This window comes from Arachis hypogaea, chromosome 20, assembly GCF_003086295.3.
Source record: "Arachis hypogaea cultivar Tifrunner chromosome 20, arahy.Tifrunner.gnm2.J5K5, whole genome shotgun sequence".
NCBI classification, from domain to species: domain Eukaryota; kingdom Viridiplantae; phylum Streptophyta; class Magnoliopsida; order Fabales; family Fabaceae; genus Arachis; species Arachis hypogaea.
The window spans coordinates 3720205-3790773 of record NC_092055.1 but is presented as its reverse complement, the minus strand read 5'-3'; the positions used below and the strand labels follow the sequence as shown (position 1 = coordinate 3790773).

Here is a 70569-nt window from a genome sequence, read left to right as displayed (position 1 = left end):
TAAAGGTCTATTATCATTAAAGTTTAGCTCATCAATTATATTAAGCTTTATCTCAAAACGATGGAGGTTTCTATGATGATTGTGGTTAGGAACTCTCCCTCAAAACCCAACTTAATTAATGAACAGTTTTGAATATGACAACCTGACAAAATAAATGCTTTAATTGAGTAGATTGAAAAATCATTGATATTTTATAACGAAATATTGTAGTATTTAATGGATTTAAACTAATTAACACGTTACTAATTGGAAAGACCTTTATAAAAACAAAAATACAAAATTGAAGTTTTTAATAAAATAAAATAAGGTAGAAAAGCAATATGGGGAATGCACGTCATTTAAAAAAAAGGAAAATAGGGAATGAATCATAAAAGAAAAAGCAACACGGAGAAACAAACAAAAGGGAGGTTAAAATGAAGACAAAATTGGGAAGGGTGATATTCAGAGAGAAAGAGAGAGAAGAGAGAGAGTGGTGATTTGCATAGGAAAGGAGAAAGAAGACAAAGATATGTAGATGTAAATGCGGTATATATTTATGGATGAATTCTAAGTGTACTAAATATTACCGGAGTGTCAATAATTTTAATTTGTTATCTCAATTATAAAAAATATATAATAATATATATTAATTAAAATCAACCAATTAAGATTATTGAAATATTCATTGCTGCTAGTGCATCTAAAACGTTTCTATATGCATCTAAAACGTTTCTATATTTAAAAAAGGTAGAAAAACTTATGTGCGGTGGATTTTACGGACTTAACGTGAAATTGATAGTTGTGAGTGATTAGATAATTTAACAAATTTCTATCTAACGGCTCTCGCATATAACTTTACGTGAAATCGACTACCTCACTATCCCCCTTCAAGAAATTGAAAGAAAAAGTAAAACCTGGAAGATTACAGTGGAGAGTGCTTCTTTCCTCAAAAAGGTGGTCTGGGTATTCGGCACCGACGCGTGAATCATACAGGAGAGTGATTCCCACATGTTCAAGCTCAGTGAATCTCCCACAAACATTATCTTCTTACCCCTCCATCTATTCAAAAAATCTAACCCATCGAACCTACATCAAAACACAATCAATAGGACTTGTGAAAAACATGCACAAGATTAAATGCAGGAAGAATAATAGTACCTTGGTAAGGAACAAGAATCAGGCTTCCAAGCATATTTGAGGTACTGCTTATCAGGTCTACCATATTTCTGGCAATCAAACTCAGGATCAATGAAGGGGCAGCTTGATGAGTCATAGAGTGGGAATGATGGGTCTATCACCCAACTCCCTATGAACAAGTTGCACCCACCGCTACCACTTACCACTGATTTTCTCCCTCTTAGTCTTCTTATCCCACTCACATTCTGGAACTTTGTTGCTTTTGCTTGCTGCACAAGCACAAGTATTTGGAACAACAACACACACAACACCAACAATGAAGAATAATGGACCCTCAAACCCATCTGAAAACCTGATGAGACAGACACAGAGAGAAACAGAGAACTCAACGTGGCTGTAAATAGAACTGGCCCGTGCCTATGGCTATATATGGTGTCTCTCTCTCTCTCTATATATATATATACAAGGGTAAGGGTAAAGAAGAACCTCCAAACATAAATTATTATTAATTACTTTATATTTTCTATTTATGAAATGACAGTTCAAATAAACATATACGTCTTATTATAATAAATACTATGCTTTTATTTTATTGGGTTTAATTTTTATATACTGATATTGTAAATTACATAGTCATTTATTAATTATATTTTTTGAATAATTTTTTATACGGTGATGTAAAAAATAATTATTACTTATACAGTTATACCGTTAATATATTAAAATAAAATTTTTATTACTTACCTATTTAATATATTAAAATTAATTTTTTTTAATTTATGAAAATGATGTGTCAATTTTTTGTGAATTTATTTTTTTTTTAAATAAAAGTACTATTTTTTCTTTTAAATTTATTTTAAAAAAATATTTTTATTATAATTAGTATTTAATAAATAATGCATGATTATACTAATTTAAAAAAATATTTTTATTTTATAATTATATAAAATAAAATCAATATTTAATACATTATCAACCAATGAAAGTGAGGTATTAATTTTTCATGAATTCATTTTTCCTCCAAAATGAAAGTACTATTCTCTCTTCTAAATTTATTTTTAAAAAATATCTTTATTATAATTATATTATAATATTATAATTATATTATAATTAATATTTAATAAATAATATATAATTATACTAATTTAAAAAATACCTTTATTATAATTATATAAAATTATTATTTAATGCATTATTAAACTAATTATCAATCAAAAATATTTTTAATCATTTTAATTATAGATTGATACCATTTTAATTCTCATTCATTATGCAATAATTTTATTAGTGATAAATTATTGCATTAATAGTGACACATGCATAATTTTATTAGTGATAAATTATTACATTAATAGTGACACATTTATAATAATAATAATAATAATAATAATAATAATAATAATAATAATAATAATAATAATAGTAGATATCAATAACTAAATGCTAAAATAATTGTCAAATATTGTCTGTCATTATACATCAAATTTTACTTATTATGTTTTATTTTTTACATAATTATGTTAATTGTCAATCATTATACATTAAATTAGCATTTAATACATAATTATGATAATTGTCAATAATTTTTTTTATAATTATACATCAAATCAGCATTTAATACATAATTATATTAATTGTCAATAATTTTAATTTTTAATTATTGTAATATAATTTTAAATTAATCGTAATTTTCGACAAGTTGATATTGATATCTACCTTAAAAAATTAAAACAAAAATCTATAATTCTAATCATGATAAAAATGTATATGATATGATAATGGTTTATTTAATCATGGCAAATATATGATGTATAACGTAAATAATAAAAAATTAACTTAATAATAACTAATTTATACAATTATTTTTGTTCTAATAAAGGTTATATATAATATCTTTTTGTGGTTCGTGAGTCTAGATCTGAGAGTCAACTCATTTTTTTTAATTTATTATTCTTCCTTGACGACTTTATAGAATAAGAATATATTTTTTGTTTTTCATCGAAATTGATCATTTTAAGGTACAATTTATAATTTTTTATATACTCATTCTATTATATTATTCTTTTTGATAATTTAATCATTGTTCTTACGCCAACTTATTCTTTTCATCTAATGTTCTAGTGTGATTATTTTTTGCCACAATTATTTTCAATGCACCACATCCATCAAATACCATCTCAAGTTGTATTCACTGATTTGAGTTCTAATTACATGGATGTAAGCGTCCAATGAAGAGGCAGTAAACTCTATTTTATCGAAGGATGGTTGGATCTACTCACATATTATGACCAACCTAATGGAATGTGGGTAAAGTTAGTTTTATGGGGAGAAGCTCGATTTTTTATTGAGGAATTGTTTACACGGAACTTTGTAGGCTAAGTTCAAGTTCTATCCCCTCCACGCTTTTTACGTCTGCCCGGAATCTTTGAAGTAGAGCACTTAATGAGATTGAATTTTCTCAATTTAAATTTAGTTTTGGTAAATTCGTGTCAAACTCAAAGATGCAATTTCAACGATTGGTAATATATTCAAATTTTCTTATTTTAAGCTTTTCCTAATTAAAATAATTTTATAACATATTGTGATTTTTTTTTCAGAAATTACCGGCCTTCTTTTGCATCAATGCAATGTCATTGAAGGGAATAAAGGTCAGTTTAGTTTCTCGGTGTGACAATTTTATACCTTGTCGCATTGCATGGATAGCGGATGATGAAGCTTATTTAATAAAGGGAGGGTCTGAATTTGTACGAATTCTAAATATTCGAACTTATGATGTTGTTTCAATTGATTGTCGTTACGAGAATGACTTTAATCTATACGTGTCTAAGGACTAGAATAGATTAAATATTATTTAAGTAGCCAATGAGTTATAGTTCAAATGACAGTCTCCCTATACTCACCTAAGAGGTCGCGGGTTCGAGTCTCCCTATCTTTGATAAAATAAATTATTTAAGTAATTTATTTCTAATATTGGTATTTGATTAAATTAATTTTAGAAAAAATTAAATTATTGTCTCAATTTATATATTACGACTATTTTTCTTGGATATGTTATTTTTAAATTTTTTAATATAAAATTTCTTTTTTTTTTCCAATTTTTAAGTTTATTTTCTTTCTTGGATATATGTATCGCCTTTTTTTTTGTATTTCAGATTAGTAATGCAATTATTAAGAAAAGTATAATTCGTCAATAGATTAGAGTGATTAAAAGTTTAATTATATAGTATAGACACAAGATTGATTAATTAAAATTAAGGCGTGGTAAAAGAAAAAGAGTCATAATACGTGATTTTGTTTTTTTTTTTTTTTTGCTGACATATGAAGATATATGAAAGAAAAGAAAAATTAAAACATCACTATTTAAACAAAAATTATTAATCATACATATGAATGGAGATTGGAGAATATACATGAATATAAAAAATAAAAAATTATTGCACGATTGTAGAATAAAAATTAACCATATATATTAAAGGAAATAATCATAACAAAAAAATAATTAATATATACGTATACATATAAAGAAATTACTATAATTTATGAAGATTACACATACGATAATATTAATAATAAAAAATAAAAAATTATTGAATGATTATAGGTTAAAAAGAAATAATCATGATCAGAAAATAATTAATATATGCGACTTAAATATATTTGCATATAATTAATATATGTATAAACTAAATAAGAAAATATTTAGAATTATTTAACAAAATAAATATATTCTGAGAATAAGAAAACTATTAACTAAACAATTAATATATACATATATATAAATAAAGAAAATGATTTATGAAGATTATTACGCATATGATGATATTAATGAAATAACAAAATCATTGAATGATTATAGGCTCAAAAAATTATTTATAATCAAAAAATAAAAAAATAATTAACATATGATGTGACTTAATATATATGTATACTTAAATAAAAAAAAAATTTAAAATTATGTAAACAAAATAAATAAGTATATCCTCCGAAAAAAACCAACGATTAATATATGGGATAGCATAAATAAAAAAATCATTCAATAAAAAAGAAATAGTACGTTTTTTAATTTGGGAATAAAACATAAATAATTATAATATAGTGATTTGTTTAATTATTAATATTTATAATTGTTATCTCAATCATAAATTTAGAAAAAGAAAATAGATTAACAAAAACGATTAATAACTATATTAGAATTGATACAGTTAATATCAGATAGAGAAAAAACGAACGCATAACATGTTATCCTTTTTATTAATTAAATTATTACAATTCAAATTAATTCAATAAAATAATTTAAAATTATAATTTCAACCTTATCACATGCATAATACGAGTTATTGAATAATTTATTATCACATGCATGGCACAGTTATTAAACAATTTTTCATGTGTTTTTTTCCTTCAAAATGAAAATACTATTTTTACCTATAATTATTATTCTTTAGCGTAAACTACTATTTCTACTCACGAAAATTGAAAACACTGACATATCTATCCATAGAAGACAAAATTTACCATTTGTATCCATAAAAAATAGATTTTTGCAGGCAAAATTATTCAAATCCTAAAAAATTAAAAAAAATTTTCAAATTATCCTTCTCTCCACCACTACTACCATCATCTCTCCTCCTTCCTTCTTTCTCTCTCTCTCTCTGTATCTCTCAATGTTCTCAGTACCACCGCCTTGCCCTCCTCCTCAATCGTCACCCTAACCCCTTCGCCACACACTTCCTCATCGGTGTCAGACGCGACTCAATAACACCAGCACTACCATTACCAGCATAATCATTTAACACAAGCTCAGCCTCTATTTATGCTAAAAAGAAACCCTAGATCTAAGGATGCTGCGAGCAGTGTGAGTGATTCGTTAGGATCTAAGGATGCCGCAGAGCGTCACAACAGTCGATACCGGTAGGTTGCTCCTTAGGGACCTCAAGAACAATGGCGATGACAACTCCCCCACCGCCTAAAAGCCCAAATCGGAGAAGTTTCCTCTCAACAGCTGCGAATTTTCCGCCACCGTCACCGTATTCTTCGTCTTCGCCACCGACTTTTTCTACATTTACCTCACCATGTCCACCTCCGAGTTTGGTCTTATCAAGCTTCCACGCACCCTCTCTGATTTTTGTCTCCTTAATTAAATAAAGATCTCTCTTTTTATTATTATGTTATCATCTTTATAGATTTATTTGAATCAAATTAACATTAGATGAACCTAGCATCAGATTAGTTGGAACATTAGTGATTTAGACAGGTGAGAGAAAGCCTTGTTTTGTGAAAAAAAAAAGAATTTTTTGGAATTTATTGTGTTGTTTTAAGTGTAAAGGTATGTTTGAATCTTTTTGTATAGTTTATTGTGTTGCTGAATTTGATGGATGAAACAATAGAGGAGGAGGCGACAGGGTTGGAGTTTCGGAAGGTGAGGAAGAAGCGGAGCCTGCAGTTGAGATCGAAGTCGAAGAGGTGGATGGAAGAGAAAGGGTGGCGATGGCGGTGGTGGTAATGGTAATGGAGGCAGTTATGGTGGTAGTTGGGGAGGAGAGTGGCGGTAGAGTTTAGGATTGGAGTTGCTAAGAATATTTAGAGAGAGAGAGAGAGAGAGAGAGAGAGAGAGAGAGAGAGAGATGATAGTAGTAGTGGTGGAGAGAAGGGTAGTTTGAAAAATTTATTTAATTTTTTAGGATTTGAATATTTTTGCCTGTAAAAATCTATTTTTTATCGGTACAAATGATAATTTTTATCTTTTATAAATAAATATGTCAGCGTTTTTAATTTTCGTGAATATAAATGGTAGTTTACTCTATTCTTTATCAATTTTTTTATTTCTATTTCTCACATTTAATTTGTTAAAAATATCTTTTCAAACATTGTTATTTGATTTACTTATTTTAAATGTTATTCATACAAATTTATTAGGCAATATACGATAAAAATAATTAAAAATTATTGGTCAATTTCATTACAAAAGAATAATTTTAATTAAATGCTCAAATAATTACCAAATATTATTTACTTTCAATCATTTAATAAGTTTAATTTTAATTAATATGCTTTATTTTTTACTCAAATTTCTATTCACTAGTTATTGTACTCTTTATATTTACAGTAAATATTAAATATAAAACACTAAAAAATAATTTTAATTATTATCTATTTTATTTATTTAGGGTAATAATTAAATTTATTATAATTGTAGCAAGTATATATCCATAATTAATAGTAATATATTCCTTCGAAAGAACTAAATAGGAGAAGTTGGCAAAATGGAAGAAGCAAATAATGAATAATAATCATATGATTAATCTATATAATATATATATTGAGCAAGTATCTGCATTAAATCAATCATAAAGATTAATAATAAAACATAATGGCATAATTTTGACGTAATTGTGACAAGTATCACCATAAAAAATATTGGAGTATATAATTAGCGTGTGTGTATATATAATGACTAATAGTAAATTTTTTTCATGTTTATCATTTAGAAAATTTATAATTTAGATATATTTTTTATTCTGTTTTTTGTTCTTCATATCTAATGGCTATTAGCTACGATTCTATCAATAGATCACCTATAGTAGATTATGTGATGAGAAAGTATAGAAAATAAAGACAAAAATTATAAGGTTATGGAAAGTCCCATCCAAATTTGATAAAATTAAGATAGCTTACATAGAAATGGTTCTAATGGATGATTGTAAACCCCGTTAAATTAGTAAGTAATTAGCCAATAAATTAGTTTTTAATAAAGAAAATCAGAAATGCGAATATTATATCAAATTAGGATAGAGCTCATCGAAATGAAAATTTTAATACTAATTTCGGAAAAAACGGTCCAAGATTGGACCGAACGAACCGAACTTATTGAACCGGACCCAAACTGGACCCGTGGGCCCAACTGGCCCAGTACTTAAGAAGACCGAAGCCTTCTCTTTTCTCCCATTCAGCAGAAACAAAGCTGAAAGCCTTCCAGGGAAGAAAAGAAGAGAAAGCTCCCCGAACCCTTACGGTGATTTTAAAATCCCGTAACTTCTCCGTCCGAGCTCCAATCACCGCACCGTCTGCGGCCACGCGACCACTGTGTCAAGCTCTATGTTTCTACTGGAACAATTTATTAGGTAACTTGTTTTATTGTTCTCAACCACCTCTTCCCCCAATTTTGGAAAATTAAGTGGAGATATTGAATTTCTTTACTCCTTGATGTTTTAGGATCCAATTAGCTTGAGAGAAATGTTTACTCTTGCTTATGTGAAGTTTGGGTAAGGTGAGGATACCATAATTCCATTTTAATTTTACTGAATTTGTATTTTGGAAATTAAATTGGGTATATATGTGTTATAAATGTGTATTAGGTTGTGAATAAATAATTGGAGTTTGAAATTGTGAATATTGGAACTTTGAGGAAGCTGAGCTTAGAGTTTATTGAGCTTTTGAGGGGCTGTCTTGGTTTTAATTAAATTGCTTTAGTCGCTACGTGAAAATTGGCCAAGGTATGGTTTAAGTTTCTTGCATTTAATATATAATGTCCTGTAAAAACTTGGGCTAGATGACCATAAGATAAGTTGGAATGCAGGTGTATATTGAATGTTTAGTAATTTGTTGATGAGCATGTTTGGTTAGTGCTTGTTGGATAATTGGTGATTTGATTATGTGGTGGAGATTGTTATTTATATTGATGTTAGAAAGAAAAATGATTGATTTGTTGATTATATGTTTACAAGAATATTGAATGAAAGCTTGATGGAATTGTTGAGAAATAAAATTGTTTAGTGTTATTGAATGGTGTAGAGTTTTGTTGAGGTTTGTTGCTGGCAATTGTATTGGTATTGACAGGTTTAATATTGAATGGAATGGAAATTTTGAATGAATATGAGGTTTAAAAAGTTTGCAAAACTTTAGTTTTGGGCCGAACTTCGGTAGGCTATAACTTGGCTTCCGGAACTCCAAATTGATTCCAACTTATTTTAAATGAAATTGGGTTCGTGAAGTTTATGCCATTCGAAGAACGAAAGAAAAATAATTTAAAACGATTGAGTTATGCCCGTTGGAAAGTTTAGTATCGAATATGTAACTATGCAGGGTGACATTTTATGATTCTACAGCTTGCCACTGAATATGTTTTTTTTTTTAAAGAACATACGTCCACGCGTACGCATGGCATGGGTTTTGGCGATGCATACGCAACTGGTCCTATGCGTACGCGTAAGGAGCTAACAAGCATGTTTACGGGTACGCGTGACATGAAGCTTTCACTTACGCATACGCATGACAAGGGACGCGCACGCGAGCTGCACCTTCACACTCCCATTCACGCGTACGCGTGGCCCCTATTCCAGCAAACATGATTTTTGAGTTTTAAACTTTATTTCAAACCTCTAAACTTCTATTTTCATTCCTTTAGTCATAAATAGTGATGTTAAGCCTGACAGTCACATGAAGCTAGGAAATGGGGATAACTTGGAGGTGAAGTAAAGCCAAAAAGAAAATGATGAATTAATTATGAAATGTTACGGATGATTATGAATGATACTTGGCTTGATAATTAAATGAATGATCATGTATGATACTTGGCTTGAATGATTAAATGATATGAGATACGAGATTCCTTGGGTAAAATATAGTGGCTTGCCACCACGTGTACCAAGTTGAAAACTCGATACTTTGTTGACACTACGACGTAAGGGTGACCGGGCACTTATAAATTCCCAGGAATGTAAACCCCATTGAGCAATATTAATTATTTGAGAAAAAGCTATGCATAGACTCTTGGGGATGCACGTCGAGGGACAGTCTAAGGTTTTTGGACTTGTCGGGTTGGCTGGATAACCGACAGATGAGCCTCATCAGCCATAGGACAGGCATGCATCATATGCATACTACTTGAATTACTTGTTTGTGCATTAACTGGGTGTGCCTAAGTGTACTTGCCATGGTAAATGTATATGTGTTACCTGCAGTATTTGTAACCTTCTTGTGCTTACCTTTATCTGTTTATTTGTCTGTGAAATACTGACAGAGATGGAGGTATGGAGGAATGACAGTATGGGACTTAGATTTTAAGGTTAAGTTAAGTAAGGCTTAGATACTCTTAGAAAATCACATTTTATGGCTTCTATTTAATACTTTAAGCTCTATAATCTGAGTGTCGGTGTTCTAGGATTGCCTATGGCATTCCCAGGACCTTATATCTTATGTGTGTGGTACCTTTACTATACTGAAAACCTCTGGTTCTCACCCTATACTATGTTGTTGTTTTTCAGATGCAGGTCGAGAGGCATCTCGTTAGACGTCTGGACTCTTGAAGCGAAGTGGTTACTAGGTTATTTTGTTGTACAGTGATGTATATATATGTACTTAGCTTTCTCTCTGCATAACTTCTTCTTTTTTATCTTCTTAGAGGTTTATGGAGAGACATGATTTTGTTTATGTACATTTGGGTTTTGGATATATATATATATGAACATTCTCCGGCCAGCCTTGACTTTGCGGGCTGAGTTAGGAGCTTGTTTTTTTGTATCTTTGCCTCTCTATTCCTACTTTTATTATCTTATGTTTGATAATAGTTTTCTTCACATGCAAGTTATTCCGTTTCCGGAGCGTTGCGCTTTTCATTTCACGATTTTGTTTTACCCTTTTTTCAAGGCACCTAGTTTATTATATTCTTTCTGCTATTATATGTATGTATTTTAATTTTAGAAGTCGTAGCATCTCGCCATCTCTGTTTTACATCCTAGGTATAAAGCTCTGTGTGGTAGGGTGTTACAATGATAACGTTAGTTTATTATTTTCATAATTCTTTCAAGTGATGCTAGGTTTATAAATATATTTTTTTCGTATTTTAAGTTTATTTGATAAGTAAACCGTTATACGAGTAAAAAACAGTGCGATTTAATAGCTTTATAAGTGCTAATAGCTTTTATATTTAATTTGTTTTATAGTGTGATAAAATTCATTGTTCAATCAAGAATTTTTTGTCAAAGATGTTTGAGAATAACTAATCGAGGGAACTGTCTATGTCTTCTCAAATTTTACGATTGAGGAATCAAGTGAAATATATATTACGACTGCACAGTATGCAGAATAACTTTTACGAATGAGTCACGTATAGTAAATACGGTCGATGATCGTAAAATTCTTGATAATCATTTTAATTTTCTTGCTCACGCTGCTACATTGAAACAAATAAATGAACGATTCCATTTATTTGGTATGTAGTAAGTAAATATTAACCCACACAAAACTGTTTTTCTTTTAATTTTAATTTTTGCCAAAAAATTGTATAATAGCATCATTTTATCGATAGCAAAAATTTTAACAGTTTATTTATTAAAACGTTTGAAATTGTATTGTGACTTTTTCTAAAGGTATATTCTTATATTAATATATTATTATTTTTATCATTTAATATAAATTACATTAGTAAATTCTCTTTAATTTGTACACGTAGAAAGTTGTAATTTCTTATATTATTCATTTATTATTTGTCCTTAATTTGGTACATTTAATTCAATTTTTTTTTCGAAGTGATGTTATTGGACTCTTAATCGAAAAAGAATAAGTTATATCATGATCAAAAACAGGGAGAAGTAGCCAGTACATTATGGTTGATCTTCATGATTTTCAATATGTAAACTTTTAATATTTCACAATGAGATTTTTTTTGTAATAATTATCTTTTTTATGCAAAATTTTTTTATCTTTTTCATTACATATTACTACTTATATCTCTTCATTTTCGCTTTTATTTATAAATGAGAAAAAAATAAGGTGCACATTATGAGATTAATTTGCAACACAATTACTCAATCATCTACGTGATCACTAAGCAACCGAATACATAATTATTCTCCAATTTAAAATTTTAACAAAGACATTTGTAAATATATTAGTTTAACCTTTTATTTATTTAATTTATTTATGTTATATTTATAATCATATTATATCTATTTTTTACAAATATATCTTTTTTAAAAAATACTCTTAGTATTAACACATGATATATTAAATAAATATTTTAAAAATAACTATAATCTATGATAAAAATAAAAAATAAACTAAATAAATATTACAAAAAATAATTTTATATGTTCTGTTGTGCTGTGCTATGCACTTAACTAAGTTATCTGGGTGCTTTTTCATTTCAGGTCCCTTAGTAATTATTTACAGAAGAGCTTTTGAGTCCACTAGCTACAACTATCAATTTAATAATTGCTACCTGTTACAACCAAACCCACAAATAACCCTAATCCAAATAAGTGGTCAATTGTATGTTGCATTATCAAGGGTAAAAATCGTCTGTGAGTACTGTTGCAAGATCACAGACACTTGGAAGATAATTATACGATAAACGTGATATATAGAGAAGTTTTTGAGAGCTTATAATGAAAAGATAATTTCTAAATCTCTTGGTCAAATTTATTAAAATTTATTACTATCAATTAAAAAAATTAAAATATTTTAGGTGCTAATTGATAATACATTCTTATTCCACATTTACATCCTGAGGATATTAAAATTATCATAATATTGTTTCAGGTAAATATTTTGCAGGCATCAAAAGAGAGTGTTAAATTATTTTTTAGTGATTTTAAATTATTTATTGTTTATTAAAAAAAATTATGTATTCGAAATCTTTACTAATTTATTGTTGTTCATTTTGAGCTAATTTTTATATGCTTTTACTTGACAGTAAAATAACATATAAATATTTGTTGGTGAGTATATATGTCTAATTTATTAAAAAAATAAATTAATAAAACTATATTAGAGTTGATATACTTAACACTAAATTAAAAAATTATTTTAAACACATAATATGTTATTTTTTTATTAATCAAATTATTATAATTTAAATTAATTTTAATAAAGTAATTTAAAATTATAATTTTAACTTTATTATTATTCTTATAAAAATAAAAAAATAAAATACAATTTCATTATTAAGTGCATTATAAAGGTGCAATAATAAACTAATAATGTTGAGGAGACGAGGAAGGAAAAGTGGTACTTAATCAAGGGAGGGTTCACATGGTGGTGGTGGTGGTGGGCGCTAGAGGACACTGGTTTTTATTTTCTGACAATGGCTTTGCCTTGGATGGATTTGTGATTGGGGTTTGGTAAGAGTAAGAGTATGGCGGTTCAAATTTAAAGGGATTTGTTTTTTATGGGAAAATCAATGGAAGGTTACAAGCTTCAACATGCCATATTTTTTGGGGGGAGAATATTAATTGAAATGTTATTTGGCTTCCCTTTGGTCTACATACATGTCACGGGTCTCCGAATTAAATACTCAATTTAATTATGTGCATATATAATCTCATGAACCATATGACACACTCAACTTTGTTCTTACATGTGACTTTGCGAGTGTAGACTCAAATGATTATTCCTTCAGAGGGGGTGGAAATAATGCAATCAATGAGTGCAACGTATGTACATTATACACATTATTTAATAGAAAAGGATATCATATACTTCAGAGAAGACACAAGGCCATTCTTAGTATAATTGAACACCCTTACTTTTTGCTTTTACCCTCTGATGATAAGATATTTGAATGGTGCAAACTCAGTTGCAGTTGATTTTACGTGAAATTGATAATTGAGAGTGGTTAGATAATTTAATTGATTTGACTAAAATTTCATTTAACGACACTCAATTATCAATTTCACATGAAGTCGACTGTACTTAAATTTCTACCTATTTGAATAGCCACTAACTAACACCAACTTGATCAAGATGGTAAGTTTATTAAAATTTTAGAAATGATAAAAATAATAAGAAATAAAAAGTGTGCTTAAAGATAAATTTAATTATAAATTTCCAAGTTAAATTAGTGAATTTTATAGATAGAATCCAAAACATAATTGATAAAGACAAAGAAGAATATTCAAATAGTGAAATATGTTTTATTGCATTTCACTTTTCGCTTTTTGGTTGCATTCTATTATTATTATTATATACAAAATAAAAGATCTATGTTGTTTTGAAAAAGGGGTTAAAAACTTAAAATACATTAAAGGTAGAAAGGAAGCAGAATCAAGCACAGGTCAGAGTTAGACAGGTACTTTCCTTTAATTAGGGGAAAGAAAAATTAAAATTTCAAGGCATTATGAAACAAATTTAATTTCGGTGAACAATTACTGTATTAAAGTTTTTTTTAATAGATATATTAAATTATGTAGTATCAAATTGGTAAATTGTATTTTATTGAATATTGTTCATTAATTTAAAAGAGCCAAACAAATTGAAATTATTTTTGTGTATTGAGTTATTGACAAATATATCAACATTAAACTTTTTATAAAAGAAGTAATCATCACATGACCTTGATGAATTTTTGTAATAATCACAAGATCATAATCATCTAATTACATATTCAATTTAGTTGAACAGAGCACAAGACTAGTTTTATTTAAATGCAAAAAATATACACTATATACGATCTTATTTATTATATATAATTGTTCAATAATATTTACCTAGGATGATCTTTTAAACCAAGTTAATCGAGATCTAAAAAATAAAATAAAAAAAGATTTTTTTTTTTGGTTAGTAAATTCGATAACTCTCAATCTTAAATATACAATATATCCACACACTTCTTACACATTTTATCACATTTTTTTTAATTGCATTTTCTAATAGAAAGGAAAAGGCATGCCATCTGAACTAAAGCTTATTGCTAAATAAAAAAAGAACTTAATAGGTTTGTGCTAGGGGTGCACATGGCCGGGTGAAGTCGGGTTTGATGTGACCCAGACCCGATTCGAAATAAACACCTGGTCTATTTATTAGATCCGAACCCGACCCTAGACCCGATGAAACTAATACACTTTCGGGACACAAGTATACCGGGTGAAAACCGGACCGTTAACATTACTATACGTTGATACCTTCTTGTAAGCTAGCATGTAAAAATATCTAAATTTCTAAGACTCCAACCATTATTTAACATGGTAAAATTCACTTAGAAAAATATAACAAGAACCAACCATTCTTTAAAATTAAAGCATAACCACAATCAATACTAAAGCAAAACCACAATCAATACTAATATTGTCTAATAATACCAAATATTTGAATCAATACAAATAACACAATATTATGCATTAGTCTAAAGTTTTAAGCATTCTAAACATAAAACATTAACTTATAGTCTTATAATGACTAATAACACAAAATATTAAGGTTTACAATAATTAAATTCTACATAAGAATAGTCATGATCCATCACTAATAACACAAAATATTAATTGTGTATGATGATCGGGCCACCAGACCGACTTCGGGTGTCCCGAGCTATGGCCCGGACCTGACCAGAAATAATGACTGGGTCTATTTTTGAGAACCCTTACCCGACCCTAAACCCGATGAAATCACATCAAATTAGCCCCTAAAGTATTCGGGACCGGACCGGACCTTCGAGTCGGGCCGAATCTGTACACCCCTAGTTTGTGCAATCATACACATGGATATCAGGATATGAGCCTGATTTTACCTTTCATACACTAATGTGGCCCAACAAAAACGTATATAGACCGGTTATAGCTTAAAAATAAACAACAAAGTATGTAGAAGATTTGTTTTTACCTTTGGAAAAAAGGGATCAGTATGTCGGAAGTTCTACTATAATTTGAGTATGTGACAAATTGACAATAACATGATTTAATTGTCAAATTTGGCAACTGCTAGCGGCTTCACTGTCATCACATATGAGTTGTTATTACCAACTTGCATGGCTTATATTTTAAGAAACATTATTACTATTACTATCTGCTCCGGTGCACCGAATTTTTGTGGCATTAATACTAACATTATGTTAAATTTACATAATTACAAAACTGATTTGTGCATCAATCACCTGTATAACCTACGTACTATATTCTTTTCTGTTGAGTCTGCAGTAAAATTTTGACTTCTAATAGATAAAAAATAATATGAAATTAAACATTATTCACAATAATACACTTGCTATATAATTATTAAAGAGAAAAAAAAGAAAATGAATAATTACTATGGATGTGAATTCCTTTAATTTTTAATTGAATTGAATACATCTTGATTTCACTCATTTATATAGTTTTCTAACTTCTATAAATAACAAGAGAGCATACTATAAAATAGTTTCCTATAGAAGCTCCTTAACTATCCACCATTTTCTCTCTTCTATCCTTTGTCTGCCTCCTTTTGTTTTCTCTCTACCTTTCTTTTATTCTCACAATTCTCCACCTTGTTCACAATTTGAAATCTACTCAAATTTTGGATGATCAAAGTGTGGTATTCATATCTGGTTGCATCATTTTTACAATGAGTGCCTACATACCCTTGTTCAGGATCAAACCAATCGTAATTTCTCTATTTCTCCATGTAATGCCTAACATGAAGCAATATTGAACAATTCCAAACAGTATAGGAACTTGTTTTCTGACACTACTTTAGTCAACATATCAATAGGGTTTTCATCTGTGTGTACTTTTATAAGAGAAATGTTACCTGTCTCTATAACATCGTGTATGACATGATATCTTACATCAATATGCTTGGTACGAGCATGATGAACATGATTTTTAGTCAAATGAATTGCACTTTGACTATCACAACTCAGATTCACGCAATCTTGCTTCAACTCCAAATCATCTAGAAGACCCCTTAGCCACAATGCTTCTTTTACCCCTTCTGCTACTACCATGTACTCAGCTTCTGTAGTAGATAGTGCTACTGTAGCTTGTAACATCGATTGCCAACTAACTAGAGCACCTTATATTTATATACATAACCAGTCGTAGAATGTCTTCTATCTAGATCACCAGCATAATCAGAATCAACAAAGTCGCTGATTTGACATGATTTTCCACTAAAGTATAAACCTGTGTCAATGGTACCCTTCAAGTATCTTAATATCCACTTGACTGCTTTCCAGTGTGCCTTACCCGGGTTTGCCATGAACCTGCTAACAACATTGACTGCCTGTGAAATATCTGGGCGTGTACACATCATAGCATACATTAGGCTACCGACTGCACTAGCATAAGGTACATTTTCCATGTAAGCCTTATCCTCTGCTGTTGTGGGAGATTGTTTACCAGAGAGCCTAAAATGTGGAGCCAACAGCGTTACCACTGATTTAGCATTTTTCATTTCAAACCTTTCAATGACGCGCTCAATGTATCCTCTTTGGCTCAAGAACAATTTTTGACTTGATCTCTCTCTCTTTTAATTTTTGTGCCTAATATTTTCCATGCAGCACCCAAGTCTTTTGTTTCAAATTCTTTACCAAGTTGAACCTTTAACATATCTATCTCTACCTTGCTCTTAGAGGCAATAAGCATGTCATCCACATACAAGATATAATCATCTCCAGGAAGCTTATGAACGTATACACAACAATCATAATCACTTCTGGAAAAACCTTATTTTAACATAAAGGAGTCAAATCGCTTATACCATTACCGAGGAGATTGTTTCAATCCATATAGCGCTTTCCTCAAGCGACATACCTGACTTTCTTTACCCTCAACCTTCAAACCCTCAGGTTGATACATGTAGATTTCTTCCTCTAAGTCACCGTGCAAGAATGTAGTCTTCACGTCTAGTTGTTCCAATTCAATATCACCATGAGCGACAAGACTTAAAAGCACCCGTATGGAAGTGTGTTTCACCACAGGAGAAAATATCTCATTGTAATCAACACCTTCTTTCTGTGCAAATCCCTTTGCTACTAACCTATCTTTGAATCTTGTACCATCTGACTTAGTATGATCTTCTTTTCTTTTATACACCCACTTACAACCAATTGCAGTCTTTTTCACGGGCAATGCGACCACATCCCATGTCTTGTTCTTATGAAGAGATTGAATCTCTTCCTCCATAGCGACCAACCAACTCTCTATCTTTGTCTTTGATAGCATGTTTGAAGGTGATCGACTCATTATCCTCCACTGAGAGTACATAATCTACCAAGTTTACCTGCCCATAATGTCTCAAAGGCTTTTCAGAGCCGAACTTCTGAACAAATTTATAATTCCTCTTTGGCCTAGTAAATGCCAAAGAATCCTGCTGCTGCTGTTGTAATGCAAGTGCATTTTCTCGCTGAATTTTCTCATGATCAAGTTTATCCTCTGCGTCATCTCGAGTAGCATTAGGATGCTCCACCTGAACATTACTAGAGTCTATTTGTTGGTATTTAGACTCTATCTCCACCACTTGAGTATTTGAAGTTTTTCCAACATCACCATCATCTGGCACCATATCTTTAGACAAAGCTAGCATAGATCGTTCATCAAATGTAACATCCCTGCTAATTACAAACTTAGAATCATTTACACTCCAAAGGCGATAATAGCCTTGAACCCCTCTTGGATACCCCAAAAAGATTGCCTTCTTAGCTCTATCATCAAGCTTATTATCTTTGACATAATAATAGGCTGTGCATCCAAAGACTCTGAGTTTCTCGTAATCTGCATGCTCCCCTGACCACACCTTATAAGATGTGTCTCCATCTAGAGAAGAATGTGGAGATCAATTCACTATGTAGCAAGCTGTAGCAACCAATTCTGCCCACTATTCTCTGCCTAACCTGGAATTAGAGCGCATACACCTTGCCTTCTCAAGTAGCGTACGATTCAGTCATTCGGAGACTTCATTCTATTGTGGTGTTTCTCTAACTGTCCAGTGTCTTGTAATGCCTTCTCGGTCACAGAACTCCTTGAAAGCCTCATCCGTGTACTATGTGTCATTATCAGATCGTAGAGTTTTCAGCTTCCTACCTGTTCGGTTTCAACCATTGCTCTCCACCACTTAAAAGTATCGAATACCTCATTCTTATGTTTGAGGAAGTAAATCCAAACATACCTGGAATAATCATCAACAAAAGTAACAAAATACCTGGAACCACCCTTAGAAGTAACTTTAGCCGGGCCCAAACATCAGTATGCACGTAGTCTAATAACTCTTTGCTTTTATGCTTGCTTGTAGAAAACTTCACCCTATGTGCCTTTCCATACACACAATGCTCACAAAATTCTATTTATGATTTTTTCATATTCTTCAGCAAACCTTGTCCACAAAGCAATGATAGACCTTTCTCTGACATATGTCCAAGCCGCATGTGCTGTTGTCTCCAAAAGAGAATAAAGATTACTGTGACGAACTTTCTTCATCACTACCAAAGAACCACGAACAACTTTTAGTACCCCATTTTTCGCAACTATTTTGCAGCTATTTTTCTCCAACAAACCTATGGAAATAAGATTTTTTCGCAAGTCTGGAATATGCCTCACATCCTTTAAGGTTCTTACTCCTCCATCATGCATCTTGATTCTTATAGTACCCAACCCCATAGTTTTACAAGCATGATCATTGCCCATTAAAACTGTGCCACCATTTATGCTTTCATAGGTAGTAAACCACTTCTTATTTGGACACATATGGTGAGAGGCTCCTGAATCAAGAATCCACTTACCGGAGATTTCATAAGATTGTTCTGTTACAGAGTAACAATCTTCCTCATCATTTGAGACGTAGCTTGCTTCTTGCTTTTCTTTTGGGATGTCGTTGTTCTGTTTCTTGAAAGTTATCTTTTTATTTGGACAATTTGCTTTGAAATGTCCAGTCTCACCATATTTAAAGCATGTTCTCTCTGCGTGAGGTCTAGATTTTGGCCTAGACTTTTCACGCTTATTACCTTTTCCTATTTCATTAGTCCTTCCTCTAGCCGCGAACAATCCTTGTGCTTGAATTATACTCTCTTCCATTTGAAGACGACATTACACTTGTAGCAACCTTACATAGATCATCCGCTAAAAGTGATGCCCTCGTCTCATCCATGGTCAGAGTGTCACCCACCAGCATCAATGTCTGCACCAGATTTTCATAGGACTTCGGTAATGAAAGTAACAATATGAGTGCCTGGTCTTCATCATCAACCTTCACATCTATATCCTTTAAGTTTGATATGATCCTATCAAACTTATTGATATACTCTCGGATTGAGGTGCCTTCCTCCATCTTGCATGTATACAATTTGGATTTTAAGTAGATCCTGTTAGTTAGAGTCTTCGTCATGAAGTTACTCTCTAACTTTGTCCAGACGCCTGCTGCAGTTGTTTCTTCGTTCACCAAGAAAGCAACATCCCTTTCAAAGCATAAGATTATTGCAGCCCGTGCCTCAAGATCTAATTCTTCCCAATCCTCATATTTCATTCCCTCCGGTTTTTTCTCTTTTCCTGCTAGTGCCTTGTGTAACTTTTGTGATATAAGTAGATTTTTCATCTGCATCCTCCAATAGGAAAAATTATTTTTCCCATTGAACTTCTCGATTTCATATTTGCCTACTTTGACATTACTACTAGTAGAAGCCATTATATTCAAAATTGAATTTTACCACTCAAATAATGAATAATATAACGTTGGCTCTTGATACCAATTGTTGAGTCTACAACGAAATTTTGACTTCTAATAGATAGAAAGTAATATGAAATTGAACATTACTCACAATAATACACTCACTATATAATTATTAAAGAGAAAAAAGAAAGAAAATGAATAATTGCTATGGATGTGAATTCCTTTGATTTTTAATTGAATTGAATACATTTCGATTTCACTCATTTATATAGTTTCCTAACTTCTATAAATAACAAGAGAGCATACTATAAAATAGTTTTCTATAAAAACTCCTTAACTATCCACCATTTTCTCTCTTCCATCCTTTGTCTGCCTCCCTTTGTTTTCTCTCTGCCTTTCTTTTATTCTCACATTTTCGTTAACCCGATGACCAAATCTACAATGGTATGTTCGAATTCTAATACAAACAAATAAATTATGGGACTAAGTATTATTTTGGTTCCTAATATTTAGGGTCAGAATCGAAATCGTTTTCAATGTAATTTTTTACTTAGAATCATCCTTAACATTTTATTTCATATTAAAATCGTCATTTTTAATAAAATTTTTAATTTTATTACTAAATTATTCCTTTTCTAGTAAAAATTTTTATAAAATAATAAAAAAAAGAAAAGACACGAGGGGGAGGGAAGAAAGGGAAAGGAGAACGGACGCGAGGGAGGGGGGAGGAAAAGGGAAAGGGAGAGGGGAAAGGGAAGGGGGAGGGGTGACAACGCCGACAAAGCTTGGAGCCGCCGTCGTCGTCGCGAGCCAGGGAGAGAGCTTTTGTTTCTGCACCACGGCTCCTCACCGCCGCGTTTTCGCCGCTGCTCCTCACCGCTGCACCTCCCCGCTTCTGCTTCTTGCTTCGGCCTCTGTTTCTACTTCGGCTTCTGCTTCTTGCTTTGGTTTCTGCTTTTTGTTTCGGCCTCTGCTTTTTGTTTCTGCTTGAGTTTCAGCTTCTTTTGCTTCTGAGTCTGCTTCTGCTTCTACTTTTAATCTGATTTTGATTTGTTATTTTCTGATTTCATTGTTGCTGTGTGTTGATTTGGTTGTTGAATTTGATGTTGTTGTTTCTAGATTTGAATAATGTGTTATTGTTGGTGTTCTTAAATTTGATTATTAGTATTTGATGGGAGTAAGGGAGGTGGTGGTGGTAAAGGTGCTGGTGACGGTGAAGAGTATTTTTATCTGTAAAAAGTTAAAAGGACGATTTTAATATGAAATAAAATGTTAAGGACGATTCTAAATAAAAAATTATGTTGAGAACGATTTCGATTTTGACCCTAAACATTAGATACCAAAACAATTCAACTAGGTATCCTTTAAAAATGGTACAATATTCAACCTTTTATTACAATAATTAAAAAAAATTAAAATAAACACATCTAAAAATTATGAATAGATTTACTGTCTTTTTAAAATTAAATACACATTCAAAATACAAATTAAATAAAACTAAAATTTTAAATTTAAATTTTAAATTTCTGTTTTAGATTTAATATATTTAATTATTAATATATTATAATTTAAATACATATCTAAAAATAAAATTATTCAAAATTTAAAATTTTAATTTTAAAATTATAAAATAAACTTTAAACCATCTAATTATTAACTAAACCCATACAAAACACTCAAAGAAGTCATCCTCTGTGCACATGGAAAACCTCAGAGGCGCACATCGAGAAGTCATCCTCCGCCGTCGTTCATCCGCGTCACCTTCCTCTTCTGCGTTCATCCTCGACGCTGCCTTCCTCCTTCTCGGTGCTCATTCACAACGCCATATTACCCTTCGTTAACACTCATCTTCGTCGCCGCCTTCCTCCTCCTCGTTGCCGTTCGTTCGCATCAACGTCGTCACGCCGAAAACTTACCTAAAGTTTGGATGGGTCTCTAACACCATTACTTTTTTTTATTATTCTGTATGAGTTTTTTATTTTTTTGAAATAAAAAATCAAATAAGATGGCCCGAAAGATTTTCATATATATTGAGGGTCTGTGTCCCTTAACCATCTCTCCCGGGTTCGATACTCACTGGAGGATGGGAATGGAGCTTGCTTGCTTGGGAGGGTCGCCCACTTTGTGTGCCTCTGCAGTACCCGAGGGATTAGTCATTGGGCTTCCGGCCTGATGGATACCCTGGTGTAAACCCAAAAAAAATTATTTTTCATGTGTAATTTCTGTATTTTGGAAATATTTTAAAAATATTTTCTGTATAACTTTATAATTTTAGATGTGTTACAATTGTTTTTTAATATTTAAATTTAAATTTTAGATTTATGATTTTGGATGTGTTTCAAAAATATTTTCTGTTTAACTTCATAATTTTAGATGTATTACAATTATTTTTTAATGTTTAAATTTAAATTTTAGATTTATGATTTTGGATGTGTTTTAAAAATATTTTTTGTATAATTTAAAATTTTAGATGTGTTACAATTAAAAAAAAAAACTACAATAGAAAATATTTTAGTTTGTGTATATAATTATATTCGACCATTCATCACTAGAAAGTCATAAAACAGATCCTGCATTTTATCAAAGGTGCAATAAGTACGAGATTAATTTTTTTCTAAATGCACTGACTTTGAATTCTTTTTTTTCTACAGATACAAATTGGAATATTGTAGTAGAATAAAAGAAGGAAGAAAATGTAAAAGAAGGAAATATTACAGAGAGAAGAAACGTAAAAGAAGGAAACGTAAAAGAAGGAAATAATAACTAACTATAAGGTGGGTAGGAAGTTATAGAAATTTTAGTTTGAGTAAAGTATCGTTTTTGTTCCCAACGTTTGGGGTAAATCCTATTTGTGTCCCTAACGTTTAAATCGTCCTATTTGTATCCCTAACGTTTGTAAAAGTGATTCAATGTTATCTTGCCGTCAATTACACATCATAAGCGCTTTAGTTTGAGTTTTAAAAATCTCTTTTTGAAGTTAGAATACAAATGTTTGGGATAGAATCGATGATCTACTCCGAAAAATAGCTCATCAAATGTTGAAACTAATTCCTACAATATTTACATAATTCACTTTTCTAAGGACATAATTGAATATAAACACAAATAGTGGGTATAATATTAAAATCGAACACATCCAAGTGAGACCTAATTGAGAATGAATACATTCAAGTGAGAATAATTGAAAAATATAATCTGATTTGTTAGTATAATTGATAGTAGGATAACATTGAATCACTTTTATAAACATTAAGGATACAAATAGGACGATTTAAACGTTAGGGACACAAATAGGACTTACCCCAAATATTAGGAACAAAAACGATACTTTACTCTTTTAGTTTTTAAAATTTAAATTAATTTTAATTATAAATGTATATCCTACAAAATAAGAATATGTTTTAATTAAAAAATAATTAAATAATATTAAAAACTGACCAAATACTGAATTTTATTGTACAAGTAGCATTTTCTATATCCAAATAATTCTTATCCCTAAATTATCGTACATGCCTAAGGTAAGTTATACAGTATTCACTAGAAAATAAAAGTTTCGTTAATACTAATGAAGACATGTATTAACATTGAAGGAAAAGTAAAAGAGTATCTGGGTTCCACTTCAGTTAAAAAGCTTTGATCAGCATTGCCACCAACCACCGTGGGAGCCACCCCCCATGATGGTCCATCACTCCATCAGGTGAATAGCACGGCGGTATAGTGTCCAAAAACTAAACAACAAAACATGGTACCCACTGAAGCCCAAAAAGGTAAGTTGATTTTTTATGGGGTTCAGTTCTTAACAAACCCACTAAACCACGCAACCCACATAATGGGCCCTAGTTTAGGTTAATGCTCCAACACACGAGTAATGGCCCACTCTAAGGACCCTCTTGCCCTTTTCTGCTGCCTTCAACTTTATCTACAAAAACCTCCATTTGTTGTTTTGTTTCTTCACTAATTGTGGTTTTTCGTTTATTTATTTATAGCCGTCCATTTTCTCTTTTTGATAAGGATAAAGCTCTCTAAAGTCAAATTAGAAGGTCATGCGTTCAATCAATGACTACATTAATTATATGTGTATAAATATTGATTAATTCACTACAATTCTTTTTCAAAATCAAATTTAAAAAAATTTATCACCATATAAAAAATTAACTATTATATATTTGTATATAAATATATATTATTTAATTTATTTGCAATATATATTTTATTTTTTAATATTATTTTATATAAATAACTTATTTAATATTTTTTTTGTGTATAGATAATATAGTTGATCAAATATAGAAGGAAAACCCGTAAAAATTGACGGCTGATGTGCATGAGTATTATTAGAAATAAACAAATGTTGCATATTGACAAATTGTCAACCATAATTAAATTCTCAATAATTAGTTGACCTTCTAGTTTATGCGATGAAAATCAAAATCAATTTGATGCATGCAGATTATGGCTTCATATAAGTGAAGAAAAATCATTTATTAAAGTTGTTCAAAGTTTAATCAAATAAGCTAAAGAAGCTCAAGATTGTATGGTGTTTTTTAGAGGAATCTGAACATGCATGGTCAAATGAACAAAGATCAAGTTTAAACTGTTCTTTGATCGTTCAGGCTAAGAAATTGAAACTACTTATTCACGTATATGTATGCTTGGTAGTTTGGTTGTATTCAAACCAAAAGTTTGTTGTAAATGTAACTTGTGCGTTTACATACATATTGTAACAAATTAAAACTTGTATTACCGTAAATATGCAGTGACTAACTTGTTCACAGTAGTTAGTGTATAAAGATTATTAAGAGATTGGTACGTATTTCATAAGTACTATCATTCCACAATGTAGCTAATTAAGTTTTTTAGTGTTATATTTTTTAGTTGTGTACTAAGTCTATTTGTTAATCTCTTTAAGATAACACAATTTTATATTTTTCTATATTTTCAAAAAAATAAGAGATTTGTCATTAGACTATGCTACTACCAAAGGGATCCGAAACAATATTTTCTGCTTTTCCTTGTGATTTTGATTTCTTGGTTTACATTATATATATCCAAATACTAAAAAGAATAAATGTATTATTTATTTCAAGCCACAATGATTACAAAATTCAAGTTGAGCACTAATTATCTGCTAGCTTTGGTTGTTGAGCAATGCAGTGCTTGGCAGCTAGACGACCATATATATATGTGGATAAACTTAACTAATAATCTAATCTAGGAGTATGACTTTGTAGTTGTGGGACTTGTGTCCCCCAATTTGTGAAGGCAACTAGACGATCATATATAGTGAACACTACTGTTTTCTTCTTCTATGTTCCAAATATATGATGACTAGTGAGTCAAGTGTTAGATAATGACTAATGAATGAGTGAGTGGCCGTTTACATTTCAGGTAACTAATTTGCGATATAACTGCATCTCTGAGAGAATGATTTAATAACCTAATACAACAATTAGTGTTATATTAAAACTTTTGAAACTTGTTATTTTTATATGACTCAAATGATAATTCATGTAGCCAAATGATATAGTGAATAATTTCATACTCATTTAAAAAATAATTTAAAATAAAGCAAAAAAATGTATAAAATAAGAAAATAATCAATCATGAAGAAATATCTTTTAATATATAGAAATTAAAATCTCGATATAATTTTTTAAAATCTTTTGATATTATATTTTTAAATGAATCAATTAATTTTATAAAAATTTTACTAAATTTGATAATTTTACAATTTAAATTTTATTACTATTTTATATTTTACGTATTTAATTTATTTTTTTAATTTTAAATAAAATTTCGATTTTTCTATCTCGAAGTCTTTTGACACCATTTTTGTTATTTAAATATATTTGTATGTTTCAAATAAGGTTTAAAATTCAAATTTTATGGATGCAAAATAATAGTAGTATGTACTAGAAGAACTTATTCCTAAAAAACGAACCAATTCAAGTTGGATAGTCTGAAAAAAAATTTTCAATTTTCAAAATTTTAAGTTTTTAAAAAGCAAAAAGATCAAAAGTAACATTAATCTTGATGAAGCTATTATAAATGAAAATGAGAAAATCCCATTCCCATTATTCATATAGGAAAAGAAAAATGTCATGCTAAAACGAACACTTAGAGAATATCGCGTTTTCAGTTATCTTAATTCCTTTTGATGACCAAAACAATATTAGGTGCAACTCTCTCCTTTCTTCCATTCTCATAAGTCCCGTCGCACTTCACTCTTTGAAGAATACTGTAAGTGCCTGCCAATGGATAATGCAACCGTAAACATAACCATTATTATTATATATTATTGTTTCTTATATTATCAATCTTGTTTCTCTTTCTGCACGTAGCCATGTTCTTTTCTATGCTTTGTTATATATTTTCCCTTCTATTTCTTGTTCATCCTGAAGTATGTACACATCGATCCATCCAATCCATCTATTATGTACATTATAATCATTGTTTTTGGGTCGTGGTCACTCAAAATACTAAATTATATTTAATTTAGTACTGGTGGATTTCAAGAGGGATTAGTACTTTTTAATGTTTTTTGTCATTATTTAATCAACATAAATACTAAATTATATTTAATAAATAAATTTTATTCATTTATAAGTGTAAATTTTGAAAAAATGTGAATGCAAGTCGTATTGATTTATGTGTGCAAAATTCTAGTAAATATGAGTGCAAACTATATATTTTGTGTGTGTAAAATATATATAAATATAGATGTAAATTATTGTTGGCTAAGTACTGACAAACCATAGTAATATTTTCTAGTAATGTAGCATTACTCAAATTGTAGTATGACTATGCTATACTGACTAATGTCTGTACAAGTGTTATTAGAAACAGAATTACATTTTTTTAATTTTTGTTATACTTCTTTTAAGTAATATTTAGAAAAAAAAAGCATTTTAGTAAAAAAATATCATAATGATGGTAATCACCATAGTATAGTTATATTAAAATGAACCAGTCATTGATTTAGTTATTGATCCTTTGTTAATCATTAGTATGATTTCCCTGCATGCATGTACTAGTTAGTGGCTGATACATAATAGAATGTTTGTTGAAGGAAGGATGTCAGAGAGTGAGGAATGTAAGGAGATGAAACGAAGTAAAAGTGATGAATGGGAAGTAGCAGAGTGGTGTAATCTGCCTGGAGACCTGCTATCAAGAATTGCAAGCTATTTAGAATTGATAGACTTTCTGAGTTTTCGCAGTGTTTGCAAAGAATGGCTCATCCCTCCCTCAGAATACAACCCTTCAGGCCGCGAGCTCTGGTTTCTCCTCTATGGCAACGGTGAAGGCTCACACTGTTCCTTCTTGAAACTCGGATCTCCAAACTCCGAAAGACTCTACACCGTCAACTTTCCAGAACTTGACGGAGCCACTTGCCTTGCATCGTACCTAGGATGGTTGCTTCTTGTGCGGGAAAGAGCAATGTTTTTCTTCTGCCCTTTCTCAAGAGCCAAGATAGACCTTCCAGATTGTCCCTTCACAGACCTAAGCGAACATGTTGCTGCGTTTTCCGCTGACCCTACTTGCCAAGATTGCGTAGTGGTTGTGGTTAGCCGCAAGAGTGAGGTAGAAATGGAGCTGCACTTGCTTCGAAGGGGGAACAAGGAGTGGCACAAGCATTGCCATCGTTGTGGTCGTTCCACGCTAAACACAGTAAGTGGTGCTGCTTTTTCTGAGGAAAAGTTTCAGTTCTTGGACGCGGATGACGGCTTGGTTACCTTCAATGCTGACAAAAGCAGTAAGTCATGGGCGAATTATCGTATAGTTAACCATGGTTCTTCCAAGGACGTGGAAGCCTTGGAATATCACGTACGGAAAAACATGTTTGGAGTCTTGAAGATGGGTCAGAGGCTGGGCTTCGGGGGCGGTGAGGATGATGTTGTGTCCATTTCCATATGTGGCACCATGATCCTCGGAATACCGTGGCTTCATATCTTAAGAAATGATAGCGTCATTCTCAGTGAGACCATTGTGCCTGATCAGCAACATGTGGCTCTGGCTCGTCAGATTAAAGGGGTATGGATTCAACCAAGATATGTTCAAGTACCTCCTGGCCTAACCTGGTAGTGTTAGTTAGATCATCTCTAGTTCAGTCTTTATTTGATTTGATTATTATGTCAAGTTTCTTAGTTATTTTCATATTCCAACATTGGATTATATACTGTTTTGCTCGGTTGTTTCAAATGATTTATGGTGAAGGATTTGAGAATTCTTTTAATTTGGATTTCATTCAACTTCCAAACATTTAAGATACACTCAATTGAGATCTGCCATAATCAAATAAGATTAATGTATGCGACATACATACACAGCACTGCTGTAAATATACAAGACTCTTTAATGTTTCTCCTCCTTTTTTTTCTTTTATCTTAAACTATATCATCCCTACATAATCAAATACTTATGGCAATAAACATTATATCATGTTTTCATCGAATTGCTGTACCTTGGATGGGAGGAAAAATTGTTCCAATATATGATTATAAATAGGCAATTTTACCTAGAAATCCTTCAGAGGAAAAAAATTGTTAATTGTAGCCCCTTGTTATATCATCTAGCATCGATTAATTCCTTGACTCTCGACTTCATGTATCTGTCAATTAAGTCAGCGAGAGCTCTTATCAACGACTTTGGGTCATATATTATACCCACTTTGGAATCACGTAGGGAGTCAACAACAATCTGCAAAATAAGAATTGTTTGAGGATCTCAAATAAAAGTAAATTGCATTAAAAAGATTATAGGTTGTATTATCCACTCAATTTTGCCTCGAGCAAAGTTGGTATACATACCACATCAAATATTCCTTGGGCATTCAATCGGTCAACATCAACTGGAACTGAACTATTTCTTGGCACCAAAATGGTATTGATATACTGACTCGGCTGCATAAAATTATTAATGGCAGAAAAAATCTTGTCATCACATTATGCATATTGTACTGTGAATTTTAGGTTTCAGTTTCAAAAGTAACTGATTTTTTATTTCAAGTAAGATTCTACACACATCAAATACATCATTTTTCTTCGAAAGAAGCAAAACACCTGAGAAAAAATATTTTTCTCAAGCTTTTCCAGGCATCCATCATGTCGAACATGTGATAATAAAAACTAATGCTAAACAAATCTATCTATAGTAGTAGTTAGTAAGTACCAAAGTGGAAGTCCTAACTCATAGATTTTTATGTAAAGTTTCTTTAAAATTTCAATAATAATTGCAGCAACAACAAGGGGAGAGTAAACTACATATGACAATTCATTCTGCAATAGCAATCATCATATGGAGCGATAAGGGTTTATTAACAGTATACCACTTGGCACTTGCAACAGGGTAAAAAGCATGCATTCAAATAAAATGAAATTGGCACTCTTTAGTGAATTAATCAAAGACTTATTTTGAACCAGAATAAAAATAAAGATCTCTGTTTGGCACCAACTAGCTTCAATTGTGAAGGAATTTCCACTCACAGGATTCTTTAGCCGATTGCAAGGATCTCCATATGTTCGATTTAGAGCATCCGTGATGGCAGTAACAAAACAAGAAGCCGAAAACCCATTAGTCTCCCGGTCAGGTGTGCCATTTAACATAAGTACCTAACATTTAAGAAATAAAAATAAAAATGAGTAGAATTTTGGAAAAGAATGCATATATTGCTATAAAATTTCAATAAAACAAAAGACCGCCGCTAGAATTTCATGCATTGGAACAAATTCACGCCACTAATAGCACTATGGCTGGACTTCCATATCAAAGCACAGAAACTTATCACCCTTTTTGTCTTATTGCTCAGCAATCAAGAAGAGCCGGACTACCTTAATAGCTTGTTTCTTCCAAAAGAGAAACAAATGCTCTCCTTGCAAATTGAAAGCAATCTTATCAAGCCTAAATTCCTAAAATACAAACTGGATGCAAGGCTCATCAGACTAAACATTAATAGGCAAAGAAAACATATATAATTACAAGATCAAGAAGTACCTTGAGGCAAGACCTTGACGAAATAATCTCCCCAATTCCCAATAAGACCTAGAAAAACTTGTTGATCAGTGATCATCTAGTAGGAGAACTAAACTGTGTAAAGAAGAAAGATATGTTTATTCTAGCCAAATTATAGATTAATCCACATAATTATGCAATGTCTCAAACAAAATAAAAGATTATGCAATGTCGCTTCATGAAGAGGAAATAGCATACTTTTTACAAACTACTTCTAAGAATCTTACCAACGAGGGACAGATTGAAGTGAAAAGGGAACCCATGGCATATACAATGCAGTCCACATTACTTAACTGCTCTAATACAGTTGCATTAGGTGAAGGAAAGACCTATTGAAAAGATATCATGACAAATGGAAGTTATAATTATAAATTGCTCATAAATTATTAAATCAATAGCAAAATTCATTTCCTAAAAAAAACTTCTTATAAAAATGAATAAAAGTTGCACTTTGTCAAATATATTCTTTTTCTCTTTCCTAACAGAAGAACAATTCTAATAAAAACAGCACCAAAACAGATTTACCTCATGGAGCAAATTTTTCCCCTCACTTGACATGTAGAAGACACGTTTTATTTTTGAAGGAAGCGCTGGAGTGGAAAAGCTATCCTACCCACAAAATGATAAAACTTTAGTATACAAGAAATATAAGATACACAGTTTTACAATATTACATACTAGATCAACCAACCAATCACAATTTTGTAGTATGTCAGTTAGTGAGAATGACAGAGAAAAAAAATTAGTTTGGAAGCTACAACTTCACTAGATTTTATATCAGGAAAGCATTAAAGTAATAGAGTGACTAATTCTGAAATTAAATATTTTCTGAAATTTAAACCAAGTACTCTTGTTTGTTTCAAACTCAACTAACATGTAAGTTAATATTTTCGATGCCTTTATTGACATGTTTACAGCATCAGCATACATTCCACATCATTACAACTTAAAAAACACCCTTCCTACATTGATATTACTTTCAATAAGAGTCCAGAGATTTAAGTCGGACAATGTACCTCAGATCAGTAAAATTTTGAGCAGAAATACTGTATTGATAAGCATAATCTCTCAATACATACAAAAACATACCTTGTTAATCAGCTCTGTCGTTCCCCTGGTTGGATGAGAAATTTCATTTTGTCCCCTTATAATAGTTCCATCCTAAATGGATATTAGAGCATAATGTAAGAAAAAGCAAAACAACAATTCAAATTGTGAATTTTCTTTGAACAGCAAAGAAATAGTTTTCCTCTCAGAACCTGAATTTACTCTCAATGAAACCAAAGCAGAATTACATGATTAAATACACATGTAACATACCCATAATTCGCACCCTAAGGTAAGCCTGTCGTTGGTGGAAATTACAGGGAGAACCAGGCTTTCAGGGGGAATATCTGAAACACGTGAAAACAAAAATATTGCAGCATCCAAGGACCGAAAAAATATACGTGCGCCTGCAAAAAAGAAATTTCCGATGCTGCATGGTTCATAAAAGTCAGTTTAAATTGTTCTTTTTTTCACACACCAATTGCAATTGCCAGTTTCCAAAAATTTACCCCAATTACATAGGCATTATATCATATCAGATTCTAAAGCAATTAATTTTATTGGTTAGGTAGGAGGATGAGAAAAATGGCAAGAAAATTTAATAAACTACTACAAACATTTAGCTGAAGTAAAAATAAAGGACCTGCCATTGCTGAAACAAAATGATTCTTCAGCCCGGCGTAGAATCTGCAAACACCGAAATGGAAGGCCCAACTTTCAAGGAAGCTCACCAAAAAAGCATACAATATTGAAGCACGTTATATTTTTTCTTTCTTCTGTAGTGTCGATTATTATAGTGATTGATTGTTACTATGACGGGCATAATAATATATTTTGTCTAAAAATGCAAAAGAAGACATGATACTCAACTTAAGAGAGACTTTTGAACCAAAATTACAGACACTAAAATACTAGACTACAGTTTAAGAAGCAACAACCAATCTCAGAAACAAACGATTAAAAGTAATAAAAAAAGGAGACCATACTTTATAACATCCATATTCATATAAGAAATGTTTAGCAATTGATGAGTATGAGCAGGATTAGAAAGAAAAGAAGTACAACTAGTTGTAAGAATCACCTGACTCTGAAAATAAACAAGAAAAGATCGAATAGTCTCCCTGTAAGGTTTCGAAACACCTTTCCATAGTGTGTGATCACCTTCCACAATGGAGTACCTATACATGTCCCAGCAGCAGTGCAGAAAACACACATTACAAAATAGTTCTCATAAAAAAGTATGCAAAAAATTTGGATAATCTTAATCCCCACTAATATAGCGCACACACTGCGGCAATATATGTACATAAAGTTAAAGAGAAAGTTCAGTAACTAGATTGGCATTGTTAGGCATAAAGGAAAGCACCATTCAGATTTAGCTTTGAGTGGATCAAGAGGTAGACGATGACCAAGCAGATTCCGAACTGCAAGAGCTTCAGCTGTGCTCTGATCAGACAACCTCAGACACCTCGAACGTATGTCTCCAACAGCAGGACCACCTGACAAACGCACACCAACTCAACCAATCAAATCGGGAGAAAATGAAAATAAAAATCGCAAAAAGATGGGAAGACAGACCAAGGACGCGAACGATCTCGGCGGTGCTTCCGCCGTCATCGGAGACGGGGAGAACGTGGGCGACGCGGGTAGTGAAGGTCTTGAGGTCCTCGACGACGCCGTTGAAGGCAGTCCCGCCGGAGAAGACGAGGAGAGCTGGCTGGGGAGGGGGAGGGGGAGGGTCAGGGTTGGAGTAACAGCGACGGTGGCGGGGTGAGGGAACGGAAGCCATTGAAGGAGGAGAAGAAGAGGAAGAGGGAAGGGGAAGAGGGAGGGAGTTAGAGAAGGTGGGACCCAAACCCAACCAAGCTTCCGCCATTGTTCGCGCGTCTTCTTCACACTTTACAGATATCGCGTCACACTGTCTTTCGGATCCGATCCCACTCCAAACTGAACTAACGGTTCCGATGCGTTTTTGCGTTTTTCAACCTTTGCCCTTAGATTTAAGAATTTAATTAAGAATTAATCACCACCCTTTTCACTATACAAATTATACAAGAAAATCTCTAATCCCTAAAACGCGCATCTTATGGCACCTATAATTCACGCGTCTCTTATTAGATTCTCTAATCAATCAAAGCGAATATATAACTTTCTTTTTCAAAATGATTTCGTTTCCTTTTTTGAATTTTCTTACCTTCTCTTTTCGATCTCTTTTGTTTGTTTCTCTTTTCCTTATCATTCGCTGTTTACATACGTTTCTCTCTATGTTCTCTTTCTCGTTTTCTATTATTTCTGAAATCAAGCTCTGAAAATCGTTTTGAAAATAATGGATGATTCAACTTTAAATTATCAGTTGAACCAGAGCGAAGTAGATTTTGAATTTGAATTCAATGAAGTTCGTGAGGTGTGGTTTAATTTCAATTAATAATTGAATCTGAATTTAAATATAGTTAGTAGTTTATGATTGTGTAGCTGAATAATACGTGAACTTTGTTTGTGAAATTTGCTGTTCATTGTTCCTTGTTTGAATTGAATTTAATGTACTAGTTCTGATGAATTTTCTGCATTTTATATCAGGGGTGTAAATAAAAAATATTTGGGTATATTTCAGGAAAGTTTGGGTGTATTTACAGTTTATGACTTTTCATCTCACTGAAGGTGAATTGTCTTATTGTTTTAGTTGAATTGTTTTAGTTTCTGTTCATTAATGATTCATGAATCTGATTTTTGTTATTTTTTATGATGGTTTTATAGTTGTATTTGCATTCTATAGTTTATGCTTGTTTTAATATGGTGTATTTTGGGTGTATTTTGCAGCAAATCTGTGGTGTTGATGAGCAGTTTGTATCCAAGGTTGGGATGATCTTTAACACCCTTGAAAATGCTGCAAAATTCTACAAGGATTATGCGAAAGTTGCAGGTTTTTCTCCAAGAGTTCGGAGTACAAATAAAAAGGAAAACGAAATTAAGAATCAATTGATTACATGTAGCATAGAGAGAAAATGGAAATTGAAAATATCTCTGACCGAGAAGACAAATCCCTCGGCTAGATTTGAAGTAGGAAAGTCGAAAAAATTTTCATTGTTTTGAATCTAATCAAGTGGTTGAGGTGTGGTTCAATTCAGAAGAAAAAAAGTAGCATTAGAGGAAACATTTTTCTGTATTTGCAGCAAATTTGGGTGTAACACGAAGATATTTTGGTGTAAGACGAAGATATTTGGATGTATTTGTGAGAATTTTGGATGTATTTTTATTCTGATAAATTCTGCATAACTTAAAACTCTTCCTCTTCTTCCTCCTCATCTTCTGTTCTTTTTTTTCATCATCATCACTATCTTTTTCTTCTTTTTTCTTTTATTCATCTTTTCCTTTTTGTTTTACCTTCTCAAGTTTCTTCTTGTTTTACTATCTTAACAAGAATAAAAACAAAAAAATCAAAAAAAGAAGAAGAAAAAACACATAATGCTGTAAAATTCCTTGGAAGAGGATGAATTTACATTCATTTAACTAAAAGAAAGAAAGAAATAAGAAAAAGAAGAAAAAAATGCAGCATTAGAGAAAATATTTTTCTGTACAAAAATGCTATTTGTACACTAAAATCAGCCACGAAAATTAGCCACCAATGTATTTGTGTATAAATACATGTGTGCGTTAATTTATTTTCAATGTATACTTGTATTCTAGTATATTTTGGTGGCTGATTTTAGTGTGCACGTAGCATAACTCATTTCTGTATTTGCAGCAAATTTGGGTGTAAAACGAAGATATTTGGGTGTATTTTTATTCTGATAAGTTTTGCATAATTCAGAACTCTTCATTTTCCTCCTCCTCATCTTCTGCTATTTCTTCTTCTTCATCTTCTTATTTCATATTTTCATAATTCTTTTTGGGAGGAAAAAATCAAACAAAGAAAAAAATATATATATAATGTTACAAAATCAAAAGAAGAAGGAGGAAAAACACAAATAAAAATGAGAAGAAGAAGGAAGAAGAGGAGGAGGAGAAGAAACGCGAAGAAAAAATGACTATTATGGTTTTCTTTAGTCCAATTTTTTTTAGGGAGATTCGAACCTATGGAAAATTATGCCATTTGAACTATAGTTGGTTGGCAACTCTCTAGTCCAATTATATATTTGTCTCGCATAAAAATATTAAATAATATAACACAAATTAGTTCTATGGGTGAAGAGAGAGTATAATTTACATTTTTTGTTCTGAATCCAAGAGATGGACTCTTGAGATGAAATTTTGCTATTTTTACGTGTAAAAAGTTGAATAAATTCTTGTAGTAATTTTTGATATTTACACTATTATTTAATTTTGTTTTTCATATTTTAATTTTTTTATTAGTATTTTAGATTGAATTTCGAACACTAAATTGAATAATGACCTAAATTTTAAAGATCACTATGAAATTTACTCTCTAAAAATTGTTTTCAAAATATTGGGAGGAGATCATTACTAACATTTTACATAAACAGGTTATAGAAATAATTGAAATAATTTGTGACTTAAGACTTTGAAGTGAAATTTGCATTTTGTTATCAGAAGACAAATTGAAAAAAGACATTGTTTGATTTCCATTTATATTTGTGGACATATACAAATGTTGTAGGAGTATCTAACATGTACCTCAACATTATTAGCACGAAAGAGAAAATTGAAAAATATGAAAATTAATAAGGCAAACTCTTAGAACTAGTGCTAATAACCAATGACTTAAATCTAGAAGAGTCTCCAGCAGCATTAGCCCTGTGAGTAATAATCTCCATGTTCCTATGCAAGCTTTGTTTAACCAAACTCTTCATCATCTTCTTCCCTTCCGTTGCTTCTCTTTGATTCACCGGTGACCCCATCGATGCAAACCTCGGTGTTTGTGGCCCCGAATGTGGCCCCATCTTGGTTTGCCTCTCATCCTTGAACCATTGCAATAGCTTCAATGCTCTCTTCTGAGCCAAAGAGCTTCCCAACAGAACCACTTCAAGAAGCACAGGAACAATGCCAGCCTGTGCCATTTTCTCCCTTTGACTTGAACTTTGATGCGCTAGGATCATCAATATATAAACCGATAACTCTTGGCATTTCGGTTTGTCTTCCCATGACAAGATCTCAATGAAGTTCTTTGGCACTAAACAACTATTCTCTATTGCTTTCTTCCCCATCATGCTCACTAACAAGTTCCCTAGACTTGCCAATGCTTTCTCTGAAGTTTCTTTTCTTGAGGATAGTTCTAATAAAATAGGAACAATCCCACATGAAACCAAAGCTCCCGCGTTCTCTAACACGCTTGAAAAGTTGTATAGGGCACCCAAACATGATGTTTTTGTGTCTAAGCTTGATGAGTTTGACTCAAGAATGTGTCTTAGTGATGGTAGAAAGTCCAATGAAGGAAAATGGAATTGGGTGTTTGCTAGTGAAGACAACGATAACAGCAACTCAGAAAATTCATTGATTGTTGATTCATCTACATTGTCAACTGTGTTTGGCAGCTTGGATAATATTCCTGCCTCCACTATCATAGCCTTGTTCCTGAAGAAAGAAACAAAAGACATGTCAGAGAAAAAATTATCATTATGAATTATTAATTGTAGTAATTCTTCGTTCTCTATCATGGTATTTGAAACATGTGTATCTAGACAATCTTTTAGTATGCAAAAGACGTTTTTGAAAGAAACATGCTTCAACGAGGTCAAAGTTAGGTTAGAATCGAATACTTTGATAGCAGTTATTCTACAAAGTCAGCATGAACAAGTCAACATCGATCTCTAAGCTATGCATCATCACCTTCCCACCTTCTCCGGTCCATTTTTTCTTCCTTTGATCGATGGGAGTGATGCGATTATAGTACAAAACAATAACAATGCCAAACCAACTAAATAAAAAAGGTACCTTATTACATATTATTATTGAAGTCAACCAGGATCTCAAACTAATATATGTGTTGGAAAATGTAGGTCAACAAAAAGACATGAGTTGTTCGAAAGATAATAAAGGAATCTGATCAACTACGCTATATTTTAATAAATTATTTATGAATTTTTACGACAGCAATGTCGCTTCAATATGAAATTTGTCCCCTAGTAGCTCATTCCACAACCAAGCAACTCAGCGCACATTTTGGCCATTTTTTTAAATTTATTAATTATTACCAACTACAGCATGGTGATGTGCTAGTGGGCTTTTGGGAAATTTGATCCGAAAATATTGGCTAAATTCTAATCTCAGATTTAATGCCATGGATCCGAATACATTTATTTTTGTATAACTTCCATATTACTAACAGCCTGTATAGGAAAACGTAGCTCTGAATGCGAGGTACTGCACCAAACTCTCTAGTCTCTTCCAATTGAGATGTTAATTTTCCTTTCTTTTTATCAACAAATTTTTTCCCTCTAATATTGAATGAAGAGTGGTAAGGGCCAGTAACTTTTGTGTTTTGTAATTATTAATTGGCCACTAATAGTATTTTTAATGGTGTGGGATTACATTCAATTTCATTCACTTTTCTTTTGATGGTTAAGTGTTGGCTACAAAACAAAAAAATTGCTGGAAGAATGCTAGGGGCCAGCAATTTTGGTGTTTTGTAACCATCAATTGGCCATCAATAATGTTTTTAATGGTGTGAGATTACATCTAATAGTGGAAGATTACTCACTTTTGTTTTGATGGTTAAGTGCTGGCTAAAAAACACAAAAATTGCTGGCCACTGAACTTTTCCAAATTGCTGTCCCCTAAACTTTCTCTTAAAACCAAGGTGGCTGTGGTAACTGTGGAGTCATGAGCCTTACCCGCCAAGGCCAATAACCACTTTGTGATTCATCAGTCCTTGTCTATGCTCTCTAGAAGTCAAAATATGCGGTTACTCACAAGCTACTATTGCTCCACTCTCACATTTTTTATTTTAAAGTATGATTCAAACAATTTAATTAGGGGAATGAAAAAATATATATATTCTAATACTATTAGTTCACGCACTGATTACAAGTTAGTGGACCTTAACCTTGCCCACAAATTCAATAACTTTGCATTTTTAGAGTATCAATAGATTTAAGTGATTCAAAATTTCTCTATCATTCTCTACCACTAATCTCAACTTAACAGATTTTACTATCTATGATAGCTACGAGTATGGTAGCCATACCTAACAATTCATTAGACCCTAAAACTCATGGACACTCAATTAACCAATAATATGATCCAAAGAACCTATGAAATGAAATAATGAATAAGCAACCATAAGCACTCAAAGATGAACTGATCACAGGTAATGTTAGGAAGACAAAAAATACCGCCAGAACTTGTCTTATTTAGCATTTATTAATTATCGTAACAATTAATAAATGCTAAATAAGGCAAGTTATGATTGTTTTTGGCTAATTTTCTTTGGTTACTAAACATTTTCATAATGAAATATGAAACATTTAAGAAACAGAGATAAAAAAAAACTTACGTGTAAGTTCCATCAGCAAGGTGGATCAACGCCACCAACGCCGCTCTGCGACGGGTGGCCACGTCGGAAGCCACCATAGAGACCAACACAGGCACCACACCGAGTTCTGTTATCAACTTTCTAACCTTCAAATCTTCTTTTGCCAAATTTCCAATATCCTTGGCTGCCACCTCCTTCTCTTCCCAGCTTCCAAAGTGAAGCTTCTTCACTGTCCTCTGCAACATGATAGCAGAGTCCTCCTCTTCTTCCTTCTCCTCCTCATGCTTCTCCATGACTTGAACCGTTTCAACAACTTTTTCGACCTTGTTATTGTCGTTGTTGTTCTGCTCAGCTCTGTTTCTTGGTTGGTTTCGGCGCTTTCGTGTCGCTTTTGATTGGAGGAACCTTCTGATTCGTGCAAAGAATTGAAGCTTTATGCTAGACAATACCCAAATAGAATTAGAAGAAGAAGAAGATGATGATGGAGGAGGAGGAGTATGCATGGTTGGTTCGTTAAGGGGGAGAGAAAAACTGAGATCAGAGGAGAGAACAAAAGAGAGAGTTGAGAAAAAAGTGGTTGGGGGATTTGGTTCCTTTTATAACTGAGTTTCTGTTTGTGAGTTTGGAGACAGAGAGAAAACAGAGAAAGAAGAAGGGAGAGAGAGAGAGAAAGTGAATGAATGAAAAAACTAATACAAGAGCTCTGTGATCTTAAAATACAGTGCACATGCAATTGAACAGTGCTGTCCCATTTTTATGTAATTATGAACGATACAGGATCCTCCCTCACGTTATTCTTTTATTAAGTGAATGGAATTTAGGCACCATTTTAATTTTAGGGCCTTCATTAAATATATTCATAAAATCGTTGTTGTAAAGTTAAAAGATTTTCGTACCTAAACTTGATATACGAGTGCCAATTTGTTTATTCGTGACCATGTTTGAAACTAAGATATCAGATGCACAACAAAATTTTTGGTAGAAAAGTTGTTAATACTCCATGGTCTGTATTTGGCAAAATATCACTAACTTTGAGTTTGAAAATTATTTGGAATTTATATATTCAATATGGTCTTATATGTTTAGTTTAAGGTAAGTATAAAATACGAACATAATTTGGCTGATTTTTTTTTTGTTATGGAAACTGTGAATATGTTGTGCTTAGTTATGGACGTTAGAAGTGGTAGACCAATTTGTGGGACAGCTTTTGTTCAGATTTGGTGTTAAAAAATTGGATCTTCTTATTTCATTGTTGAAAATTTTTTGTAAGCAAATTAGAGGGTTCGTTTTGCATGGAGGAAAAATTTACATGAAACTTATCGGACCCTCCAAGTTCTGCATGAATGATTTTTTTTTTTATTTTCCCTCAACAACTCGCATGATCTGTGTTGTAGTGAACAAGTTGGACTGCCCGATAAGCCTCGCCCCACTCGCACTGTTCGATTTCTTACTTGCTGACACCACATTCTGGTAAAGCACACCTGATCCTCATAACGGGGTCCTACCCCATTCTAACCTCCATAATAAAATTAAAAGGTGACATAATTCACCGTTTGTTTTTTTTTTCCCCCTCTACCTGTGTCTCAACCCAATTAGTCTATGAATTGGTGGAACCGTATCGCCCAGTCTTCACCAAACTCAAATTTTGGGACCTTCTTAGGGGAAGGAATATAATTAAAGAAAAAATGGGGCAAGTCTTAGATGAATGGTCCCATGTAATCAAGAGAAATATGTCACGCCATTTTCTTCATTAAAAGGTGACAACAAATAACTCAAATTTGGGACTTTTTTTTTTTTTTTGGTAACTAAATTTGGGACTTTAATTTTGATGTAAACCCACATTGATTGCATGTGAGAACCAAGGGAGACCCAGCCATGTATGTTCCCTATGGAACCATAAAAATCGTGGCAGTGCACACGCGTCAGCATTAATTAACAACTTATTTATATGTAGCTAGCTTATTTAATATTTATATCATTTCATAATTCTTCATTGGCTAAACAAAATCCGATCTGGATCAGTGGCTGTGATATTCTCACATGCATTAGTGACTTATATATCATGTTTAGTTCCCCCTTGCATGAGAGCAAGAGCATCACTCATAAATCATTAATTTCATTTGATTGTGCTCCAAAGAAATTAAGGAATTCAATTTATATATTTTGGATTACAAATTCACCTAAAACCAACTAGTCTGTAGATGTATCATAGAGATTTGAGCTGCCAGGAACCTAAATGGAAAATGTACTTAGGCTATGGAATGGGATTTATCAAGAAATACTAGTAATCTATGTAGAACTGAAGAAGCCAGATAGACATATTTATAACAAAGCATTAAAGAGCATCTTCACTAATGATAGTGATAATAATAGATAATTATCCGTACCAAAAAAAATAGTATTATTTAAGAAGGGCCTAATATTCAATTATTCAATAATTGTGGTGAATGAAGCAATTAGTTGCGTTTTTGGCAAGGATATTTCCAGGAAAAAGGGCCTAATATATATAAGAGCACCAACTAGGGCATCACCAATTTTGAAGCAGGCAATTAACAAATTCTGGTATAACTACTTAGGTGGAGATCCATATTGGAGTGTTATATTTGGGTGCGTTTTTTTTCGAGAACAGGACATGACAAGACATTGAGAATAGGATAGAATAAGACACTGAACAGAGACACACAATTTTGTGTTCTTATATTTTGTTTGGTGATAAACTAGAACAAATTATGAAAATTTAATTTATTTTCATTTTTTTCCATTCAAAAAATTTGAGAAGAAAAATATAATAATAAAAAATATAATTATAAAAAATTAACAAGAATAATAAAAGAAAATAGAAAAAATAAGTTGTGCTTTAGTGTTTTTGTATCTTTTCTGTCAGGATGGACACAAAATACACTAATTCAGTGTCTTTAGACACATTGTCTCTGTTCATATCTTTTCTGCCAAATACAATTTTGTGTTTGTATTTCTGTTTCAGTGTCCTGTCTCTATAAACAAACGTTTGACACTGATGGCTATGGCGTTTGATTTTTTACGATGTTGGAGTGCACTACCAAAGTTTTATCCTTTGTACCAATTGAATTGCAGGCATTGAAGTTAACCACGTGTGAGGGAGGCTCCTTATTTGTCATTCTGGTGCGTGCGCCTATGATGTGTGCCACTCTCATAACTTGCGTACAACATTTGACTAAATAATTTGTTTAATATAGTATGTAACTATGTATTCATATTTTAACTATTATTTTATATATTTTTATTATTGATTTATGAATAAGATGTGCTTAACATAAAATTTTTAAGAATATCAGATCAGTAACTTATTTTCAGATTAAATCTTTTTTTATATAGATTTTTTAAAACTGTGAGATGTAGTAACAGATCCGCCATTAAAATTGTCTTCACATTGTCGGTAAAATTGAACTTAAATCTTAATGACTAGCGAGACAAGAGTTAATTTCTTATCAACGGAGTTAACCATAATTTACAGAATATCACATCAATAAAGTAGTCCAATTCAAATTCAATATAATCAAGTTAAAGATGAAAACGTTTGAACCATATACAACAAATTAAATAATGTCAATAAGACTAAGTAATAACATTACTGTTATAGTGTGGGTAGGAATGGCGATACCATCAGAATTTGCGGTACTCACCTGTCTCTATATGCTCGGGGCGTGTTTTTAATGGGGCAGATTCTTGTGCAGGACAGAATTTAGGTAATACTCACCCCGATATATGTATAATATGTGTAATATATGTAAAATAATTAATAAAATATTAATAATATTGTATCATATTTAAAATTTTACTTTAATTTATATTATGATAGTTATATAAATTTTAAAATTTAATTTAATTTATTGAATTTTAATAATTATAGAAACGGATAGAGACGAAACGGATACCCACAAAAATAAATTAGAATTCAACTTTTTAAAAACGGGAAAAGTTATTGTACGGCGAAACAGAATTGAGTAGAGCAAAAGCCCACCTTACCCCGTTCCCACCCCTAAGCGTATGTATAACAATGAAACTATCACATCAACAATATAAAGATGGGATTTGCCACGGCCCACGGCATAAACGCTATTAGGAGAGTGGAACTCGTGTGACACATTCAGTATTTTAATCTCGTTTAACTTTATACAAGATGGATGAGTATAGATAATAGATATTTACAAGACCGTAAAAGTGAATGATTTTCGATTTTCAATAGTCTCTTTTTCCTTGATCAGGATTAAGTTCCACACGTGTTGCCAAACTTTGAGAGATAGTTGAAAATTGAAATATTTAGGGGACTAATTCATGAAATTTAACGATAATGATCAATGAATGCCTTTTTATTATTACCTCGCTTAAATAAAGAAACTTAAAGGAAAGGATCGTATATAATTTTTAAAATATCGAAAAACAATTTTGAAAAACCTAAGACACTAGCCTAATAAAGGGCTATACAACAAAATTAACTCATATCTCATCAAAATAAGAGAGAATCTGATAAAGATTTTTTTTTTAATTTTAGCAATTGAAGGCTATAAATAATAGAGCCAAGAATCTCAAAAAGTATTTTTTTAAACCTTAATCCTAGTATTTTTTATATTCTAAACTGACTTGATGGTTAGAATGTCTATAAACAGAATGCACAATCTCTTCCCCCATTCAACTCAGAGTCAACAGTTGATCAGTGACGACCCTGCTGTAAGTAGTTTTACCTAGAACAATTATATATATACTGTGTGTATGAATATTATCTTCATTAATACGTAAGCTAATGTGATTCTGCATTGGTTATTACTTTGGAGTTAACAATGAAGTCGAATGTTAGAGAAAGAAAACTGATCACTAACCATAGAACCGTTCTGAAAAAAAGTGTAGTGTATGTCATGATAAGTTATGATATCTTTAATTTTGTGATAGTTATTAGTTGATGAGTATATATGTATGTATGAATATGAAATTAAAAAGCAAGGCTAAGCTAGTGTATGTAACTGGTGGTGCATGAGCCAGCGGCAAATACTGCAAGATGGGTACGTAGAAAGAGTGGTACATGAAGGATTGAAATATGTGAATATTACTTGGAAGCACCCAGTAAACTGGGACGTTGCTGTTACAGGATCATGGGACAACTGGCAAACCAGGGAAGCCCTGCAGTTGCAGACTCCCCCTCATGTTTATGGCATTTTTAAAGCACTCAAAACAGGTGTCTATCATTACCGTTACATTGTAGGTGGCTATCACACCCATGCTCCAGAATTCCCCTGGGCTCTTGATGCTTCTGGTTGCCCCTACAATATCTTGGATTTGCGGGTACTTCTACACATCTTGGACTACTTCTCCTCTGATATGTTGTTAATTAGGGGTGAGCACGGTAGTGGGTATCCGATTACGTATCCGAACCCGAACCGAACCGAACCAATTAAATTGGTTCTGGAACTAACGGGTAATCGGATTCAACCCGAACCAAATCAATGGCCTTTGTTAGTGATTGGTTTGGGTATCGGTTCTGGAGATGCAGAATCCCAACCAACCTATAAACCCAATCATATATTAATTAAATAAAAAAAAAAATATATATGACTTTTAGTGAGATTATTCACTATTAATATGTTTAGATTTTAATGAGTTTAGTTTTTAATGTATTTGGTGTTTAACATGTTTAGATTATTTATATTAATGTTACATGTTTATTGTATTTGTTGAATTTTTAAAATAAAAATTTGGTTTTTTTATGAATTTCAAAGTCATCGGGTACCCAATTATCTGAACCGAACCAATCCATTCTTAATCGATTTGGTTTGGTTCGGATACATATACAAAAAAATATAAATCTGAATCAAATCGAACCAATTATATTTTGATCGATTCAATTCTAATTTCACATTGAACCCAAACCAAACCGACCAGTGCTCACCCCGTTGTTAATGCTTAACCATATCCATATTTGCAGGATTTTATTCCAGAAATGGTTGCAACGTTAGGTGATACCGAATGTCCTCCATCCCCACCATGGAGTTATGATAACATGCCCTTCAATGACAAAGAGTTTGACAAGCCTCCGCCCAAGTTACCACGAAAACTACCACTGATAACAAGTGATGACCCTTCTTATTCATCCACGATTCTCCCTAGACCCTCACATGTGGAACTCAATCATCTATATATCCACAAAACCCACGGGCCTGGGGGTGAATTCAGGGCCCTGCGTTCCACCCAGAAGTTTGGACACAAATATGTCAGCATGGTGTTGTACAAGTCCCTCCCAAGGGAAAGAGGATCAAACAATTTTTAGTTTGAACTTGCTTCATTTCATTATATGGGACCATTTATTTGTTTGTTAAGGTCAGTAATGTAGTACGTAGGAAATTTTATTGGAATAGGTGATGAGCAGTCAGCAATCTATTCCCTTCTAAAAACACTGGTGGTAACATTATTTATATATTTATAAATTACAATACATATTCATCTGATGTATGTTCTAGAATTGTAAGGATTATAATATATAGATATATAGATCGATATATGTGGCTATTATACCCCCTAACTTCCACTATAGCTCCATAAGCATGAGCTAATAACCTTGCAAAAAATGAAATGTTGGACTCATAATGGGTATTCCACTAATGTCTTTTCATCAGTTTAAAAACAAAAAAAGGGGACAAATTCCACAACTAACATAACTGCAGTGTGCCACTAAAGGGATAAAAAGAAGTCGATAGGGTGAATACATGTATGATATGGTCATGGTTGAAATTTGAACCAATGATGCCTTCTGAGACAACAAAGGAAGCGTATAGGCCCACTACGGAACAAGTGATGCGTGCATTGCATTGCATTTCCCTTGACTATTAGGCTTTTCGGGGTTGGCAGACTTTAAAGAATAAATAAAATCCATTATGTGGCACTTTTCTTTTTTTTTTTTTTTTTTTTTTCTTAAAGATAGGGAACTCGAATTCACAACTTTTTATATGAGTATGAGAAGAATATGTCATTTGAACTATAACTCATTGGCATGTGGCACTTTTCATTGTTTTTATCCTTTATTGATAATGAAATTTCGTTATTAATTCATGTACTCATCATTTTAAATTTTTAAATATTATCTTCGTTTTCAATACAAAGAACAAAATAATCTATTTTAAAAATGTAAATATAAAAAAAGCATAAGCCAAGTTAGCTTCAAATTCAATAGCATGAATATTGAACATTTCAAGGGCATGATACATATGAAGTGACAGAGTAATTAACCCCACAACTAATAAACTCATTTAGTTCTGGTTTTATATGAAAATAATAGTTAAATGTTAGACCTTTATTATGATGAATAGTTTAATTAAATATGCTAATTATTTAATAATTTTTAATTATTATTTTTACATAAAAATACTTTTATATGAATAGAGAATTATATTTATTTAGAATAAAATATTCATAATTTTTTTAAAAATATTTTTAATATTTAATTTTATTCAATTTTATTTTTAATATTTTTAATTTATGTTAAAATTACTCCCCCGTATTAATTTAATCTAAAATATTAGAAATAAAATTAAAAACCTCTGAAAATAGTCTTAATACAAACAAAAAACGTTATGAACAAAATTAAATATTAGAATTTTTTTTTTAAAAAAATCGTAAACGTAATTGTCCAAAATATACTTTATCCATAACCCATTTATTTATAACCAGAAGACACTTATGAAACAACTCCTAACAAAGCATATGTTGTGAATGAAGATGAAAAATATTATTAATTGTAGCATGAGACAGCAGATGTTTGAAGACAGCGTAGTCTTCTATTGTGGATTGGATGTGAGGTGAGTAGAGAAGACAGTGACTGATGAAGATTCCTTGCAAGAACTTGGCATGCCTCAACACTACTCATCATATCCCCTTTGCAGTAACAAGTATACACAACTTCATTCTTCACTCTGTCTCCCAGAGTGGATACTTGTGCACTCACCAATTGAAGTTGGAGGCCATCAAATGTTTGTCTTAGATCAGATAGCAGATCAGGCGGGTATTCGCAGCACACGGTTGCCCTGTAAGACATTGATGATCCATCTCCTTCTTCAGTTGCTTCAACTTTCACTTCATTGGAATCCATTGGGATCAGGAACCCTTTGCTTGCTTCCTCTGCATTCTTCTTCAATTCCTTCACTTGCTTAACAACTTCACCCAGTAACGTCAGCTTTGTCCATCTAACATTAGCATTTTTTTTAATTCATAGAAGACCATTATATTTATATATAAAATAATGAATTAATTAAAACAAATGATTATTGGAGGAGGGGACTTCACAAGCTCCCCCTTATCATTATCATTCATGCTGGGATTGTTTTTATTGAAAAGCCTCTAAATAATATCGACTTGTTATGTGCTTTGTGAAACTGCTACCATGTTTGCTTCAATTTGTTGTTAATACTTGGAAAGAAAAAAAAGATATGAATATTCACTTCACCTTCGACATAATTAATAAAGAAAAGAAAAAGGTATATATACGTACGTGCGTAGTAACCATACTTGAAGATAATAATAATAATTGCAAGTATGATTACCTTGTTTATAATTTTCTATATGTTTTTATTGATTACGAATAAAATGTAAATAAAGAACAATTGCACTTACACATCAATTTGCTGAGTTTCAGTCCATGCATGTTCATGATTGAGCATGTTCTAAAATTCAAAATTGTCTCTACTAGATGGATTTCCGAAAAAACCGGGCTATCTTCCTGTGGGTGTATGGACTATTGAGCTTAGCTATCACATGAAAATTATTTAATTTTAAGTTCATGTTCTCCTCATAACGATTATTCATTATTAAACATCAGAACAAGCATGCATGTAAAGCCACATTAATGCCAAGGCATTGTAGTTCGGTTATGTCACGCAATGCAAGTTCTCTCAATCGATACCATATATTTAGGGTTAACTACAATTTTAGTCCCTAAGGTATACGTCAAAAATTTTTTTCGTCTTGAACCTTTTTTTCATACAAAATCGTCCCTAAGATTTAACTTGATTTTAAAATCGTTCTTATCTTAGGGACAAAAACTGTACAGAGGTGGCCATAGAAGCGGAAACAGAGGCAGATAGTGGGCAACTTTTTCTTCTTCCATTTTCCCTTCTTCTTCTTTCCTTCCCCTCTTGCAGGAGTAGAAATACTCTGTTTCTTTTTCTTTTTTTTTATAAATTTTTTTATTATGAGTAACTTGGTCTAAAATTTTAATATTTTAAGTAAAAATGACAATTTTAAAATTTAGTTTTAAACCTTAAAGACAATTTTATATGTAAAAAAATATTGAGGACAAAAAAAATTTTCGACTTATACTTTAACAAAAATTTTATTTTTTGTCATTAAAGTTTGCTTACCAAAATACTCTTTAATAAATTATTTTTTATTGATTAAATTATATTTTATCAAAATATTTTTTTTAAAAAATTAATAATTAAATTATTTTTGTTAAGATACCCTTCAATCATTTTTAATTATTAAATTGTAATTTACCAAAATTTTTGTTAATAATTATTTTTATATTTTACTATTAATTTTCTGATATCAATATATATTATTTTAACATTAAACAAAAAAATTTTGGTAAGATTATTTTCTGATATCAATATATATTAATTGTTATATATATTAACAGTGGTAAGATTTTTTTTATTTAATGTTAAAATAATATATGTTGATATCAAAAAATTTATAGTAAAATATAAAAATAATTGTTAACAAAAATTTTGGTAAAATCACAAATTAATAATTAAAAAATTATTGAATGGTATCTTAAAAAAATAATTTAATTATCAAATTTTTTTAAAAATATTTTGATAAAAATACAATTTAATTAATAAAAAAAATAATTTATTAAAGAGTATTTTGATAAGCAAAATTTAATTACAAAAAAATAAATTTTTTGTTAAAATATATTTTTGTAAAAAATAATTTATTTTTTCTTTAAAAATGGATAAAGTTAACATTAGATAATACAAAAAATTTAAAATGGATTAAAGAAGAAGTTTTTTAAAAGTTATAAGAGAGAAAAAAATATATTTTAGAGATAGAACGAAGGAGAATATTATTTTAACATTTCTCAGTAAAGAAAACAAGAATGATGACTACATGCAAGAATTTTTTGCAATGAACAATGATAGGGTTCATACATAAAGCGATGAGGCCGCAGATAAAGATAAAGGAATACCCAAATTAGTCGTTAAAAAAGTTAGTTAGATGTTTTAATTTTCAATAAATTTTAATTATTAAATTAATTTTTAAATTTTTATTTTATTAAAAAAATTAGTTTTCACATTAAATGTGTTAGAATATAATTAAGATCAATTAGAATCAATTAGTATATCTGAATATTTATTATAGAATATTACGTCTTCATTATTACGATTCTTTTAGTCCCCTATAAATACCCTTCTATATTGTATCATTTTAGACAACTTGAATAGACAACTTGAGTACACACAAATCCTTCCTCCACTTTAATTTCTTATTTCTAACATGGTATCAGAGCCATGGTATCCTCCTTGAAGATGATAGGTTGTTTTCCTTGCGGTGAAATTACCGTAGTTTTTGCACTTTTTTTTCTATGCCATCTTTCTTTACCTTTTGTCACTCTTTTGATGCTTTTTCACCGCACCGACTAGCTTATTCTCTCCGTCTTGTGCCTTTTCGAGTCAAATAATGATCAAACACCAATGTCGTCCGCTGTTTTCCTATTCTCATGAAGATATCATATAGTTTTTGCTCTCTTTCGGCAGTTCCGTCTGTGTTTCTCTCGTGGCAGTTCCGTTTGCATTCTCTTGTGGCAGTTCCATCTGCGTTCTCTCGTAGCAGTTCCATCTGCGTTTCGTCTATGTTTCCTTGTGGCAGTTCCGTCTGCGTTTCTTTGTGGCAGTTCCATCTGCGCTTCCTTCAGACAAGTGGCAATTCCGTCTGTGCTTCCTTCCGACAAGCGGCGGTTCCGTCTGTGCTTCCTTCCGACAAGCGGCGGTTCCATCTGCGCTTCCTTCCGACAAGCGGCAGTTCCGTCTGCGCTTCCTTCAGACAAGCGGCAGTTCCGTCTACGCTTCCTTCAGACTAGCGGCAGTTCCATCTGTGCTTCCTTCTGGCAGTTCTGTCTGCACCCATTTTATCAGTTTATGCAGTTTTTTTTCCTCTTTATTTCGTTGTTTTAAATAAGTTTCAAACTCAAGATGTCACTTGAGTTTGAGGGGGGATGTTAGAATATAATTAGGATCAATTAGGATTAATTAGAATTATTTAGTATATCTGAATATTTATTATAGAATATTACGTCTTTATTATTACGATTCTTTTAGTCCCTATAAATACCCTTTTATATTGTATCATTTTAGACAACTTGAATAGACAACTTGAGTACACACAAATCCTTCCTCTAATTTAATTTCTTATTTCTAACAAAATGATTGATCTATATATATGAAGAGAGTAATATAAGAATTTGACTTTATTAAATTCTAACATAAATTGATTTGTCTATTTTTTCAACTAAAACTTAACTCGAGAATTGACATGTCTAACGAAATAAAAGATTAGATATTGATTTGATGATTAAAATTTTTCAAGATAAAATTGTTTGACTAAAAAAAATTTTTGGTGTTGTAAAATAAAAAAGATATATAAAATAAAGAAGTATAAATAGAAGACTTTAATATTATAATTTACTAATATTATTATCTCACTATAGTAGAAGTAATTCATATATATTTACTAATATATGTAGTAACGTATATATAAAAGAAAGAGAAGAATATTTTATATATTGACAGTGAAGATATAAGAAATATAGAGAAGTTTTATTATTGATTGTATGTAATTCTTTTGCCTCAGTTCATGTTTTTATAGGCGTACAAAATGTGCTTTTCAAACTTCATTAAGTTTGCTTCATTCTAAGAACTTGTTTCTTTTAACATAGGAAAAGTGAGTCACCCATAAATAGACATCTATTCTTATTCATCCTCGTCACAACACTCTCCTTTAGATGTCCATTTTTGATTATGTCTCATTAAAATCTTACTAAAGAAAAATTCAATGGAAAAAAAAATTTAGTGAAGGAAAAAAGAGTATAAAATCTTTTGTGATGAGAACTACCTCATTAAAAACCTTGTCAAGAAAAATCCAACGGGGAAAAAAAGGAAAAAAAGAGTACAGTCTCCCCTTCTTGTCGACATTATTTAATATTTAGAAATTGGCGCATCCAAATCTGATGTACTAATCTTTTAAATGAGGATTTTGGGAGTGACTTTGTAAACAAATCTGATAGATTATCACTTGAGCAGATCTGTTGGATATCAATTGTCCCTTGATTTTGAAGATCATGAATGAAGAAGAATTTGAGAAAGATATGCTTTGTTCTATCACCTTTGATATATCCACCTTTAAGTTGAGCATTGAGCAATGCATGCTGTATCTTCAAACAGAATAGTTGGAGCTATATCTTATGATCAATCAGTCCACATGATGACAGGATATATTGGATCAAACTCCTAAGTAAAAAACACTCGCGACTTGTTTCATGTATCGCTAGTATTTCAGCATGATTAGAGGATGTTGCTGCAATTGTCTATTTCGTGAACATCTATAATATAGCTATACCACCATATGTGAACATGTATCTTGTTTGAGATCTCCATTTGTATGGATCAGACAAGTATCATGCATCTGCATAGCCAGCTAGTTATGACTTGGATCCATATGGATAAAACAATCCCATATCAATCGTTTCATGAAAATATCGAAAGATTTGTTTGATTCTATTCCAATGTCTTCTGGTTGGAGAGGAACTATATCTTACTAGTAAATTCACCGCAAATATGTCAGATAGTGTATTATTAGCAAGATACGTTAGTGCTCCAATGGCATTAAGATATGGTACTTCAAAATCAAGGATATCTTCATTTTCTTTTTTATGACGGAATTGATCATTTTTCACATCTAAAGATCTTACGATCATTGGAATACTTAATGGATGTGACTTATCCATATAAAATCTCTCCAACATCTTTTCTGTATATGTTGTTTGATGAATAAAGATACCATTTTTTGCATGCTCGATCTGCAGGTCGAGACAAAATTTAGTCTTTTCAAGATCTTTCATCTCAAACTCTTTTTTTAGAGCTTTTATAATTGTTAGAATCTCTTCAGGGGTTCCAATGATATTTAAATCATCAACATACACAACAATTATAATGAATCCAGATGCAGATTTCTTTATGAAAACACATGGGCAGATATCATCATTCTTAAATCCGTTTTTGACCAGATACTCAGTAAGACGATTATACCACATTCGTCCAGATTGCTTTATACCATATAAAGATCTTTGCAATTTGACTGAGTATAACCTCTGTGAATATTTATTGGATGATTTAGATATCTTTAATCTTTTAGGGACTTTCATATAGATATCACGATCTAATGATCCGTATAAGTAGGATGTTACCACATCCATTAAATGCACATGTAGTTTATGGTATGCGGATAAACTGACCAAATAACGCAATGTTATTGCATCCACTACAGGGGAATATGTTTCTTCATAATCTATACCGAACCTTTGTGAAAAACCTTATGCCACAAGTCGAGCCTTGTAGCGTCCAATTTCATTTTTCTCATTTTGTTTTCTCACAAATACCCATATGTATCCAACAGGTTTTACATCTTCTGGTGTACAGACTACAGGTCCAAAGACTTCACATTTTGCAAGTGAGTCTAACTCAGCCTTCATAGCTTCTTCCCATTTTAGCCAATCATTCCTTTGTCGACATTCTTCGACTGTTTTTGACTCAAGATCCTTACTTTCATGCATGATGTGTAACGTCACATTATATGCAAATATTTCATCGACAATTGTCTTATTTCGATCCGATTTTTCTCCTATAAAGACATAATTTATCGAGATCTCGTCATTTACACAAATTTCAGGTACCTGAACGTCTTCTGGCATCAAAACTGTATCAGAGTTTTGGACAACTGCAAGTGTTTTTACTATGTCTTTATCTTTTTCAACAGGAGTATTATTTACCTCTTTTTTTTTCGAGAATTTTTGTCTTTGGAATCGACAGGCCTACCACGCTTCTGATGTGAATTTGCTTCGGTAGCCATTTGTCCGACTGGGACATCAATTCGGATTGGAGCTTTTTCAGTTGGTATATAGGATTTAGTAATCATTTTCGTATCAGAAAATACATCAGGCAATTCATTTGCTATTTTTTGCAAATGTATAATCTTTTGAACTTCTAGTTCCAATTTTCCTGATCGAAGATCTAAATGCATCAAGGATGATACATTCTAATTAAGTTCCTTTTTAGAAAGCTTATTCTCTCTCCCTAATGTTGAAAATTTTGATTCATCAAAATGATATTCTGTAAATTCAGCTTTAAATACATCTCCTTTTGATGATTATACATTTCTTCAAGGTTTTTTCACAGATCTGCAAGATCTTTTAGTGTAAGATATTCATTTTTCAATCCTTCGTCAAGATGCCAACAAAGAAAGATCATGGCTTTGGCCTCATTCTTTTGGGATGCATTATTTTCAACCTTAATGGTATTTACAAGATCCATTGAATCAAGATGAATTTCAGCATCTAATATCTATGATAAGTAGTTGTTTCCAGATATATCAAGAGCATTAAATTTAAGATGAAAGAGTTTTGACACAATAAAAATTTATTACCTGAATCTTCCTAAATTTTGATCGGAGTCTCGTGCTGATAATATGTTGTAAAATAAATAAATAAGGAAGAGGAAAGAAATATAAAATAAAGAAGTATAAATAAAAGACTCAACTATTAAAGTTCATCAATATTATTATCTCATTGTAATAGAAGTAATTCATATATATTTACTAATATATGTAGTAATGTATATATAAAAGAGAGAGAAAAATTTTTATATATTGACAGTGAAGATATAAAAAAGATAGAGAAGTATTGTTATTGATTGTATATAATCTTTTTGTCTCAGTTCATGCTTTTATAGGCGTACAAAATGTGCTTTTCAAATTTCATTGAGTTTTCTTTATTCTAAAAAGTTGTTTCTTTTAACATAGGAAAAATGAGCCACCTATAGATAGACATCCATTCTTATCTATTCTCGTCACAATATTTGGAGATTAGTATGATTACTATGCTATATTACTCAATAAAAAAGCTAATAAATTGAGAATAATGAAATTTGACTAATATTAGTTTTTTTTCCTTTCTCTATTTATTATTTATAACACAAATGATAACGATGTAAAATTACCTTTTATCACAAGAAAATCATAAACACAGACTACTAAAGAAAATTTCCTATTCGAGTTGCTCCTATAGAGATCACCATCATCCATTAGATCAAGTTTCAAATTCAAGGGTAGATAACTACATTTTATTCAGCAACTTGCAAATTTCCCTTATATCAAGTGAAAATTCATAAGCTAAATGCATGCATATGGCCTAACCACTCTCAATCCATCACTATAAATATGTTAAAATGATGTACGAGGAATGCACATCTATCTTCATTCTAACATTACTTATTTGATTTGCTTATAATTAATATAATTAAGTTTGAATAAAAGATGATTTCCCATGCCTCAAACATTCTTGTTCTCCTCTTCTTCTTATGTACTACATTATTCATATCTTTTTCTTCTAGTACAAGCTTTCCAACCCAATACTCCATACTGGGTCCTAACCTGGACAGGGCTCTTTCAAAGGATGAAGCCATGCTACTATTCCAACTATGGAAGAAAGAGCATGGACGAGTCTACATTGACCTAGATGAGATGACAAAGAGATTTGAGATTTTTGTGTCTAATTTGAACTACATCACGGGTTCTAATGCAAAGAGAATGTCATTATCACCTTCTCATCATCACCATCTTCTTGGTGTGAGTAAGTTTGCTGATTTGAGCCCAACTGAGTTCAAAGAAATGTACTTGCACGACTTTGAAATGGCGACTGATGACAATGGCATGAAGGGAATTAATGAGGTATCTTGTCAAGCTCCTTCATCCTTGGATTGGAGGCAAAAGGGAGTTGTCACCCCGGTTAAGAGCCAAGGAACTTGTGGTAAGTTTTTACTTCAATTAGCGTTTGTTTTGAAGTACTGAGACAGAGACTAAGAGACTGAGACTCAATATTATGTTTGTTGGTTTAGAGACTGGTATATTAAACTTTCTGTTTCTGTCTCCAAAAAGTAGAGACACATGGGACTAAAATTTTTAGAGATAGAGACTGAAATTTTAATAACATTTTATACTTAAAATACCATCATTTCAATTAATTAATTTCAATTTTACCCTTTGTACAAATTAAAATACAGTTTCATCTCTTAGTCTCTGTCAGTTTTTCCGTCTCTATCTCTCTACCAAACACTAATAATTTAAAAGACGAATACAGAAAAATAGTTTTATACACATATCTAATGTAATATTATATAAAAAAAAATAACTACTTTTTTTATCAACTTCATAAATGATTATTCAGAATAACGAATATAATTAGACATCAGTTTATCAAAATTAAATTCAGAGTATGCGCAAATATAATATGTTTTGAATAATTTATTGTTACTAGGAAGCTGTTGGGCATTCTCAGCGGCAGGTGCAATTGAAGGAGTAAACGCTATAGCAACAGGGGAGCTTATTAACCTTTCAGAGCAACAGATTCTGGATTGTGATCCTGAAAGCAATGGTTGTTACGTGGGATATGTGGATAAAGCGTTCGATTGGGTTATGAGCAATGGTGGCATTGCCTTAGATGCTAATTATCCTTATGAAGGAGAGAAGCTTACCTGCCAATCATCCATGGTCAAGTTTGTTTACATTAATTTTATTTCTCCTTGTTAAGTTTTTTAGCTTAATTTATTTTCTTTTTCTGTTTCTGTATTTAACAGATTGTACACAATACTGCAACCATTGATGGCTATGGACACGTTCCACAATCAGACGAGGGACTCTTGTGTGCCACTGCTAAACAACCTGTTAGTGTGTGCCTCAACGCAAATGACTTTCAATTTTACCATTCTGTAAGTATTTTATTTTACCAATGCTAATTTTTCTAGCTAATTTATTCAATATAATACATATACGTACGTACATACATGTTAATGTTGCAAGTCTGATAAATGTATGAAGTTAGTCTCACGTAAAAAAAACAAAGAAGAGTACAGAGTTTATAAGATGAGAGATCTATTAATTTATCTTCTCATTTTATGTTCTCTCACTTGATTAAGGCATCACTTTTTTTTCTTATTTCCAGGGAATATATGATGGTGAGAACTGTGCGCCAACTGATTATACAAATCACTGTCTGTTAATTGTGGGTTATGATTCCAAAGAGGGACAAGATTTTTGGATTGTGAAGAATTCGTGGGGCGATAACTGGGGATTGAATGGCTATATATGGATCAAAAGGAACACTAATTTACCATATGGGGTCTGTGGAATCAATGCTGCGGCCTATATACCAATCAAAAACACCATTCATCCTTAGAACGCCAAGTATTAGTTTCATGTGATCACACCATTTCTCAACATTAAACAATCACAAGTGCTAACTTAAAGCACAAATCACTATTTAGTATTACACATTCTAGTGTTTCTTAAGTAGCTTGAACATGAAGGAACATAGTCAAAGTAAAGAATTTATTATGTAAGGCAGGAAGTACTATAATTAAGAATTTATTATTCACTATATTCTACTTCTGCAATATGAAGGGGTTAACAAGCTCAAATTCTTCCTGTCCTTGTCTCTGCAACTTTTCATCATAGTGAAAAACAAGTTTAGTTTATCATGGTCATGATAACCTGTTATTCCCTCGGTTTCAAGAAGAGAAGGCATACCTTAATTATGCTTTACACAAGCAGGTGTCCTCTAATAATGTTGTCTTTTTTCGAAACATACAAAAGAAAATAATTAAGAAACGAATGAATTGCAGTGCGTGTAACATGGGTAGGAATAGAATGAACGAGGTTTAGCCTCCAAGACCAAGAGCTAGCTAGGTCAGTACGTAGTTGTAATATTAGGTAGTGAATTTTGGCGGAATATCATTGATTGTAATTCAATATAGTACCTAACCCAGCCATTATTTGTCTTAACTAATTGAAGCAGCCCTTATTCTATATATTTCGAAAACAAATAATATGCTTTTTCTCCTTAGCGACTGCTTAACTGTTGTATTTTTTTTTATCAAAGATACGAAGACTTCAACTCGCAACTTTCCTATTTGAGTATGGAAAAACTGCTTAACTATTATCTTTATGAATAATGAATAATATTATTATACATCTAAAAATTTTTGTTAACTAAATTTAACTAAGATAATCTAATATTAATAAAAATCAATTATGGATAATATTACTCCAAATTTTGTTATTTAATTTTAGAAAAAGTATAAGTAGACAATGAAAATATTAAATAATGTGAACAATGGATATATCGGATGTTCAATTTATTAGGTGTATGGATGGTTATCCTAATATTAATATTTAGGTGAATAATTTGGGGTATAGTGTGTTTTTATTTTATTAAGCCAATTTTAAAATCTATTATTTACAAAAATTATTATCTACCTAACAAAGTCCTTAATTTTTATTAGACTTAGTTCATAAAAAAATTTGAACACCTAATATTATTCTATTTTATGTGTGTATTTACTTATATATAATAAACCAACCATAAACTTAGCCTAGTTTTAAAATATTGTATATTCAACGTAAAATCATGACTGTCACGGGAATAAATATTCACCAAATATTTAAGGCAAGTACAAGACACAATGAGAAGCCAAATTTGAGAGAACAATCGTTAGCCACATTTTTGTCTTCTTTTCCATAGCTACGTGTACGATGTATCTCTCTTTTTCTTTATTTATTGTCTTTATTATTATTATTACTAGTTACTGTGGTTAACTGCTGACTCTGACTCACTCATATAACATTTATCTTGTTTGTACTTTGTTCTTCGCATAAATGGGGAATGCAAGCACATTCATTCATTTATATATGAACCTTCTCCTTTCAATTTTTCTTAGCATTGCTTACTGGTTATTGGCTTATTGCATAGTATACAATTTAATACACTCTTATGTATTTATGGCAACAGCTCCATTGATTCACACGCGTTATGTGTACTCACCACAAATTGCTTCTCATTATCGCATTAATGGATCCCAACAAAGGCCTTCTTATTCTTCCTCCTCCTCCTCTTCTTCTTCATACTCTGCCTCTAATTTCTCTTCCATCTTCCTTTCTGGTAAATTATTATTATTATTATTATTATTATTATTATTATTATTATTATTATTATTATTATTATTATTTCAAAATAAATATTGTTTTGGCATTTTTAGTACATTAAAAAGATATGTATGTGGACACAATTTATGTCTTGATTGGTTCAATTGTTTCAATATATATTAAAATAGTTCAAGCGACCACTATCTATGGATTTTTTATTAATTTTTTTAAATTACTGGGTCAAGGTCAACCGAATTAGTTGTAAATTCCAAAGCTTTTGATTCATCAATAAGATTAAGGGAAGTAGATTAATCTAAAGCAGGTAGAAACAGAGGACAGAGAAAGCATAGTGTTGGAGCTCAAGCTATGAGTACTACTACTCAAGGAAACTCTATTGCTATAACTGCTTCCAATATCAACAATGGTCCTGAGCATCTGCTTGTTCTGGTTCACGGTATCATGTCCAGGTATGTGTAAGAGGGTAAAGTTTTATTCGAGTTTACTCTGTGTTCAGATTAGTTGAGTTCAAAATTCAATGTAATAACAATATTTCACTGACGACTGTTTTATATTTAAGGTTGTAATTCTCGCAGGAGGGTTTAGGGTTTAGGGCTTTTGGCTACGAAATTTCTTTGTTCCATTAACTGCCCAGTATTTGATTTATGAATTACAGAAATAGAAGGGGATATATAGAAATAGAATTATAGATTTATCGGTAAAAATTTTTTTTCTAGTTATTTCTAGTTGTGCTAAAAAGGATTCACAATCAATATATTAGTCTTTTAGCTTCCGAGAAAAGGAATGGATTTGTTCCACCTTTAAATCCTTTTGCATGTCTCCCTGAAGTGGAAACTGAAACTTAGTTGAGGAACCTTGTTGCTAACTGTGTAAGAAAAGTTTCTCAGAAGCAATGCACTATCTCTCTAGCAAATGGCTGTCTGTTATTAATCATTTCTTTCAGTTAGTCTCTTACAAAGTTTACTGATCTTTTACCTCGCACAGCTCAAGTGACTGGACGTACACAGAAGCAGAGTTAACAAGGCACCTTGGGAAAAACTTTTTGATTTATGGTAACTATGCCTTCTTATAATTGTGGTTTCTTACCATGCATGTTTGTTATCTTAATTTCTTAAGCAGAAATTGTTATCTGGGATCTGCTTTGTTAGGAAAGTCTTGTTGCGTCGCACAATTAACTAAAAAAGAATTGAAAATGATGGATAGAGTGCGTCATGCTTGTGGCGGTTTTTTTTTTTGGGGGGTGGGGGATTGTGCACAAAAAAGTGGGTCTAGGAAGAGAATCTTTGAGGAATTTATGAATAACACATTGATTCATTGTGGTAGTCTCTATTCTGACTGAGATATCATTGGGTAATGCATGGGAAAATCTACTTTCTCTCAATTAGTGCATTCAAGATAACCTAAACTGTATATGATGACATTAGTTGTCTTGTATGGTGTGTGAATCATTCTTTTGAATTGCTTGCTTAACTCAATTTGAAGCTAGTGTTAACTAGAATCCTTAAAACCTGATGTTTGCAGCAAGTTCATCAAATACTTACACCAAGACATTTTCTGGGATTGATGAAGCTGGAAAGCGATTAGCTGATGAAGTGAGTATTGAAATATACATGGAAACATTTATCTGCCGTAATGATTAGCCTCAAAATTTAGTTTTGATAGCTTGTATGTGTCATCAATTATTTGATGTTACACCTCAACAGGTCATGCAAGTTGTAAAAAAGACAAAGAGCCTGAAAAGAATATCCTTTCTAGCTCATTCTCTAGGAGGCCTCTTTGCTAGATATGCAGTTGCTGTACTTTATTCACCTGATACCTCTACTAGTGGCCAACTTGGTGATTCACAAAACTGTACGATGGAAAATTCAGAGAGAACAAACTTTTCAAAGGGAGGGTTGATTGCTGGGTTGGAGCCAATTAATTTTATAACTTTAGCAACACCACACCTTGGTGTAAGGGGGAAAAACCAGGTTTGTTTAGGATTATTATAGTGCAGATGTTTTTAATATTTTCTGAACCATATCTAGAAATGTTGCTATATTCCTTGCTCATAATTCGCTGCTTACATATTAATTTTAACATAGTAGTTTTAACACGGAGAGCAGACTAGGAAAAGTGGGAGAAGGATCAAATAGAATAGGAGATAGTGCTAAGACCTCTTCCTCAATATATCAGTCTTTAGAATTTTGACTGTTTAATGTGAATATTTTTCAGCTTCCATTTCTATTTGGTGTCACCATTTTAGAAAAGATTGCTGCACCGGTAGCTTCTTTATTTGTTGGTAAGACTGGTACTCAGTTGTTCCTTACAGATGGTAATCCCAACAAACCACCTCTTCTTCTGAGGATGGCTTCTGATTGTGAAGATGGAAAATTCATGTATGTAATGAGTCCCTATGTGCTAGCCATAGATTCATATGTTTCAGTAATCCAGTGCTTACAAGATTTTACTGCTTTTGTAGATCTGCACTCGGAACATTTCGATTTCGCACTGTTTATGCCAATGTATCATATGACCGTATCCACTATGCATATTTTCTTTAATCAAACTCGTTTCATATGTCATAAACAAACTTATTGGCTCTTTCTTTCTTTTGGTAATTCCTATAACTTTTATATAGATATGGTTGGATGGCGCACGTCCTCTATAAGGAGGGAAACCGAACTTGGTAAGGTGAAGAAGATAATTTCCCCCTTTTTTTTTCAATCATTCTTGCTTCTTTCTCTGTCCTATTGTAGATAATACTATTAGGGGACACAATGTATTTAGTGTTGAGCCATTTATTAGTTAGAGTAGTTAGTTATAATATATCTTGAAGTTTAGTTCGTTTAGCCGTAACTGCTGAGTCTGTTTTCTCTTAGTTGATTATTACCCTGCCATATCATAAATAACTGTATTTGTATAGTACTAATATTGTGTTCTATTGACAGCCTCCAAGCCAATTTGTGGATGGATACAAGCATGTTGTTGATGTCAAATACTGCACCCCAGTTCCTTCTGATGGGTCCCAATTCACTCCCCGGGCAATGAAAGCTAAGGAGACAGCACAAAATGCAAGCTATACTGAGAATACTGTGGAATACCATCAAATCATGGAAGGTGATTATCATCATCATAATAAGTAACCAAGGATGTGTGATTTACATCCTTGAGACTCTGTTGCATTATCACTATTCACTAAAACCTATTGGTGTGGTTTCAAATTTCAATAGAGGAGATGATCCGGGGATTGCAGCAATTGGGATGGAAGAAAGTAGATGTCAACTTCCGCTCAGCAACCTTGCCTTTCTTTGCTCATTACAACATTCATGTACTGCATCCACCAAAAGTCTTCTATTGAGGGATGATAATGTCATCAATATGGGGGCAAATTACACTTAACTCTCCCATGAATTTTAGTGAACTTGGGTTGGTTATATTTTACAATATACAAGGATAATAAGTATAATAGAGATGGGTTGAAATTTTACCAAATTTTTTATACAATGGTTTATGTCTCTTCTTTTTTTCTTTATTTTTATATTTTTTAACTTGAAATACTCCTCTAATTTCAGGTGAAAAATGAAAGGCTTCACAATGCTGGTGTAGGAGTGATTGCTCATGTTGCTGACAGCTTAAGACAGTCAGAAGCAACAATTTTGGCTCCTAGCTTCTAACTTCAAAGAAATAAAGTCATTATTTTAATTCAAAGGCCATTGATATTTACAGTAGCAAGGGAAAGCAAAAATACAAATTGTCTAATCATGCAGGATCATGGAACTACTTAGTTACTAATGAACTCATCAGAACTCAGAAGCTAATACTCAAATGATATATTGGATAATTCTCAGACTTCTCTTGATTTCTAACAAAAAAAATTATACAAGTTATCTCAAGCAGTACACCACATTTATGATTTAGATAAGCCCTTTGTTTTCAATATTATCGTTCTTTGGCCGTTCCAATATACATTATTACCTACATTAGTTCATGTTCTTCAAAATTAAAAATATCTTGAACAGTTAGTTAATCAACTCTTGAGTCATGATCTTTTTTGGGTAGACTGATATGAGTCATGATCTTCCTTCCACGTTATATGGACGTCATCCATGCTCTTTTTTCAAATATTCCCATGCGCTATAAAAAAAAACTCGCACTTTTGAGGTGAGGTTAGGTGATTCAATTCTAACTTCAGGTCACAAGCCTATCCGTTTATGTGTCATTTCATTTCCACGTTATGTACACGTCAGCCTTGACCTATATATCTTACCTTTTTTTGTTGACTTTCTAGTTCATGTTCTAACAATAAATCTAAAACTCTATATATTAATGGGATATGCAGATAATTTATTTTAAATGACTAAGAATAGCTTAACACCAAAATCAACTTTGATAATAAAAATTAAAAAAAATTAGAAAATAAAATTTTAAATACAAAAAAGGCATATTTATAATTTCTTTATTTAAATGTACTGAAAATAAAGAGTAATTACCCAAATCAGTCCCTGAGGATTTTAAAAGCGGACATTTTAGTCCCCAAAAAAAATTAATACACAAATTAGTCCCCATGGTTTTTCTCCGTCAGACATATTAGTCCCCAGACTATTTTCCGGCGTGACTCATCAACAGAAATTGCTGAGTTGACACGTTAAATCGCACACGTGGCAGTTAAGTGTCCACGTGTGCAAAGAGGACAAAACAGTCCCTAAAGTTTTTTTGAAAAAACGGCGTCGTATTAATACTCCTCATTTCTCATTCTTCTTCATTGAAGGTCGTCCTCATGAAACCCTTGTTCGTCATCTACAGAAATCGACATATCCAGGTTCAGTTTTGATGATTCCAAGTAGAGAAAGTTCATCTTCTTCGAATCATCGTGGAGGGAGACACGGTGGCCCCAATGGTACTGGTCTTATACATGGTGATGTGTGCAGGTTGAGGAACGTTGAAATCACGAAGGGGCAACACCCAAAATGTTTATGCGGTTTGTATGCAATAATCTCCATTTCAAGAACTCGTGAAAATCTGAGCAGGTTGTTTTTTGGATACCCACTATATAAGGTAAACAATTGTTAGTATTTTAGTTAGTTAAAATCAAAAAATTTTGTATTGAATAATCTGTTTTTGGTATGGGCAGGAGAAACTCCCTCATTGCAAATTCTTTGCATGGGTTCACTAGAATTTTCACATCAGCTTTAATGATGGTGTTGCGGAGGTCATGTCTGGTGCGAAGTTGGTTGATAATATGCCACCCGTATGTGAGATTGATGATGATGGTTTGGGACAAAAACTGATAGAGTTGCAGAGTAGAATTGATATATTAGAGGTTCATCAAAATGTAGCCCCAAAAATTGACTCCAAAAGAAGAGGTTTCAATTTAGTGCCTGTTTTTATGGTTCTAGCATTGTTAGTTTTGGCCTTGGCAGTGGTAATGGTTGCCTTGTAAGAGATTTAGATTTAGACATATATTATGTGTAAGCTTGCTTTTAGTTCAATATTGTGTGAAATTGCAAGCATATTTGTAATGTTTCTTTTTTTGGAATGAATGGTAGTAAATTAAAGCAAGTTTTTGCTATATGTATGCTTATTAAAATCAAGAGCAACTAATTAGTTGATGCTATTAGAATAACAGGGCAATGATTTGGCGTTGAAGTGTGACTATTAGATTTAGTTGATGCTATTAGAATAACAGGGCAACGAGGATAGTTGATGCTGTATATTATATATTTTGGAACTTAGCATACAAGTCTTCAAGAAAACTATTCATGTCATAGTAGCAAGCTAACAAGATACTAAAAAGTGTCAAAACACAAACTCTTCATGCATACAGCAGCATGAAACATAATGATAACCAAATTGAGAGTTTCCAACACAACAATCTCTCATCCAAAACTAATATGATAATAGCAAAGTAGAGAATTAAAACACCAAAACACAGTTTAGACACTAAAAAGCCTAATGTTATGTCTTTAGCATACAATACTGGTCACTTTTTTCTCGGATGCTTGAAACCAGGATTTGGAATAAATTGGAACATCCTTGATGCAGTACCCTTGCTGGCAGCTGCCATTGTTTCAGCTGAGATCCCTCCAGTTGTTGTAGGTGGTGGAATCGGTGGTGGAGTGCTCGACTGAATGGGGGGTGGTTGGTGTGGCCTAATGATAGGTTGCTTGGCTCTAGCACTAGGTGGAATTAGCGCTTGAAAATTGGCAGGACCTTGCGATGATGGTGGTGTCATAGTTATCTTCATATAACAAATAACAACTAATTAGATTATAAGCCTTTGTATTAGAAGCACAACATATTCACTACTGTTTTAACTTACCACATTAGGCATTACACCCAAGTTTGCTGTTTCTGAAAGAACCTGATTTGCATTACTATTCACATTCTACAAGAGACGAAATATCAATTCAAATTGCAGTCCAATAAAAAAAATATCAATGCAGTCTCCATGAATTATTAAAAAGCTCAATGTAGTCCCTATGGAAGTTTAAAAAAGATAGTTTTGGTTGGTTTTGGTTTTACCTGTGCTTGTGGAGCTGATTGAGAGACATTGATCTCATCTGCATTATGGTTTGAGGTTCCAGAACTAGAACCAACTCTCACTGTCATTCTCTTATTTGGATTGGTTTGCCTTTTAATTATTGTTGTTGGAGGGCCTTTGCAGGTCTTGTAGTTATGGCCAGTCTCTCCACACTTGCTACAAGTGACCTTAAAAATTTTCTTTACTTTGTTGCCATAAGTTTTACTAGCTTCTAACTCAGATGGGTCCTTTCTCCTTCTCTTCACTGGTCTGCCTATTGGCCTTTTCAACTTTGGTGGAATCGGATTTATGTATATTGTCTTCTCCCAATATTCCTCTGAATTAACTGGTTGAATGCAGTGTTGATATGTAGCTAATGCTGCCCCGATCTTGAGCAGTGGGTGTACATATATTTCCGGTCTATCCCCTCTTCTAGCAATTGCAGCAAGTGCATGAACACATGGGAGACCTATCAAGAAGAAGGCATTCAAATAGTAGCAGATAACAATTTCATAAATGAAAATTAAATGATAAAGTCAAGTAATTGTACCAGTTAGTTGCCACGCGTTACAAGTACATTTGTTTTGAGACAGATTTACAGAAACCTTTGTAGATCCTTGTTGCACCTCAAAGATTCGCCTCTCATCGTCACCAACCCAAATTGGGTGCCAATATCTTACACCTTTCATTATGTCATCAAGCCTCTTTTGTTGAGTAGGAGCCACTTGAGTGCCCATGTGTGTCTCCAAGACTTGCTTGTATTTGGTCATTCTCCTCATGATATAGCACCGGAGTTCCTCACACATCGTTAGAATCGGCTTGGAACGATAATTCACTATTTTTGCGTTCCAAACCTCACACATGTTGTTGGTGAGGTTGTCGCACTTTGGTCCGTGACTGAAATGAGCCTTGGTCCAACATGCCGGCTCGAATTTCGCAAGGTAGCTCCATGCTTCTTCATTAATCCTTTTCAACCTTTGCATGCTTGCTTGAAATTCTGCATCAATAGTACATTTAGCACATTCCCATACAACATTCTTAACCTGCTTATCCTTGTATCGATTTGTGAAGTTTTTCCAGATATGCCTCACACAGTTTCGGTGGTGAGCGTGAGGCATAACTTCCTTTAATGCAGGCAACAAACCCTAAGCCAAACAATGCAATTAAATAATGAAATTATCAAATCAGCATATTTTTTTAACCCTTTATATTATTATATCATATTTCAGAACAAGTATGTTAAATCAAGTTAATATGCACATGCAGAATTTTTCAGAGTTTTGAGCACACGCTTCTTTGAAAAATTAATTTATAACATATTCTATTCATAATTCCCATTGGTTAATCTTATAATATAAGAAAATAATTGCAGAAGTCCATGTATCTCTAGAAACCAAGTTAAATGTGTGCGTTACTAATAAAATAAGTAAAACTATAATCCTGATGTGTATATACTTAGTTCTTTTTAAGCCAATATTATTGAACAATCAAATTAAGGCTTAAAAATAGTTTAACTTTTTGACATCTCCCTTCAAAATTTAAAGCAGCCATCAACACACAATCCCTATTGAAGTAACTCAATAATTCTCATTCATCAACAATTACATTTACAATACTGCATAAATCAGTCATTTAAAAAATTAAAGCAACTCAACTAATAATTTGATATTAGCTACAGTTGTACTTAAAGTAAAACAATTATCAAGTATAAAGCAGCTACAATATCAGCCATTTGAATAATACATAAATCAGCCATTTGAATAATTAAAGTAATTCAAATAATAATTCAATATCAGCCACAATTGTACTTAAAGTAATGTAATTATCAAGTATAAATCAACCATTTTAATACTTGAAGTAACAACAAAAATAACATTTAACTAACAAGAATAACATACCTTTTGTTGGTCTGAAATAAAATTCCACCCATGGATATATTGATCTCCAAGATCTTCTTGCAATAAAGTAAGGAACCACTTCCAACTTTCCTTAGTTTCACTATCCACAACAGCATACGCAATCACATAGAAGTGATTGTTTGCATCTTGACCCACAGCCGACAATAGTTGACCCCCAAAGTAACCTTTCAAGAAACATCCATCAAGTCCGATTAATTTTCTACACCCAGCTTTGAATCCCCTTTTACAAGCCTCTAAACAAATGTATAACTTGCTGAATAATGGAGGTGACTGGGGAATTGGTGTCACATCCAAAATTGTATGACTTCCAGGGTTACTCCTCAATAGCTCGGCCAGGTATTCTCTCAACTTACTGTACTGTGCCCTCTCATTGCCAATCAAACGCTCTCTAGCTTCTTTCAGAGCCCTATATACCATCTTTCCATTTATTATGACATTATAATCAATTTTGATGTGCTCATATGCCTCACTAAGAGTCATGTGAGGTTGAGTTCGGAGCCTCTTTTCTAACTTTTTTGCCACCCATTTCTGACTTGCCATGTTGCTGCCGAATTCTCTAGCACAAGTGTGTTTCGGGATATAAGTTTTTATCTGGTAACTCTTCAATTGAGTATTCCATGCACAATATATAAGCCATGGACAAGGTGACCTATTTGCAGGCCCACTGTTGAGCCCATTTTCATTTACAACAGCAGCATTATTGGATTGGACAGCATCACTTTCTTTTTTATTTTGGACAGCATTGTTATACATATTCACATTCTCCTTAGCCCCATTATCCTCATTTGCATCCTCCACATTTTCTTCCTTCTTGTTCTTTGATTTCCTGGGTTTCTTAATCCTCACAACACCATGTTCACAGTCACACCTAACTCTTCTTTGGTCATTCTTTATGTATCTTATCTTTCTCCCTTCATATATAACATGATCCTTCAATGCATTCTTGAATGTTTCAATGGTTGGAAATTCCATTCCCAACTCGAAATAAACTTCACCAAATCCAGCCCCTTCATTGAACTGTGGAAATTCATATCTCTCCCGCTCATCCTCAGAACTCTCAGGAGTTAATAATGTCTCAGACTCGTAGTCAAATACAGGTTCTTCTATCTCCTCTTCACACTCTTCGTCCTTTTCATCCTTTTCATCAATTAGCTGAGAAGCAGCAGTTGGCCTAGCAGCACCATTTGGACCAGCACCAATAGGCCCATCTTTATTTCTCCCATATGTTAGCCCATTAGTCTTCTTGCTACCCACTTGAGTCTTCTTTGTAGTTTTGGTCCTTTCTTTAATATCCTTATTTGACTTCTTCTTCCGCACATCTCCTTCATGGTCTATTTTTTTTCCACTCCTAACAGTCTTCTTCTTGATTACCACACACTCATCTTCATTACTTTCATCACTGAATTCGGGTGGAGGAGGTCTATACGGCTCATCTTCTGTGGTTTCATAGCCATCATCGCTAGAAGAACTATTGGATTGATCATGGTCAAAGTCAAGGTGTTCATCTTCAAGTGGAGTTAACATTATTGGGTGATCAAAGTATAGTTCAAATTCTGGACTCTCCTTGTTCTTTTCTTTGTACGCACGTAACTCATTGATCTGAGCATCTCCTTCTATGGGATGTAATCCAGACTCGAGGTCAGAGGTAGAATTATCAAACCAAAACATAGCTTTGTAATCATGATACCCTAAACTTTTGAACAAAGTTTTTAAATCAAAGAAACACAGCAAGTCAATGTCCATTTCGGGAAATTTGCTCACTTTTCCATTAATATATAGCAACACACCCTTATTATCTCGCACAAAGTGACCTCCATGGTGAAAAATAGGAACCACAAAATACTCCATCTACAAACAAAATTAAAATAGAGCAAAATCAACAAAACCAAAACTAAAAAACACAAATATACCATTATTTGTGGCTTATAACTACTGAACGTAAAATTAATTCTTAAAAAAAAAAACATACACACATAACATCAGTACAACTCAGAAGTTTCTACAGCCACTAAACCTTAACCATCCAACAAAATTAATTGATTAATCAAATAATGTAATCTCTAATAAACTAATTTAGCCTAACAAAGATTATTTGCTCACCTATTACAATGTGGGTATTGGAGTTGATGCGGCAATCGTTGGCATCCACGTCGACGCTTCGTGCGATTCGAAGGTAACGGAAGTTAGTGACGGCCGTGAAGATGATGAATGGAATTCTAATGTTGACGTTGACGGTGACGGTAGTGATGTGGGAGATGAAGTTGCAGAAGGTTTCTGAGTAAAAAGGGGAGTGAATTATGGGGTTTGATGTCTTTTCAAAGTGGATGAAGACATATGGAGGATAACAAAAAGGTGAGAAGCGTTTCTATTAATACGACAACGTTTTATTAAAAATTCTTGGGGACTGTTTTGTCCTCTTTGTACACGTGGACACTTAACTGCCACGTGTGCGATTTAACGTGCCAACTCAGCAATTTCCATTGATGAGTCACGCCGGAAAATAGTCTGGGGACTGATATGTCTGACGGAGAAAAACCATGGGGACTAATTTGTGTATTAATTTTTTTTGGGGACTAAAATGTCTGCTTTTAAAATCCTCAAGGACTGATTTGGGTAATTACTCGAAAATAAAAAGAAATAGTTTGTTTTATTAGTGAGTTAAACTAGTTTATTACCTTGTAATAATAACTTTGATTAATAAAGCCGTAAGTAGAGGAGAATCCAATTGAAAACAAAAATTGATCTTATCAAGATATTGGGTCCAATTCGGTTGAAACTATAGAGATCGCAACCCACTCGAAAATAGACAAATTGAAGAACCTAAATACACGGCTAACAAGAGTAAGGAAAAAAAAAAAAAAAGTGTTGTCGTCTTTGCTCACACCACCATTTCTAGAGTGAGAAAAAACCACCCACTATTTAGGAGAGAGAAAGCTCATAGATCCACCCATGGCTTCCCGTGAAAATTTTGTCTACATCGCCAAGCTCGCTGAACAAGCCGAGCGCTACGAAGGTTTCTTCCCTCCTCAACTAATTTTGAATTTTCTCATTTTCTCCCCTTGCTTTTAGTTACTTACATGAACGTGTAATTTTTAGGGTTTTGGAGAATTTCTTTTAATATATGTTTTGTGTCTTTGTTTGCTTTCCCTCTTTAGAAATGGTGGATGCGATGAAGAATGTGGCGAAGCTTAACGTTGAATTAACCGTTGAAGAGAGGAACCTTCTTTCAGTTGGGTACAAGAACGTGGTTGGTTCGCGCAGGGCTTCGTGGAGGATCCTTTCCTCCATTGAGCAGAAGGAGGAAGCTAAAGGGAACAATGTCAGTGTTCAGCGCATAAAGGACTACAGGAAGAAAGTGGAATCTGAGTTGTCAAACATTTGCAGTGATATCATGGATGTTATTGATAATCATCTTATTCCCATGGCCGCTGGTGAATCCAGTGTCTTTTTCAACAAAATGTTAGTGCTTTATTTGTTCCTAGTGGTTTTTCCTTGTTAATAAGCCACACAGAGTCTTCTATGATTTCATCGGTTTTTTTGTTTTGCTTTCCAATTTGTTATAGGAAAGGTGACTATTACCGGTATCTTGCCGAGTTTAAGGCCGGAGATGAGAGAAAAGAGGCTGCTGATCAGTCCATGAAAGCATATCAGGTATGCTAGCTGGCAATCACGCCTCTTTTATATCTGTGTGGTTTGGATAATTGATTGATAGGGTAACTGATTATCACATCCTTTTATAGCTAGAATTCAGACAATATGAATTCCTTACATGTCATGAATTTTAAATGTAGTAATTCCTAAAAAAAATTTATTGCAGGAAGCTTCCTCCATAGCAGACACTGAATTACCACCCACTCACCCCATCAGATTGGGTTTGGCTTTGAATTTCTCTGTTTTCTACTATGAAATCT

General features: G+C 32.3%; 10 protein-coding genes across 18 annotated transcripts in view; 5 read left to right on the top strand and 5 right to left on the bottom strand.

Moving 5' to 3' along the window:
* LOC112784244 (protein trichome birefringence-like 38) overlaps positions 1–1660 on the bottom strand; it is a 4305-nt gene extending 2645 nt beyond the window's left edge. Inside the window, exons 1-2 of one of the 2 annotated variants that reach the window (XM_025827398.2) lie at positions 1138–1660; positions 894–1065 (exon numbers count right to left, since the gene is read on the bottom strand). In XM_025827398.2, the coding sequence (XP_025683183.1) occupies positions 894–1065; positions 1138–1460 (495 nt within the window). In that variant the 5' untranslated portion in view covers positions 1461–1660. The remainder of the gene's footprint in view (positions 1–893; positions 1066–1137) is intronic. The other variant, XM_025827399.2, reaches the window with a different exon arrangement.
* A 24850-nt stretch (positions 1661–26510) lies between these two features.
* Positions 26511–28710, top strand: LOC140182770 (F-box protein At1g49360-like). 3 transcript variants are annotated; one of them, XM_072230145.1, is made up of 2 exons: positions 26511–26706; positions 27536–28710. In XM_072230145.1, the coding sequence occupies exon 2, from the start codon at positions 27541–27543 to the stop codon at positions 28546–28548; it is 1008 nt and encodes a 335-aa protein (XP_072086246.1). In that variant the 5' UTR covers positions 26511–26706; positions 27536–27540; the 3' UTR covers positions 28549–28710. The 3 variants fall into 3 exon arrangements, with proteins under 3 accessions (XP_072086246.1, XP_072086244.1, XP_072086245.1); XM_072230143.1 differs by having other exon boundaries at positions 26543–26706; positions 27522–28710; XM_072230144.1 differs by having other exon boundaries at positions 26578–26706; positions 27501–28710.
* A 22-nt stretch (positions 28711–28732) lies between these two features.
* Positions 28733–33516, bottom strand: LOC112784243 (uncharacterized protein YNL011C). Of its 2 annotated transcripts, XR_011878879.1 has the most exons (13): positions 33100–33516; positions 32888–33020; positions 32603–32699; positions 32165–32208; positions 31795–31951; positions 31564–31635; positions 31000–31083; positions 30702–30803; positions 30457–30504; positions 30294–30383; positions 29949–30074; positions 29274–29366; positions 28733–29163 (listed from the first exon to the last, which is right to left on the bottom strand). XR_011878879.1 is itself a non-coding variant. In XM_025827396.3 (12 exons), exons 1-12 carry the CDS (start codon positions 33395–33397, stop codon positions 29032–29034), a joined length of 1386 nt encoding a protein of 461 aa, XP_025683181.1. In that variant the 5' UTR covers positions 33398–33511; the 3' UTR covers positions 28733–29031. The 2 variants fall into 2 exon arrangements, 1 of the variants encoding a protein (XP_025683181.1); XM_025827396.3 differs by lacking the exon at positions 30294–30383 and having other exon boundaries at positions 33100–33511.
* A 2561-nt stretch (positions 33517–36077) lies between these two features.
* Positions 36078–39721, bottom strand: LOC112784790 (U-box domain-containing protein 45). Its single transcript, XM_025828115.3, has 2 exons — positions 38972–39721; positions 36078–37050 (listed from the first exon to the last, which is right to left on the bottom strand). The coding sequence occupies exons 1-2, from the start codon at positions 39451–39453 to the stop codon at positions 36198–36200; spliced, it is 1335 nt and encodes a 444-aa protein (XP_025683900.1). The 5' UTR covers positions 39454–39721; the 3' UTR covers positions 36078–36197.
* A 4236-nt stretch (positions 39722–43957) lies between these two features.
* On the top strand, positions 43958–45248 carry LOC112783610 (SNF1-related protein kinase regulatory subunit beta-2-like). The gene is made up of 2 exons (XM_025826638.1): positions 43958–44266; positions 44907–45248. The coding sequence occupies exons 1-2, from the start codon at positions 43958–43960 to the stop codon at positions 45246–45248; spliced, it is 651 nt and encodes a 216-aa protein (XP_025682423.1).
* Positions 45249–46706: 1458 nt separating this feature from the next.
* LOC112783609 (transcription factor bHLH30-like) lies at positions 46707–47631 on the bottom strand. Its single transcript, XM_025826637.1, has 2 exons — positions 47585–47631; positions 46707–47157 (listed from the first exon to the last, which is right to left on the bottom strand). The coding sequence occupies exons 1-2, from the start codon at positions 47629–47631 to the stop codon at positions 46707–46709; spliced, it is 498 nt and encodes a 165-aa protein (XP_025682422.1).
* Positions 47632–54556: 6925 nt separating this feature from the next.
* LOC112783608 (P34 probable thiol protease-like) lies at positions 54557–56474 on the top strand. Its single transcript, XM_025826636.1, has 4 exons — positions 54557–55049; positions 55557–55789; positions 55876–56007; positions 56241–56474. Exons 1-4 carry the CDS (start codon positions 54557–54559, stop codon positions 56472–56474), a joined length of 1092 nt encoding a protein of 363 aa, XP_025682421.1.
* Positions 56475–57886: 1412 nt separating this feature from the next.
* Positions 57887–62060, top strand: LOC112784012 (lipid droplet phospholipase 1). Of its 5 annotated transcripts, none has more exons than XR_011878811.1 (11): positions 57887–58235; positions 58542–58686; positions 59222–59289; positions 59759–59829; positions 59941–60207; positions 60452–60615; positions 60699–60754; positions 60858–60910; positions 61168–61336; positions 61450–61645; positions 61792–62060. XR_011878811.1 is itself a non-coding variant. In XM_025827088.3 (11 exons), the coding sequence occupies exons 1-11, from the start codon at positions 57953–57955 to the stop codon at positions 61891–61893; spliced, it is 1476 nt and encodes a 491-aa protein (XP_025682873.1). In that variant the 5' UTR covers positions 57887–57952; the 3' UTR covers positions 61894–62060. The 5 variants fall into 5 exon arrangements, 3 of the variants coding, with proteins under 3 accessions (XP_025682873.1, XP_025682872.1, XP_072086129.1); XM_025827088.3 differs by having other exon boundaries at positions 61450–61547; XR_011878810.1 differs by having other exon boundaries at positions 57890–58235; positions 58539–58686.
* A 3084-nt stretch (positions 62061–65144) lies between these two features.
* LOC140182731 (uncharacterized) lies at positions 65145–68895 on the bottom strand. The gene is made up of 3 exons (XM_072230027.1): positions 68759–68895; positions 66638–68506; positions 65145–65884 (listed from the first exon to the last, which is right to left on the bottom strand). Exons 2-3 carry the CDS (start codon positions 68504–68506, stop codon positions 65276–65278), a joined length of 2478 nt encoding a protein of 825 aa, XP_072086128.1. The 5' UTR covers positions 68759–68895; the 3' UTR covers positions 65145–65275.
* Positions 68896–69354: 459 nt separating this feature from the next.
* Positions 69355–70569, top strand: part of LOC112783054 (14-3-3-like protein C) — a 2492-nt gene continuing 1277 nt past the window's right edge. The window contains exons 1-4 of the mRNA XM_025825797.3: positions 69355–69671; positions 69814–70117; positions 70222–70309; positions 70476–70569. The exon at positions 70476–70569 is cut by the window's right edge and continues 16 nt beyond it. Of these exons, the coding sequence (XP_025681582.1) occupies positions 69608–69671; positions 69814–70117; positions 70222–70309; positions 70476–70569 (550 nt within the window). The 5' untranslated portion in view covers positions 69355–69607. The remainder of the gene's footprint in view (positions 69672–69813; positions 70118–70221; positions 70310–70475) is intronic.

Excerpts from the sequence above, each read along its gene's own strand:
- LOC112783610 (XM_025826638.1), top strand. The coding sequence starts at position 43,958 with ATGAGCCAGCGGCAAATACTGCAAGATGGGTACGTAGAAAGAGTGGTA. Across the intron at positions 44,267-44,906 it reads ACAATATCTTGGATTTGCGG|GATTTTATTCCAGAAATGGT; the intron begins GTACTTCTACAC and ends CCATATTTGCAG.
- LOC140182770 (XM_072230143.1), top strand. The coding sequence starts at position 27,523 with ATGTTTGTTGAAGGAAGGATGTCAGAGAGTGAGGAATGTAAGGAGATG.
- LOC140182731 (XM_072230027.1), bottom strand. The coding sequence starts at position 68,506 with ATGGAGTATTTTGTGGTTCCTATTTTTCACCATGGAGGTCACTTTGTG. Across the intron at positions 65,885-66,637 it reads TTATTTCAGACCAACAAAAG|GGTTTGTTGCCTGCATTAAA; the intron begins GTATGTTATTCT and ends TGTTTGGCTTAG.
- LOC112784243 (XM_025827396.3), bottom strand. The coding sequence starts at position 33,397 with ATGGCGGAAGCTTGGTTGGGTTTGGGTCCCACCTTCTCTAACTCCCTC. Across the intron at positions 33,021-33,099 it reads CGAGATCGTTCGCGTCCTTG|GTGGTCCTGCTGTTGGAGAC; the intron begins GTCTGTCTTCCC and ends TGCGTTTGTCAG. Across the intron at positions 30,804-30,999 it reads GGAAAAATTTGCTCCATGAG|GTCTTTCCTTCACCTAATGC; the intron begins GTAAATCTGTTT and ends TCTTTTCAATAG.
- LOC112784012 (XM_025827087.3), top strand. The coding sequence starts at position 57,953 with ATGGGGAATGCAAGCACATTCATTCATTTATATATGAACCTTCTCCTT. Across the intron at positions 59,290-59,758 it reads GAAAAACTTTTTGATTTATG|CAAGTTCATCAAATACTTAC; the intron begins GTAACTATGCCT and ends TGATGTTTGCAG. Across the intron at positions 61,337-61,449 it reads ATACCATCAAATCATGGAAG|AGGAGATGATCCGGGGATTG; the intron begins GTGATTATCATC and ends AAATTTCAATAG.
- LOC112783609 (XM_025826637.1), bottom strand. The coding sequence starts at position 47,631 with ATGCTCAATCATGAACATGCATGGACTGAAACTCAGCAAATTGATGT. Across the intron at positions 47,158-47,584 it reads GAAACTCAGCAAATTGATGT|ATGGACAAAGCTGACGTTAC; the intron begins GTAAGTGCAATT and ends TGCTAATGTTAG.
- LOC112783608 (XM_025826636.1), top strand. The coding sequence starts at position 54,557 with ATGATTTCCCATGCCTCAAACATTCTTGTTCTCCTCTTCTTCTTATGT. Across the intron at positions 55,050-55,556 it reads TAAGAGCCAAGGAACTTGTG|GAAGCTGTTGGGCATTCTCA; the intron begins GTAAGTTTTTAC and ends TATTGTTACTAG. Across the intron at positions 56,008-56,240 it reads ACTTTCAATTTTACCATTCT|GGAATATATGATGGTGAGAA; the intron begins GTAAGTATTTTA and ends TCTTATTTCCAG.
- LOC112784790 (XM_025828115.3), bottom strand. The coding sequence starts at position 39,453 with ATGCATACTCCTCCTCCTCCATCATCATCTTCTTCTTCTTCTAATTCT. Across the intron at positions 37,051-38,971 it reads CTTGCTGATGGAACTTACAC|GAACAAGGCTATGATAGTGG; the intron begins GTAAGTTTTTTT and ends TTCTTTCTTCAG.